General features: G+C 37.8%; 2 protein-coding genes across 2 annotated transcripts; one reads left to right on the forward strand and one right to left on the reverse strand.

Annotated features, from left to right (window-relative positions):
- Positions 1 to 7,117: 7,117 nt before the first annotated feature.
- Positions 7,118 to 9,680, reverse strand: LOC129719620 (serine protease SP24D-like). Its single transcript, XM_055671011.1, has 3 exons — positions 9,558 to 9,680; positions 7,786 to 8,015; positions 7,118 to 7,720 (listed from the first exon to the last, which is right to left on the reverse strand). Exons 1-3 carry the CDS (start codon positions 9,678 to 9,680, stop codon positions 7,198 to 7,200), a joined length of 876 nt encoding a protein of 291 aa, XP_055526986.1. The 3' UTR covers positions 7,118 to 7,197.
- Positions 9,681 to 17,164: 7,484 nt separating this feature from the next.
- On the forward strand, positions 17,165 to 17,974 carry LOC129719621 (serine protease SP24D-like). Its single transcript, XM_055671013.1, has 2 exons — positions 17,165 to 17,379; positions 17,446 to 17,974. The coding sequence occupies exons 1-2, from the start codon at positions 17,165 to 17,167 to the stop codon at positions 17,972 to 17,974; spliced, it is 744 nt and encodes a 247-aa protein (XP_055526988.1).
- Positions 17,975 to 72,089: the final 54,115 nt, after the last annotated feature.

The following is a 72,089-nucleotide window of genomic DNA, read 5'->3' on the forward strand; positions in this document are numbered from 1 at the left end:
ATTATTTGAAGGGTAACGATGGTTATATACTGAGAAAATACGTGTGCTTTTTCCGATTGTGCATAAATGGAATTCATCTTGTTTAGGGATTCTGTAGGTTTTACTTTCTTGATTAACTTTGAAGTTTACCATGGTTTATTTGGTCATTGGTAAACTGGGTAAACTGTCATTTTAGCAGACAAACAAAACAGTGAACGAAACGCGAGCTGTCTCTTTCGTCCATGAATTCAACAAAATTCTCTAGAAAGGATGTAGAAGGGTTTTGAAATCGTTCCTACACGGTATATAAACAAATTTGACATAATCTACCTAGCAGATCAACTCTATACATAACCTGTAAAAAACCAGCGATGCTAGCGACACTACTAAATAATTTTATTTTTTTATTAAGAACTAAATAATTTTATTCTGGGAAGGATGGTAGATAAGCACAATGAATTGATGAGTTCAAGAAAATGTGGTTATATACCTGCAACCGCAAGTTAAACCGGAATCACAGACAAAGAAATACGTCTTCGAACAAAAATCCTGAAAAATCTTCGTCCTTATTTGAAACGTTACACTCATTCGCCACCATGTGAGCTAATTGCCGAATATCTTATTTTCGTAGAACGGTTTTTGTCTTTGCTAATGGGTGTGCACGCTTGCTTAAGTCAACACAAGCGGCATTGTTGATGGTTTTTGTCTTCAATAATGAATGTGCACGCTTGCTTATAGCGACACTAGTGGCATTATTGCCCACTAATTTCCGAAATAATCATTATATCCTTGGTCGATGAAATCGCCATCGAGTGGCACGTCTGTTTGTCTGTGCAGGAATCTTTAGGCTTATGAATAGAGTTAAAAAAAAAATCACCAGTTTTATTATTAGATGAACATGGTCAGTGTTCGGTTTGTGCTTTTTGAAGAATAAATAAACATTAATTTTGCAAAAAAGAACCGTCTACTAATTGGTTGAGAAGTAATGAAGATACACTAAGGTCGCTTTTTATGGGGTTTTTTACGCGGGTTTTTTTTACGTGGGTTTTTTACGCGAATTCCGGAATTTACGCGTTTTTTTACGCGGATTCCGGAATTTACGCGGTATTTTTTTGCGCGGATTTCGGTTTCTCTTCACTTGGATTGCAGAATTAATGCGGGTTTTTTTTTACGCGGATTCCAGAATTTATGCGGTTTTTTTACGCGGATTCCGGAATTTACGCGGTTTTTTTACGTGGCATGTATCCCCCGCGTAAAAAGCGACTTTAGTGTATTACTAAAATAAAATTAACAGTCCTTAAAGTACTGTTGTAATCCGAATGCTGATTTCATTGTACATTTGTTCGTAATGTTATGTCTGTTAATCTCTAAGAAAGCGCGACAATTTTGAATAATCGTTTTTTGCACCCCTATTGCATCGCGCCAGGTTTCAAAAGCTAACATCTCAACGTATGTGTAAACGAAACAATATATCACCGCCACTTCTCATACACCTTTATTTGACAGCTGACAGCGGGCACAAATGAGATTGAGCCCATGACATGAGTTCATTGTCATTCATTGTTATTCAGCATAGGGATGTCAATATCTCGTTTTTTTTGTGGCAGTGGAACTAGCACAGACTAACAGACGTATCACTGGAACCTAGCTCCAACGCCACAATAACGATCATTTTAAATTTCCAATCGAAATAAAGTCATCGCGCAACAACACCGTCTGGAGCGCTGTCATACAATCTCATACATATTTTGTAGCTCCCTACTTGACATTGACACATGCACGTACGTTAGCGCTGGTGTCAGAAAACAAGACGCAGCGCGAAGACGACAGTAGAGGGTGCTAATGTTACTAACGTAAATCTTTTATTAGTCGTCAAAAAAGGTGAGTATTTTTCCGGCTGGGTATTTGAGCTCGATATGAATACCCAATACCCATATTACGTTTTTCCACACGAGGGTAGAGTATTGGCGTGTGACTGAAAATTTCATTAATTTGTAGAAACGCATAGAACAATAGGCCAATTGAAAAATTTTCGTTATACATAGTGAAGTTTAGTCATTTTTCGATTAATTATATTAATCGATTATCGGTTGAAGTAATCGTCGTTTTATAATCGATTACGTGATAACTTATTAGATAATCGAAACAAACAAGAAAAAAAAATGAAATATTATATCGGTACTTATTACGGGAGTCACTTCACGGTGAAATATATTTCACTCTCAGGCTTTACTTTTTGATACCTATTCCCGATTCCACTAAAAGTGAGGTAACGAAAATTAGATCCGTGAAGTGAGAATGATTGTAAAGTGAAAATGAGAATTGGACAAGTGAAATGAGAAAGATTCCCAGTCCAAAAATGTCTAAACTCCAGAAAGTCGATTTTTTCCGAATTGTTTTTTTGTTTTCGAGCTAACGCTAGATCTCGACGTTTTATGCACTTCTAAGACATTTGACATCAAAAAAAAAAATATTTCGATATCGTCAATTGTGCTTTTGTCATCAGTCGACCGGTTTGAAGCTGAAAACGAAACTTTTGAGCTCTACCGATAAACGAAATTCGAAGGTAAATTTTTTCCCTAATGACCCATTGGCCGCAGCTCAGAAATTTGTAAGGCCCAGAGAGTCATTTAAAAATAAATATTCGCTTTGTTCTGAGAAATAAATTCAAAATATATTATAATTAGATCACAAATCAATCGATTTTTAAACCTTCTCCATCTTTGCGAAATCATTTCACTACCGTTTTCACACTCATAATAACTAAGATTTCACGGCAGATGTCAGTTTGCGACATTTTTTTTTAACTTACGTGAGTCCCGTAGTAGGACTGTATTCACTTTTTTTAATCGTGAATTGACTTTCGTAATAAGCACCAGCTTTTTAAGCATTCTGAGAATTTTGGTGTCCCTAGCAGTTGAAGAAGTGCGTCAAAAGGCCGCAGAGATTGAGCAAAGATGACTAGAACAAGATACCTGACTTTCAGCTTTTTCATACATTTTACAACGGTTAGTGCTGCCATCTGCTGACTTGAATGCGCATAAAACTGATTATGTGCAAAATTGATTCATCGTGCATAATCCGCCAGATGAAAATGAAAACTATATGGCCGCAGCATATAAGGATATTGAAAATTAGATGGCCGCACTGTGAAAGTATATTGAAAATTAGATGGCAGGACCATACAAGGATATTGAAAACATTGCTTCACCTTTCGCCACCTCACCGTCATTGTCAAATTTTCAGTATACAAATTAGTTCGACTTTCGTTCACGCGCAGCGACAATCGTTTGGATGCATACTGTAAGAGTCAGGAATCTTGTTTTAGTCATCTGTGTTGACAGTAAGCAGTCTACTAGATGCTGCTGGAAGTTTCTTTGAAGCTTTGTATACTGGTATTATGATGATGACGGCAAGATAGCGAAAGGTAAAGCAATTAATTTTTAATATACTTGCCCGGTGCGGCCATCTAATTTCCAATATCCTTGTACGGTGCTGCCATCTAGTTTTCTTCTTTATAATGCGGATCATGCACGACATTTATTTTGCGGATCATGCACGACACCGTTATCAATCAAATATGAGTAACGAAAATTAGTTAACCTAAGAACCAGAGTGATTTTCGCATCGGGAAAGCAAAAACTTTCTTTTGATGCTTTCGAAAATCACTCAGTAGTACCGAAGGTGTTTTGGTTTGTTCCTCTTTCTCCAAGCTGTGTGGCCACGCCCTAATGGCAAAAATCTACGCCGAACTCGATACAAAAGACTGCATGTAGAAAAATCAGAATGGATTTCTATTTTTAACAACGGCTTTTTCCCGTTAACACGCAAGTTCATTAAGCAGACAGTATGTGAGTAGAGGAAGAACGAAATATAAGCGAACTGGAAATATGATACAGATTTGGAAAAATATACCGCATCCCGACGGGATGCGGGACGGGATGCGGTATATTTTTCCAAATCTGTATCATATTTCCAGTTCGCTTATATTTCGTTCTTCCTCTACTCACATACTGTCTGCTTAATGAACTTGCGTGTTAACGGGAAAAAGCCGTTGTTAAAAATAGAAATTCAGTTCGAAAAAATTAGCCGTACGGAGCACCTTCCGTAGTTGTGTCGCACTTGCAAGCACGACGCAGACTGACTTCGGTCTCGATCACACAGGTCTATAAGAGTTATCAGCATCAGCTGACTCTTCTGTGTGTGATGAGACATTCCTTTCAGTCTATAAATAACGCTTGCACAGCAGTGTGTGTAGTTGGGGATGAGCAATAGAATAAGTCGACAGCGGAATGTGATACGATATAGATTGTGGAACAGTACCACCGTCCCCCGTAGTTTAATTGGTCAAAACACCTTGCCGGAGACAGGGAGATTGCGGGTTCATGTCCCGTCGGGATGCGGTATATTTTTCCAAATCTGTATCATATTTCCAGTTCGCTTATATTTCGTTCTTCCTCTACTCACATACTGTCTGCTTAATGAACTTGCGTGTTAACGGGAAAAAGCCGTTGTTAAAAATAGAAATTCAGTTCGAAAAAATTAGCCGTACGGAGCACCTTCCGTAGTTGTGTCGCACTTGCAAGCACGACGCAGACTGACTTCGGTCTCGATCACACAGGTCTATAAGAGTTATCAGCATCAGCTGACTCTTCTGTGTGTGATGAGACATTCCTTTCAGTCTATAAATAACGCTTGCACAGCAGTGTGTGTAGTTAGGGATGAGCAATAGAATAAGTCGACAGCGGAATGTGATACGATATAGATTGTGGAACAGTACCACCGTCCCCCGTAGTTTAATTGGTCAAAACACCATGCCGGAGACAGGGAGATTGCGGGTTCAAGTCCCGTCGGGATGCGGTATATTTTTCCAAATCTGTATCATATTTCCAGTTCGCTTATATTTCGTTCTTCCTCTACTCACATACTGTCTGCTTAATGAACTAGAAAAATCAGCTTCAGTCTAGTTTGTCACACAACAGCGAGTGGAGTATAGCTGTTAGAGGTACGCGACATTGAGAAACGAGAGCTGCATACGAGTTCCAGGCAGTGCGGAGCATGTTTCCTTTTTTTGACATACGGCAGCAACAGTTACCATCGTACGCTGCAGGATATTTTGCTGGTACAGCGGAGAGCAAATTTTATGCGCGGCCAACAAAATATTCAATACTACCGGTGGTGGTGCGATCATCAGCGTTCTATAGCACACATTTCGAGCTGAAGATTATGAGATCTGTTCTTTTTAGAACTATAATGCTTGAAGATAAGAGTTATGAGAATTTTCACAACTACTATTAGGGTAAAATTTTCATGTATTCATGCATCGTTAGTTTTACAATACAGACCATCAAAAATAAACGGTAGTGTTGCCTATAAACAGTTTATCGCAGCATATAATATATACATTTAGTCCTACGTCACTATTTCATACACGCAAAACTTTTCCTTATTACTTTAGAAGCAATAGCGCAAAATTGCCTTTTGGGTAACAAACCTATTACTTAAAAGGCAATAAAATTCTTCCCCAGTCGAGTAACAACACATACTATCATATATTTAGCACGTGTTACGGGAGAACGACTATCTAATAATGGTCGTTTCAACCACATGCAAATTTTTTTCTATCGCAAAATGCTCCCTTTCCATCTCAAGTAAAAAAAAAACCACACACCGTCGCATATGTTGTACATGTTAGGCCTCTGCCAGGCTGAATGCCAACGCGAGCGATCGGGCGAGATTCTTGCCGTCGGTAAATAAACAGCCATAAGTAAAACTGTTCATCAACCTTCGGCAGAAATCTCGCCCCATCGCTCGTGTTGGCGTTCAGCCTGGCAGAGGCCTTTCAAGTTTCTTCTATCTCCAATTTATCCGGTGTGCGTGTATTAGTTCGCTCGTTGTATGCATACGGAGTAGCGAAAAAATATGACAAGAGCTGCCAAGCAGCATTTTCCCCGTCATAGATCGAGCAAACGTTGATGATTTTAAAGACTTGAAATGCGCCTTAAAATGACATCACGATCTGTAAACTGCGTTAGAGAAAAACAAAAACATTCGCTTTCTTGCAAGCTATCTACAGCACATAATCGTTGGTTCATGGAAACTTATTTGGACCTGTTTGAAAATACAAAACTTGTGCCCATCCAGAACAATATTCGCAACTTCGGCAACTCTGGTCAGACAGTATTTCATATTTCCATTTCAAGTAAACACTGGGGGACGAAACGAAAGTGTTTCTAATTAGACAATTGAGGTTGACGGTATAGATTCCAATTATGAATGGATGAAAGGGACAAAAATAAACCAGATCTTTGCATCAATACAAATGTAGCGAGTGAAGTCTTGCTAACACATGCAGTGCGGTGCTTGGCTGTATGTTCTCCTGCAGAAACACATACAAGCGTGTGGCCGTCATAATTTTTGTTACTTTTTAGTTGTTACTGATTGTGTATAATGCGCAGTTATAAGACACAATTAGTAATAAAAAATTGCCCTAAAGTAATAAAATGTTCCCCGTTTGCGTTGGGTCTACAACCCCTATGGCTGTATACCTTGTAGTATTTATTTGAAACGCATATTTTAATCCATTGAATAGAGCACAAATTTAGTACTTTTTACCTCTTTACCCTGAGATTTTCTTTGATCTAGAAACGATTAATGGCAGATTTTGTTCAGTGAGGTATATATAAGAGCAATTCCACAAAAAACGGACAACCAATTCAATCGACCATTTTTGATTTGGCTGAAACTTTGCATAGATGTTTCTATAGGTAAGAGATGCCATTTCGTACTATTTGATTAATTTTTTGGAACACGTCTCATTTTTGATAAGCTATTGAAAAATGCTATTTTGGGAAAGTATTGGTGATTACAAATATTTTTAGGGCTAAAACTGTGGGAGTGTGTTGAAGCCACAAATGGCCGACCTCGAGCCACCACGTGGTCGATTTCGAGTTTTGTACGGCATACCACTCGTTAATAGTTAATTCGCAACATGTAAGAACATATCCTCATGTTTGTTATGGTGATGAAAACATAAGACAGTGTTTTCATAAGTAACGCATTAACTATTTCCGAGTCTTGTGCAAATGAAAATTCGTAGTCAACCACAGTCAACCTTCCATGTGGCTTCTACACACTACAAACTAAAGAACTTGGAGAGCCAGGAGTCAATTGTTTATTTTATTTATTAGTATCACCTCCTTATCAACAAACCTATCCTTATTTCTTCATTGTCTCAGCAATCCAGTCCGCATAGTAAGCTACCTTGGCATATCCATCCGGTTTTTCGCCACCGCACATAGTAATATAGAAATTCGCCACACCAACCTGCTTGGAATCGTAAACAGCCGGACCACCGGAATCACCAAGACAGGCGCCATTATCTATCTGATTGTTAATGCACATTATTCCCTTCCTCTCAGACTGAATCGCAGCGTGACACTCTTCGTCGCTCAAAGTGTACATGGTATTATGCTTGAGAATTTCGGAAATCGGCTCACCATTTCCCGTTCGTCCGTGGCCCGTGATGATAACCGAGCTGTTGTCCGGAACCTCTGCCGCACTCAATTCGATCTTTTGCATGTGTTCATTGAACTCAATCGTTTTTTCTAGCTTGATCAGAGCAATATCATTACCTGAAGATCCATATTGTTCGTGCGGAAAAATCTTATCCGGTTTTAAATAGGTTCCACCCTTCTTAAGATGGGCCGTTCCGGCAAGTACCTTTACATCTTTCGAAATGCTGCTTTTGATAAACAAATGAAATGATTAGTTTATTTGGAATATTATCTACACTCCGATTCGGACCTGCCATCTAATTCAATAACGCAGTGTGCTGCCGTCAGGATCCATTGCCGGTCGACAATCGATCCACCACAGAGAAATTCCTTTCCTTTGAAAAGTGCTACATGGTAGGGATGCGTCCTCTGTTGGCAGTTCCACAAGCTAGCGTTGTCACAGCAATCACCAATGTGGCAATCAATTTCATATCCAACCACTAATGTTACTCGTATTGATAAGACAATAAGACTGATCTTCTAGTAGTAATTTCTTTCATTTTTATAAGGTTGTTTTTAATTAGCGAAGGGAACGTGGTACTCAAGTTCCTGTATCAGAAGCACTTTTAGTCGCTGCCACTTAATAAATCAGCCAATTGAAAGTGATAGATAGGGAACCTTAAGTGTGTAGTTTATCTCACGCATGGCAAATTCAAAAACTTTTATACAAAGTTGCAATGTGTATTTGATAAGCAAAAGCAATGCAGAGATGTGCCGTCATTCGATAAATATTGTGAGCATGTTTATTTGTGCTTTTATTGCTGTGAAGTGCGTCATTATCTAGTAATGTGACGAATTATTTTAAATGTTCAATTTACCCCTTGTTGTCAAAATTGGGCATGTGCTGTACAGTGATAACGAGTCTAGTGCGCAGACTCACCGTGCATTCAACTTTCGAAATAATTGTCTGGTAAAAGCTATCGATTGATTGCTGGGTGTAGAGTTTTTCGTAAGCTCCTCGTAGTAAAAGCTTTATTTTCAGTTTGCTTTCCACCACTGACTCGGCAGATCTCTCTGTTTATGCGAGAGCAAAACTAAGTTTATTCATGTCAAGTTAGCTTTATCAACTATCCTCTACTATTATGAATTATATCTGGTATAAATCATCAGAAAATATGTAACGACAAAAGCTCTAATGGTTGAGACACCATTAACGGATAATGTTTCAAGTGATATGTATGGTTTTGATGTTGGGGACAGATACCCGGTCAACTGATTTCGAACAAATCAAAAGGAGAATTTGCAGAACACAGAATTGATAAATGGATTACTAATTGGTAAAATCTGTAACCGGCAAATCCCACAAATTCTTTATTGGGTTCAGATCTGGACTCTGTGGGGGCCATTCCAAAGGTTTCATATGGCAAGAACGGAAAAATGTCTTCTTCTTCTTCGCGGTATGTTTCGGGTCCTTATCTTGCTGGAACACAAATTTGTTTCCAGACCAGTTTTAATCAACGAAACCTCCAAATTCTCTAGTAATATATCAATGTATGAGTCTGCTGTCAAAATACCATAATTTTCTACCAAAGCACCAACACCAGCCCAAGAAAAACACCCCCACACCATCACATTCCCTCCGCCATGCTTCACTGTGCCTTAGATATGCCGATCATTAAGAGCTTCCCCAGTTCCACGCCTTACGCGCTCTCGTATTTTCACGTTGAACAACTCAAATTTGGACTCATCAGTCCACAAAACAGTCTCCCAAAATTATACTGGCTCATCAACATGTTCTTTAGCAAATTTGAGCAGTTTCGCTTTGTTAACTTTGCTTGTAAATGTCAACTTCTTACAAAATCTACTCTTCAAACCGTGTTCGGTGATTCTTCTGCGTAGAGTGTTATCCGATATCGATTGTTGAATCTATTCCTTAATCTCCCTGAGGGAAACTTCGGATTTTTTTCGAAATTTTCGAATGATTCTCGTATCAGTTCGTGAATCGGTTCTACGTTTCCTTCCCCTTCCTGGACGATCAGCTACTGAATCATAGCTTTTGAACTTTGCCCAAAGTTTTATTACCGCTGCTTTGCTGCATCCATACTTTTCAGCAATCTTACGATGTGATTCACCTTTCTCTATGTCACGAATAACAAGTTTTCGGATCTGCAGGGAAATAGTTTTGTTTGCCGTCGTATTATCCATCGCTATTCAGATAATTCGCACTTAATCGTTCTAACCGACAAATGAAACCAGCAACGAGATCAACAAACACTTGGAAATATCAAAACATAGAAAGGCGAGGGGTGTTACAACGGGAAAATTACATGAACGTGAAATATTTTTATGTGGGTACTTTATTATGACACACCAATTCTACAACACTTATTAGTAAAAACATATTTTAAAAAAAATCTATCAATAATTGCAATAATGCACATGTACCGTAAAAATAATAAAAATATAAAGCTTAAAAAATAATATCAAAAAAGATCTGATGAGTTTTACAATGACTTCAAAAGTGAAATGTAATTATCTGAAAAGTGGGCACTTTATATTGGCGGTGACTGTATATATTTTCTTACAAATTCAATCCTATGTTTCGCTTTCACATATAATAGTAGAATAAATCTAAAACTTCATTAAAAATACCTCTTCATGAAATAGTCTTATTAAAATAAAATTGCTCCTCATTGAACAATATTTACACTGTTCTAAAAAAAAATAGTTTTTTGCAGCTTCCTAAATGGCTTAATAACTGTCAAACAAACAAAATTACCACGTTTTAAAATGAAAAATAGACAAGCAAAAAATTACTTTTTCTTGAGAAGTTTCAATTTGGCGAACGATTTCTCTTCAGTTGCATTCGATACCATTATGCTCAGGTAAATCGGCAACATCACTTTTGCATTAGGAAAACTTGATCGCAAAACTTCTAGCCCCGCCCTTCAGTGTTTCTGGAGTACCGTCCATATTCAATAGAAAATCGAACAAGGTACATACCTTCAAAAGTAGAAAACTAAAAAATAAATAAAAAAATTACTTGCATGTAGAAGTCTGCCAGGCTTTGTAAAAGTACTGCGGTCAGCACTATATTGACGACTGTGCTCTCTTTTTATTATAACAGCCTCATATATAAGCTATTCTTTTCTTTTCGTTCGGACATGACATCCTAGTTAATTCATTTTTTGGATGTCCCGTTGGTTTGTCCTGTGCTGCTGACAGCCTACTTAATTTTTCGCTTCGGGGCTTGTCCTGTTTCCGTTTGTGTAGATCGACCTGGCTCGTCGAGTCAAACGTTCTTCCTTCTTGATCCGATAATTTTGAGATCCAATCATCTTCATTTCGGCAGACTCCTATTCAACGAATGTAGGGGAACTGCTCCATTATTCATCTCATTAAGTCGATATTCACGAAGAATGCACAGATTAAACACCAAATTTTCACGAAATCATTTTATAGAATCGTTCAGCATTGTATATTTAGCAAAACTAGCTAGATTTATTCTGAATTTAGAAAACAAACCATTTTTCACAACGCTTCCATATCCATCTCAAAACTTGAATCACTGCTCAATTATTCATCTCGTGACGCCTCACAGTGCAACGTCCCATAGACAAAAATCGAAAAACTGGATTTCTTATTGAACCAATTCTATGTGCTGCTATGTTTTATACATGTTTGAGACATACTGTAATGATATTATTAACCTCCCAAGCTCACTCATACGATTATGGTCCGCATCTACTGCAAAGTGGTTTCAACTATTCAAGTGACGCGTTATTTTTAAAAAATTTTCTTAGTTTTCAAAATAATTTTTTAATATACTCTATATTTTTTCATGTTAAAACCAAAATGGCAACGGTAGAGGCATGTAACTACTACATTTCACATGTTACTATTGAGACATAACGTAGCGCATTTGGAAGTTAAAGGCTTCTTAGTCATGCTTATTTATGCTTAGAGAAAAAAGACACTTTCGATTTAAAATCGATCGTCAAAAAAAAGTACCTCTCTGAATTTCACTTTTTCCTCTTATTTGGAATGTCCTTCAAACTTTGGAAGTGCTTGCCATTGCTCAAGTTTGCTCTTTCAACTGAAATTCGCGTTTTCGAATGATACCTCTGGAACCAAGAGTGAGCAATTTGTCGTACATATGTCCCTTATTTTTATGTTTAACACGTAACTTATGTGCAAAACACATAAAAAAATCCTGGATTAACAATGTCTAGATGTTTTGCAACAGTAAACCGTCAATAAACACAATTAAAGAGATTTAAAGAGAAGTAATCATAAAAACTAAATGTGATGGCGTTTAGGTCACTTTTTTATAGCCTAGAAATTATTTTAATATGCTTTTCAAGCCTTTTATCTCGAAATGGATAATATTCTTGGAAAATTATCATTTTATGCTTCTGTACAAAAAAATGGCGTTTGAGACATTTTTGCGATGCGGTATTTGACATTCGTCAATTGTGCAAATAGTAGTTCTCATCGGTACTAAACATTTTTCGTGTCACACCAATTGAAAAAAATACTAGAATGGCTGTTTTGATTTTTGTCCCGCATTCCCATACATCCAACGCACTGTGCGCCCCCATAGTCATTACACTGTTAATCATGAATGAATCACATTATCATGAATGAACGTAGCCGCAGCTCGTTGTAGTAGGTTACCTAGATATCCGCTGCAGTTGTTTACGTGTAAAATTGGTAACCTAGGTAACCACTACAGTGCTGTAGATTTATGTCAATTCTGTTGAAATAATTCAACATTTTCAGCATGATTTCTTTGTATCAACAGAAACTGATTTGGCAACTTTTGATTTTCTTTAACGCAGTGAAAACAGATGAAAATACATACAGTTGAAATTTAGGAATTGTAGAAATTCATCTCATATATTTCTGCTAGTTCAAGCTTGTTTTTGGTAATTTGAGGTGAACATTTTAAAGATTAACGTATTCTTAGTGTAGTGAGTGATGTAGTGATTAAAATGAAAAGTGGTCCGCTGGTGATGAAAAAACTTTAGTTGGCTGCTGTACGAGTCCCGTTGTAGCCGTATGGAACAATGCGCGGATTTTGTTTTCTGAGATAGGTGATTGAATTAAATGAGTTTTCGAGTGCAGATGCCCAACTATAATAACAAATTTAGTGCTTTCATATGAGTTTTTGAGGATTATACTTTAAGAGGAATCTAAAGTGAACTAAGAAGAATCCATTTCATAGAGCAGCTATGGTTTAAGAAGGAAATATGCATTTTTTTTGTTTTCAATTGTGTTTTCATGTTGTATGAGATGAATGTATGGGCTGAGATGAATGATGGAGCAGTTCTCCTACAATGAGAATCAATCACGGAGTGCAAGCATTGATATGTGCAGTCATCAGTCAAGCTAAGCTAGCTAGAGACTGTAAGAATAAAAAAATAGTAGGAGGGTGGTATCCAAGACACGACCGCATAGTTGACGTAGGACTACAATAATTTTATATTTTTATTTTAAAGCTATGTTTGATTTGAGCTCGTTTTAGTTTTGTAGTTTGCTTGATTTATTTTAACCAATTTAAGCTCAACATCTTCCGAAAGGAAAGTATTTTTTTTCGGGTGGTAATATCAAGTATCTAGGTCGTCAGATGACTTAGAACTTAAACTAGTTCGTTGGTGGCCATTTCTACTGTTAAGGTAGTCTTTGACCACTTAAAAAGTCAAAAAAGTCATTGAAAAGAACCGTTCATTTTTGGCATGGTTCGATTTTGGCAACAGAAAAAATTCTGGCGTGTTGCCAAAATCGAACGGGGTCTGTATTTTAATTATTTCTTTGCAGCACTCTATCTTAAAAGAAAAAACATTCTCTTTAACATTCACAATGGTCCAGAAACCAAATTTATTCTCTAAAACATTGCTATAGAGCCTTAGACCCAAATTTCCCCCTAAATTTGGTTTCCGGGCCATTGATGAATGCCTTTCATTCTAATACAGCAAATTTTCTATATTACGCGAAAAGGCAACCTCCTATAAAATATTTAATTGAGCACGATTTAGTAGAAATTAAACTTCCTTCTATATCTATTTAACTTGTTGAAGTTGGCTCACTCACCGATCACAAAGCGGCAAAGATGTCACATAAATTTTTTTCCTGTAATTACAAGCTCGTGGAAAAAATATCGATAACGAATTACAGTTTTAGTAGAAAATGTATATTCACAGAAAATTTGAAATTAACATAGAATTTTATGAACATGTTAACATTCAATTCAGGTCAATTTAAACATTTTATCAGTATACAGGATCAATCAGAAAAAAATTTGATCAGTTTCAAGATACCAATGAACAACGAAGATACTATATTTGAAAGTTATATGTCCGTTATCTTCGAAAATAAACTGGGATAGAGTGATGCACAACATTAGCCTCAGCAATTAATGTTTGCATAGCGTTGTTCAATTACAAGTAAGGTTATGGAAAGTAACATTTTCTTGCAAATGCTAATTCAAAAAAATTTTCAATTGAAAAATACAAATACTAATGTCGGAACTCTAATATCAAGATGAAATGAATTTGGTTTTCCTCTATACCGCCACCGCGGGGTGCAACTAGTATTGTCATATTGTACTATCTTCATTTAGCTAGTAAAATATAATCATCGTTACAGCTCGTTTAACTACCTATTCAAAGATCTGTACGGAGCATTTTGGTTTTCTATTGTCTTTTTAATACCCTATATTCAGTTATTTAAATAAATCTGAAAAAAGCAGAGTGTAGATTTCAAAAATAAACAACGCATTTTGTTGTCCCCGGCTGCGAAGCGTATTTTGAGGCACCCGAAAAATCATATTAAATTCTGATATTTGCTGCTATACGAAACAAGAAGAAGAAGAAGTAGAAGACAATTCAAACGGCAATTCGATTGTGTTCCACGCCCCACTGTGCGCCAACAGCGGCAATGTAGTTTTCACTTGGCTTGACTGCCCAAAAACTGAATTTCGAGTTTTTCTGCACTGATAGACGACGAGTAACCAGCGCTTTGTTCATTACTCGGTGCAGTACTGTTGCCTGTGCCATCATATTTTCCTTCAAGACATCAGTTTTATTAACATTAACATATATATTAACAGCAGAACGTAATACTGTTTGATAGTGGAGGTGGTTACGAACTTTCCGAAAAAGCTTCACCTTCAAGATATCAAAATAGTCTAGGTTCATGGAAGCTAAAATTAGTTGACCTATAGGGACGGGGAGATTCTGTCAAATTTTTTTTTACCACTGCTATACAGGATATCACAGCAGGCAGTTGGTGTCTATTCATGAAGTCTGTGCCAGGCGTGTTCGCATATGTTTGGTACATTGTTGGTGAAAATTCGACCTTGAAACTTTCATTCAATTTTCACTGTTTAACAATGAAGTGATAATGAAAATTGAAGAATCACAAAATTGTCCATCATTTTATCAATCCAACGACATATTGACTATTGTGATTCATCATGTGGTTACATCGGTATAACCGTTTGAAATCTTTCATTCCGACGTTACATCTTGGTTTTAGTTTTCGCGGAATGTATCTCGATATTGTGCGGTTAGACGTAGTCCTACGTCAAAAAAGCGATATTACTAGTCTTTCTGCTGAATCCGAGTTGTTTGAGATTGTTGAAAGCAATTTTATTTTTGCGCAAACAAAGTGTGGCCTATCCGTTAATACAAATCATTTAGAGTTCACGTCAACCTGCATTTCTCACATGGAACAGAAGGCGCAGGTCGATGTTGTATACACTGATTTGGAGGCAGCATTCGACCGTTATGACCACTAGACTCTCTCACACAAATTCGCACGGCTTGTCGTTTTTCGAAAACTAACGGTATGACCCAGTTCATATTTGTGTGACAGAGTCCTTCGTGTGCAGGTCGAGTGTTGCTTCTCGTCACAGTTCACCAACTTTTCCGGTGTTCTTCAAGGCTGTAATTTAGGTCTTCTGCTGTTCATATTATTTTTTAATGACAACGTCTTGCTGCTTGGAGCCGACTGTAAATTGAAAACTAAAATTAATGTCTGAAAATTAGGCACTTTAGAGAACACCAAATAGGTTTTCGAATGTTTAAGGAAGCAAACGAGACATGAATATATTTCCACTGAGTCGCAAATATTTAAAAGCATTCGAATAAGGGAGTTAAAAAAAGCTCCGAAGTTTGGATTGAATCTACTTAAAACCGCTCTCCAAAGTTGGGAAAGGAACGTTGAATGTGGTAACTGTGCTTTACTTTTTACCTTTGTTATATTGAACAAAGGTTATAAAATCGGTCGAAAAACACAAAATACAGTCGAGGCTCAGAGGGCCAAGTGGTATGAAGCATTCGAATCAGCTCGACAAACTGAGCAATGGGGTATTCAGTTAATTTGGTTGTTTCCCAGAAACTGGAAATGATCATCTTTGAATTTGAAATAATGGTGTCCAGTGCCGATGCTTGGCTTCTATGCATCATCTGGGTTACGAAAATATCCATATTGAATGGTATTCGGTCTTTTTCGGTTGTTTTTCAGAAGTTGCCATTTTACAATTCAAAATGTTGTCTGAGTTCGATTTGTGGCTTCAGTGCATAATCACGATTCCGGAAATACCCATATTGGGTGCTATTTGGTTAGTTTCCGCTATTTTTCAGAAACCGTTTGCCATCTTGGATTTCAAAATGGCATTTGGAGACATTTTCTGGCCTATGGACAACATTCTGGTTCCGGAAACACCCATATTAGAAACCGGAAGTTTCCATCTCAAATTTAAAAATGGCGTCTGAAGTCGAATTTTGGCTCCTGTGCATAGACCCGATCATTTTAGGCTGTTTACCGGAAAACCTGGTTGAAATATCTGTTTGATTTATATGGGAAACCTCCCTCCCCTTCCAGAGTACAGATAAGTGTCAAATTACCATAGAAATTTGTGTTTGAATTGTATAAGAGCCCTCCCATTCAGAGGAGGGAGGGGTGTTAACCCACCCTGAAAATGTTTCTTGCTCTCAAAAACCTCAACATATCAAATTTGGTTCAATTTATTTGATTATTTCTCGAGATGTGCAGAAACTTGTGTTTCATTTGTATAGAACCCCTCTCTTCCAGAAGAAGGAGGGGTGTCGAAAAATTATGGACATATTAGTTACCCCTAAAAACATTCACATGCCAAATTTGGTTGTATTTGCTTGATTGGTTCTCGAGCTGTGCGGAATTTGTGTTTCATTTGTACGGGACCCCTCCCTTACAGAAGAGGGAGGGGTGTCAAACCATTATGGAAACATTTTTTATCCCTAAAATCATTCACCTGCCAAATTTGGTCGCATTTACTTAGGCGACATCCATAAATTACGCTCAAGGAATCTACCGCTTCCTCCTATGAGCGTTACGATTTGTTACACAGGGGAGGGGAGGGGATGTTCTACTGGAATTACTGGAAATTAATTTTTGTGAAAAGCACGAATAATTTATTTTTCACAGTGGTTATGCATCTCAAAGGAATTCCCCTGCTTTAATGCCTAAAATCTCTCGCCGAAGAGTGTATCGATAAAGAACGGAGTGATTAGATTAGCTGGGCACTCGAACATCTTCGAGATTTTTAATCCAAAAATACCAACTTACCACCTGTTAGCACCGTGCGTATATAAATAGAATGCATTGTCAGCCTCAATCAGTTCACTTTTAGCCGAATATGTGTAATGGATTGTAAATTGCTCGTGCTGACAGTCTCTTTGGTCCTTGCGGTCAGCGCCCTTCCGCAGGACAAGATTGTTGGTGGTCAGTTTGCTGAGCCCCATCAGTTCCCATACCAGGTCGCTTTGTTCTACAAAGGCAGGTTTCGGTGCGGAGGATCTGTCATTGAATCCCAGTGGGTTCTGACGGCTGCCCACTGTGTTGTGAATGGCGATCAACAGTAAGTTAACAACAGCTCGCTTATGAAATGCGTTTAATAATAAAAAGTACTATTCACTCCGAGCAGAATTCCTTCCTCCCTTTTGGAAGTTTTCGTTGGAAACTCTGACCTGAACAGTGGAAAAGAGACAATTGAAGTGTCCAAGGTTTTCGCCCACGAATCGTACGGAAACTTCCTGAATGACATTGCGCTGATGAAAGTCAAGAAGGCGTTCAGCTTCGATGACACGGTGCAGAAAATTGCATTAAACAAGGAAGAGTTGCCGGAACCAACTCCGGTGACTATTTCCGGCTACGGTCAAACCGGAACCACCCAACCAGCCTCGGATCAGTTGAAATTCAATACCATGTATGTAGTGTCGGAAAAAGTTTGTCGCCGCGAAACGGGACTCGACCAAAAGGGGCTAATCTGTTTCAACAACGAACCGAATAACGGTGCCTGCAACGGTGATTCCGGTGGTCCGGCAGTGTATGACGGAAAACTGGTTGGGGTGGCAAACTTTGTGATGGACGCGTGTGGAACCAGCAGTCCCGATGGCTATGCCAAGGTCGCTCACTACGTTGATTGGATCGAACAAACCATTGCTAAAAATTAAATCGATTTCTGTTTGAAAAGAAAATAAATAAAATTGTTGTTCACTATACAACCACTAGTTAATCATAAGTGACAAATAAAGCACTCGACAAGAAACCACCACCCGCGCGGTATACATACTGTAGCAGAGCACAACTGCCTTTCAAGTGGCAAATTGCTTTCACTTTCGAGCTGTCTCTCTTTTTCCGTTGACTGACAGCGCATGCAAGCCAATAAGTCTGAAACCGCCAATCATCAATCATCGCAGTATCAACCGCTCTTACGGCACCAGTTGCTCTCTTCGTATGAACATTAGCTTTCCGTGGAAGAAGGGGAAATACTGTTTGATTATTTTTTATGTTGATGGTCTACATAATATAATAATACAAAAAAAAAACGAAATAGCAGAATCAGAATATATAGAAGATCAAAATCGCTTAGCGGTTCTCAGTAGACATGCCAGTGATGGGCTGATTTATCTGAAATACACACTTGTTACACTTTGGAGTGTAAAATGTACTTGTCGGAGTAGTTAGGAATAGGTTAACGGAGAATTACGACTCCGTTTTAAAAGGTGGTTGTATAAATTATTCTATACACCTATGTGGAGTAGCTTAATATTTACTTTGTAATTCAATTTATCAGAAAATAACCTACATAGTACCAAAAACATATTTTGGCCTAGCTCCATATTTTGAATCATTTGTGAAAATATTGTCATATTTTAGATCAGTCATATCTTAGATCAGTCATATTTTAGATCAGCAGAAAAGCCAGATTTTCATCGTTCATATGAAATAAATTAAGAAATAATCACTTGTAAATCACCAAAAGCTTCTAAACCTTTCGTTCCGTCCGGTGAGACATGCCCGAATAATAAATAGAGAGCTGAAGTATGGTAGGATGGATTGTAATAATATGTTTGTTTTTGTATACGTATTTTGGTATACCATTCTGAATAGAACCACTTCCGCTTGACCTTTGATCGACTTGGGCATGATTTTAAACAAGTGCGAACTACTTTTAGAATTATTGTTAACTAAAATCAGTATTTTACTGAAAACTATAAGAAATATGTTTCTTAGATATCTATGATCTTCCATTGATACATACAGGGTGACAAAAAAGTCCGGTCACACAGGAAAATCTCAATATTTCAAAGAATAAGAAGAAAATCTGAATCTGGGATGGGGCGCCATCTTGCTGTAATCAGTAGTAATCGTCTTCAAACAATAGTTTAACTTGAGGTAGAACATTTTTATTCAAAACCGTGTCCAGGTAGTACGCTGTGTTGATTTTGACCCCTTCATTGATAAAAATAAGAGGCAGTTTACCTCTCTTGCAAATGGCTCCCCAAACCATCACTGACGTCTTATTTTGGAACCGGGAGACGTTCAGCTTGTCCGCAGGAGCTTGCTTGAGGCTCACACTCCAAACTCGATCATTTTGGCGATTGACTGTTTGCACCAAAACGAACAGCTTCTCGTCCGAAAAAATAATGTTGTCATCTGCGTGCCAACCGAGCAACTCCCGCGACCGTTGGTACCTCTTGTCCTTTGTAGCTTTGGTAACCCCATGAACCTCCTGTTTTTTGTACGGTGTAAGTTTTAAATCCTTGTGCAGAAGTAGGCGGATTGATTCTCGGTTAATTTTAAGATTACTGGCCAGCTTCCGTGCAGATTGGGCGGGATTCCGGCGAATCCGGTCTCGTATAATCTTTTTCAGCCTTTGGAGTTCTCACAGACCTTGGTCGTCCAGATCGTGCCTTGTCCTCGGTGCCTCCGGTTTCTAGGTACCGATTTATGGTCCGGTACACGAATTTCCGGTTGATTCCGAGCGGTTTTAGGTGTTTGAATATGTGTCCGGGTTTGTACCCTTTACATATTCAGCGATAACAGCTGCTCTTAACTCTGCCATGGCTCACAACTCAATGTAAACAAACTGCACAGAAACGAAACTTTGGGCAGCAAAGTCAACTCTTTCATTTGACATATAGATGGCACCAGAGAGATGCAACGTGTAGGCTACAGGCGACCCCAAAAAAGTGTGACCGGACTTTTTTGTCACCGTGTACATAGGTGCTTATTACGGGAGTCACTTTACGGTGAAATCAGAGTGAAGTGAATAAAGTCCTATTACGGTACTCACGTAAGTGAGAAAAACGTCGCAAAGTGACATCTGCCGTGAAATCGGGGTTATTATGAGTGTCATATGAGTGAAGTGAAACCGGAAAAAGCGGCGTTTCGCGTGGAATTATTTCACGACCATTTTGAACGATCAAGTGATTTTAAAAAGATGAAGAAGGTTTAAAAACCGATTGATTTGTGATCTAGTGAAAATATACATGGGATTTATTTTCCAGTAACGAGGCGAATCTTTTTTTTTTTCTTGGAAAAAAATCGACTCTCTGGGACTTACATTTTTTTTAGCTGCGGCCAATGCACAGTGGTCTAGATCGTCGATTAAGCGGTATTTAAATTTTTGTGCAAAAACTGCTGTTGTTAGGTTTATAGTATATCTGAAATATCTGTATTTGAAAAGGCGCTTATTTTTAGAAAATAAAAATTAAAGTGGCTCCATTTCTATCAAAAATAGCAAAACTAACTTTTTGCTGATAAAGATACGGTTCCTTTTAGTTTAGAGGAGTTGTAGATCCATTCATTTTAAACAACTTTTCCGAGGAAAGCTAGTCTCTATCTTGCACACTTTTCGCGGTATGATTAATTTAAGATAGCAAGTTAGGGTGTCGCTGAAAAATCTAGTTTTTTCGATGTAACTTTTTTATTTTCAATTCTATCAAAACTTGGTCTTCGAACCACTATTAGGTCTTTTTGAGGTGCAAGCGCTATCTCATTCACAAGAAAAGTTATTAGGTTTTCCCTTTCAAAATACGGCCTTTTCAAATGTTTGTGTCTAGTTAAATAGCAAACACAAACTAAAACTATTGATTGCGTTTGAAAGGTCGTACTTTTCTGTATATAATATCTAAAATCTGGAGGGTGGATATTTTTCTATCTCAAATAAATCCAATTTGAGCTTTGCGGTTTTGGTTGGATTTCTCGATACATGTCACATGCATTTTTTTAATATTTTTTAATATATTTTTTTATTTTTTTTTATTTGATCAGTCTCTATCACCAAACTCAAACGTATGATCATAATAAATAAGGTTATTTCAAACAGTTTGATGATTCATGAAAGCCTTTTTCATAAAAAAAACAGTCAACAGTATATTTTTATATTCTCCATGCGTTTTAGCATGGATTGCATTACTTCAGCACTAAAATATTGCATTATATGCAAGCTTTAACTCTGCTACGTTTACCAAAAAAGGTTTTTTAAACACGAAACGCCTGATTGACAACCTAGGAAATTAGCAAAATCATCTCGGAAAATAAAAAACTTCACCCTACCTTTATCGACAGCATTTAAGTTACATACATCAAAAATGGCTTCCTACATAAAGGAGACAAAAGGGCAGACAAAAGTGGGGAATTATTTCACTAAAATAAATTCACAAGCTTGTTATATACGTCATCGTTAAGGAAAAACATTGAAAAGCGATCGTGACGTTGACGATCCTGAAAAATACAAATTTACAAAATACATTCGCTTCATGCAACTCTTGACGAAAGTAAGCTATCGTTTAACTATGGCTAAATCATTGTGGTGAGTAGTGACAACCTGGTTTCTAAAGCACGAGAAAACGCCATTCGGAATGCGTTGAAAGCGAATTAGGGAGCTTCTATATGATGGTGAGAATAACAGAATTTAGCTCGCAGATTTGTCAATATATATGAATTAGTATCAGAGATCGCAAGCCTCAATTCAGAAATATTTTAGGGTTTCTATGTAATCCTAACGTTAACCAACAATAAAATAGGAGTATGAAACATATACTGAGAAAATCGAACATACGCTATGATGATGAACATATTTTTTTTCTAAGCTTCTGTGAAACTTTTAGATCTCGTTCTTTTTCACATTCTCGTAAAATTACATAGGTACGCTTCTATCAATTGACTGTGCAACGAGGAGGCACAGGAAGCACGACACAAATTCAAATTCGAACCGTTCACGCCACAAGGAATCAGAAAACACATTACATTTAGTGCATGCTGAAAACACAACACAAACAGAATATAAAAATATACTAGTGAGTGTTGCAAACTTCTATGAAAACGGCTTTCATGAGTCATCAAACTGTTTGAAAAAACCTTATTTATTATGATTTTACGTTTTAATTTAGTGATATAGTATTGCTATTTGGGCAGATAGTACTCCCGAGAAAGCTCACAGAGCAAGAGACCGTGGATCTTGGATCACCGGGTCGGCTTGCTGCGGGGTAATCGGAGGGGCGGAGGGGCTACGCGCGGAAAAGTGTGCAACAACTATTGTATTTCTAGGAGGTTTCTTTTTACCTTTAATTGATAACTTGATTCGATTTCTGAGTTTTTACTTTAATAATTAACTGCGTATCTAAAGGGTGTGCGTGTGTGTGTGTGTGTGTGTGTGTGTGTGTGTGTGTGTGTGTGTGAAGGGTGGGCGTTAGCGGATCACTTCTCTTCTCACGGTACGTACCGACTATCTCGAAGGGTTCTGGTTCTGCTGGGCTGCGTTGCTGTTGCTGCGATGCTACGTTGATGGTTGCGGGGGAGGGGGAAACTCGTTGCTGTTCTGCGCTGACTGGAACACTGGCTATGCCTTATCGCGATGGCGGATTCGTGGTTTGGCGGAAATGCGGGTCCTTCGGCGTCTTCCTTCCTTGGCTCGATCGATGGGCCACGGACGATACCGTATTGGCTTCACCGAGAAGGGTCCTCTTTTACGGTTAAGGCCGGTTGGCCGAGGATTAAGCGGGCTCGTCGCTGCCCGAACTCCTTTACGCTTAGGCGTAGGCGGATTTCACCACCTAGGCCGACTCGTGTGAAGTGAGGAACCGACGATCGAATATGAATTCGATAAAATAGCAATAAAATGGTCCTGATCTAACAAGATTTATTAGCAAGTGGCAACTAAGACGGTGGGCGGGTTGCTTTACCTGAATATGTTTGCCTTGCTTAGGGCAACAATCTGCTCACTTTACTTAGCTTCCTTCTTGCAACTATTCACTCACTTGTTACACGAACGCCGCGGTACTTCTGACCATTTGGCGGTTTTTCAATTCCTGATTCCCCTCCTTTTACCACCCACCATTTAATTCCCTTTTCCTGAATTCAATTATGCCCACTCCCTCAGGGTTGTATTCTGCTGAGCGTGTATAACAGTTCCGCGTTTAACTTGGCCCATTAGTATGTAAAACAATTTTTGTGTTTGTGTATCATACTAACCTAACTAATAACATGTGGTGATTACGGCTTAGCAGTCAACTGCTAAGCCGTAATCACCACATGTTAAAAATCTACAGTCGACCTCTGAACGAACACTAACTAATAACATTATTTTTATTTTAATTTACTAATCCTACTAACAAACTACATGAAAATAAATTAGAAACACAATAGTTAAAAATACTAAGAACAATTTGTAACAACGGTTACAATAGACCGATCAAATACAACAATAAAAAAAATAGTAGCATGCATCCGACATGTATCGAGAAATCCAATCAAAACCGCAAAGTACAAATTGGATTTATTTGAGATAGAAAAATATCCACCCTCCAGATTTTAGATATTATATACAGAAAAGTACGACCTTTCAAACGCAATCAATAGTTTTAGTTTGTTATTTAACTAGATACAAACATTTGAAAAGGGCGTATTGTGAAAGGGAAAAACCTAATAACTTTTCTTGTGAATGAGATAGCGCTTTTAAATATTCAGAGAAAATAAGCACCTTAAAAAGACCTAAAAGTGGTTTGAAAACTTAGTTATGATAGAATCGAAAATAAAAAAGTTACATCGAAAAATTAAGATTTTTCAGCGACACCCTAACTTACTATCTTAAATTCATCATACCGCGAAGAGTATGCAAGATAGAGACTAACTTTCCTCGGAAGAGTTGTTTAAAATAAATGGATCTACAACTCCTCTAAACTAAAAGGAACCGTATCTTTATCAGCAAAAAGTTAGTTTTGTTATTTTTGATGGAAATGGAGCCACCCTAATCTCAATTTTCTAAAAAGAAGCGCCTTTTCAAATACAAAATATCTTTCAGATATATTATAAACCTAACAACAGCTGTTTTTGCACAGAAAATTAAATACCGCTAAATCGACGATCTGGACCACGGTGCAATGGAACGTAAGGGAAAATTGACCTTCGAATTTCGTTAAGCGGTAGGGCTCAAAAGTTTCCTCCTATCGAAAAATGTCCTCATACAAAATTTCAGCTCAATCGACTTTCCGGGACTCAAAAGTTTTTAAGCTGGGAAACTCACACATTACTCTTGTCCTATTCTCAATTTCACTTCACTGGCAATCTCACTTCACGGAGGTAATTTTTGTCACCTCACTTGAGATGGAATCGGGAATAGGTCTCAAGAAGTGAAGTGAGCGTGAGAGTGAAATATCATCAAATATCACCGTGAAGTGACTTCCGTAATAAGCACCTTAGTCTTCTTAAATTCATTGACTTTAAAAAAAAGGGTGAACTTTCGTTCGCAGTCTGATATTTCTACATACAGTCATACCTCGATATAAGGCAACTACTTGTTTATTTTCGTTACGTTATATCGAAGCAATTTTTTTTTAATTTATTCAAGAATGTTAATGGTTACTCAGAGATGCGCGAAAACCCATTTTCCATAACCTATCAGTATTTTTGAACCTTTCCTATGCTCATTAGGAATATTGTCAGAAGCAAAAAGAAATTTTTTTTCAATTGATACAAAAGGTTACTCAAAGATGCGTGAAAACCTATCTCCCATCACCTATCAGTATTTTTAAACCATTCTTAAGCCCATTTGGAACAATTTTCAACGAGCAAAACAAAAAATTTAATTGATGCAAAACTGTTGATGGTTACTAAAAGATGCACGAAAATCTACTCCCCATCACTTATCAGTATTTTTAAACCTTTTTCATGCCCCTTAAGAAAAAATTTCAGCAAGCAAAAAAAAATTTTTTTAATTAATGCAAGTCTGTGAATTGTTACTGAAGGATGCGTGAAAAATCATTTCCCATCATCTTTTAATATTTTTAAACCTTCCTTATGCCCATTTAGGACAATTTTCGCATTGGTTTCATTGGTTTCAAAACTTACTACAAACATTTTTTCGAAGCAATTTATACCCCAAAAACAGTTGCTGTATCATTTATTTTCAATTTCAAAACATTTAAAAAAGTTACGTTATATCGAGGTTGTCTTATATCGAGGTGACTGTACACATACCTATGTGCAATCATTTGAATATGTTATCACACAAAACTGCAGCTATACTGGTGCCCCATACGAAATTATTTTACTGACCAGACCACGAGTTTGAACCAAGCTGTTTTGACGTAGAACTACGTCTTAGTATGGATCTAAATCCTAAATCGAAACATGTATATTGATCAAATTTGAAATGCTTAAAACTCAGTTAGTTTGTTGCAGATCCTCTTCGTTCTTGCAACAATCGATTGGAAAATTGGAAATTCAAGATAGTGAATAACAATTCAGTTACCATTTTGAAATACAGGATAGAGACATCCGGTTTCCACAAAACAAGACCAAACGCCACCTAATTTGAGTATTTGCAGCATAGAGATAGCATCCGGAGACCTGAAATCGACCCAAAATGCCCTTTCAAATTACAAGATGGCGATTTTAGATTTAGGTTATGAGTATTTCTAGAGCGCGATTAGTGCCTAAACGTTATTCTGAAATCCATGATGGCTATATGAGCAGTGAAATATAAGAAATTATTATATTTATAATTATTTATGTCTGTCTGTCTGCCTGTCTGTCTGTCTGTCTGTCTGTCTGTCTGTCTGTCTGTCTGTCTGTCTGTCTGTCTGTCTGTCTGTCTGTCTGTCTGGCTGTCTGTCTGTCTGTCTGTCTGTCTGTCTGTCTGTCTGTCTGTCTGTCTGTCTGTCTGGCTGTCTGTCTGTCTGTCTGTCTGTCTGTCTGTCTGTCTGTCTGTCTGTCTGTCTGTCTGTCTGTCTGTCTGTCTGTCTGTCTGTCTGTCTGTCTGTCTGTCTGTCTGTCTGTCTGTCTGTCTGTCTGTCTGTCTGTCTGTCTGTCTGTCTGTCTGTCTGTCTGTCTGTCTGTCTGTCTGTCTGTCTGTCTGTCTGTCTGTCTGTCTGTCTGTCTGTCTGTCTGTCTGTCTGTCTGTCTGTCTGTCTGTCTGTCTGTCTGTCTGTCTGTCTGTCTGTCTGTCTGTCTGTCTGTCTGTCTGTCTGTCTGTCTGTCTGTCTGTCTGTCTGTCTGTCTGTCTGTCTGTCTGTCTGTCTGTCTGTCTGTCTGTCTGTCTGTCTGTCTGTCTGTCTGTCTGTCTGTCTGTCTGTCTGTCTGTCTGTCTGTCTGTCTGTCTGTCTGTCTGTCTGTCTGTCTGTCTGTCTGTCTGTCTGTCTGTCTGTCTGTCTGTCTGTCTGTCTGTCTGTCTGTCTGTCTGTCTGTCTGTCTGTCTGTCTGTCTGTCTGTCTGTCTGTCTGTCTGTCTGTCTGTCTGTCTGTCTGTCTGTCTGTCTGTCTGTCTGTCTGTCTGTCTGTCTGTCTGTCTGTCTGTCTGTCTGTCTGTCTGTCTGTCTGTCTGTCTGTCTGTCTGTCTGTCTGTCTGTCTGTCTGTCTGTCTGTCTGTCTGTCTGTCTGTCTGTCTGTCTGTCTGTCTGTCTGTCTGTCTGTCTGTCTGTCTGTCTGTCTGTCTGTCTGTCTGTCTGTCTGTCTGTCTGTCTGTCTGTCTGTCTGTCTGTCTGTCTGTCTGTCTGTCTGTCTGTCTGTCTGTCTGTCTGTCTGTCTGTCTGTCTGTCTGTCTGTCTGTCTGTCTGTCTGTCTGTCTGTCTGTCTGTCTGTCTGTCTGTCTGTCTGTCTGTCTGTCTGTCTGTCTGTCTGTCTGTCTGTCTGTCTGTCTGTCTGTCTGTCTGTCTGTCTGTCTGTCTGTCTGTCTGTCTGTCTGTCTGTCTGTCTGTCTGTCTGTCTGTCTGTCTGTCTGTCTGTCTGTCTGTCTGTCTGTCTGTCTGTCTGTCTGTCTGTCTGTCTGTCTGTCTGTCTGTCTGTCTGTCTGTCTGTCTGTCTGTCTGTCTGTCTGTCTGTCTGTCTGTCTGTCTGTCTGTCTGTCTGTCTGTCTGTCTGTCTGTCTGTCTGTCTGTCTGTCTGTCTGTCTGTCTGTCTGTCTGTCTGTCTGTCTGTCTGTCTGTCTGTCTGTCTGTCTGTCTGTCTGTCTGTCTGTCTGTCTGTCTGTCTGTCTGTCTGTCTGTCTGTCTGTCTGTCTGTCTGTCTGTCTGTCTGTCTGTCTGTCTATCTCTCTGGAAGAAAGAGTTCCGATGGAAATGAAATACGAATTTCTGCGTAAATCAAGAACTAGTCAAGCAAATGTAGGGTGGTCGGTATTACCGACTTTTCGAAAAACCGGTATCTCGGTATTCATAAAAATAAAAACCGGTAAAACCGGTAAAAAACCGGAAAAACCGGTAAAAAACCGGTATTTTTATTTTTTCGGATTTATACAAACCAGGGGCGTCTCGTGGTCTTTGAACCTACTTGTTCAACTACAAAATTCTGAAAATCATTGTTTGGAGAGGTACTGACAATCATGTCCGCGCAAAAACGTATACGATCCTGATACAACACTAGATGAATTGGAAAACTTCAATGAATGAATCCAGTGATATGATTACGAACAAACTAGAATCGAACTTTATTCCTCTATTGGAGTAAAGACCTTGCAACGCGTTGCTTTTATCCGAGATCTTGGAGTCGTCGTTGATAGCAAACTCAAGTTCGACGAGCACATCTCTATCACAACCGCTAAAGCGTTCGCAACAACACTAGGATTTATTCGACGTACGACCAAAGACTTCAACGACATTTATGCTCTCAAGGCGCTGTTTTGCTCGCTGGTTCGGAGCATTTGGGAATATGCGGTATGCGTGTGGTCGCCAGTTCATACAACTCAAATCATCGCATTGGAGCCGCTCAAATCATCGCCTTGGAGACGCTTAATTCCAGACGTACTAATTTGCAGAGGATTTTTGCGTTTGATCTGATTCAGGGGAATCTTGACAGTCCTTCATTGTTATGTAATGTGTCGTTTCATGTTCCTACACGCAAAAGTTGAAGTCTTATACAATCATTGTGTCTTCCCGATTCGTACAAATGTTGCACAAAAAATCGCACAATAAATGTGTGAAACGCATAATGCAACAGTTGTACTGCGAGTACATTGACATAGAATGAAATCAGAATATGTATCGTATACCGACACTTTATTTCTCGCGTCGAGTGTATTAGTGACTGCTACTCATGGAGCAGGGCAAGCAGCAAACAACAACTTGTGCACCCGCTTTTTTTTTTCAAGTGACGGAGAAATTTCTCTCTCGCTCGTATGATTTCCATGTACGTGCGACGAGACTAGACAAATCCGACAAATCACATACAATTTGCAGGTTGCTTTTTCGCTTCTCTTCCGGTTCGGATTGCGACGCGCAAGGCAATGTCTCGTCGCCTCACGAAATGAGCGAGACACCCGTGTTGTACATTCTTGATACCATAGTGTTGTTAGTCTCACTCATACTGTCGGTGCGTGCTTGCTGCAACTCAGGGAAATGCATGAAGTAGAAAAAGTATCTCGAAAGCGTGTGTGCAAAAGATTTGAGAAGCCTAGCATATGTCTCGTTCTCAAGCAGAAAGGATGAGAAAGGTTTTGCTTCTCGCTCGCTTTGCAATGCTGCTTGATACCAGTTGAAACTGTTTAGGAGTAGTAGTTTGGAGCTGCCAAATACATTGAACAAATGCTAGAGCATTAATTGCGTTATGCCCAACACGCAATCATTGTACTGGTTCTAAATTACATCAACAATTGCGCTAAAAACGCACAATTTTGTACTGGTTTCGCACCATCCAACTTTTGCGTGTACTCGACGATTGCGTAGGCGTGACTTATTGTTTTTTAGACGTCATAGAACTTTCTATGGTTTTAATAACCCTTCCCGGACGAACACATACGATTTGCCTAGATTCTCTAGGATTCCTCACATTGGATTCGTGAGCGTCATTGAAAAGGATTCCTAAAAAAAGAATCCTCAGGAATGCCCTGTATATGGCTCTAGGATTTTTGAATAAGAATCCTGAGTGGGAATCCTCCGGATCGTGTTTGCGATTCCTTTCACGTTTCCGTCACCGAGTTAAAGGTATCCAGGAGATTCTTACTCAGGATTCTCTGCGTATTAGTAAGGGTTTGGACAGATGTCTTCGTTCGTTTAACAGTGTCACTAGTATATTCGATTCTAATGTTTCTAAATGTATTTTGAAGAAAGAATTAGAGCCTTAGAATAATTTACAGTCTGTGGAACCTTTGTTATAACAAGTTCGAGACGCTGACAAATAAATAAAAACATAATTTTGAACCTCATATTAACAAAAAAACATCCAGATTTTTATTCAAATTTTCTTTCACATCGCAAAATTTAGTTTTAATTTAGTGAACAACTTCAAAATTCTTAGGAATCGAAGGTACATAAATACTTCTCAATTCTGTTCGATGCTCTTTAAACAGTTCGTCAAAATTCAGTTGAACCTGAGAAAGCATTTTTCTCAGCTAGAATTATTGCTAATAAAATCCGCTGCGGTATAAGCGACGAAGCTTTGACACTTTGTATCAGGAGCAACTTGTCCATAACTAGGTGGAATGCGCACGGAGATGCCAAACAAAATATAAATTCCTAATCCAAATTAATATTTATATATATTTTTTTTAGTTTACCTGAAAATAACACAAAACGAACAATGACAAAACCGTCAGGTGATTTGTAACGCCTACCTAAGTGGGTAGCATTCAGTAGCCTTACAATGATTTATGAATATTGTGACAAGTTTTTTTTTTTAGTTTTAAGAAAAATACCGAAAATACCGGTTTTTCGCCTCTCCAATAGCGGTATTTCGGTATTGAAAATAATATCGGTTTTACCGGATTTTCTTTTACCGGCAAACCACCATAAGCAAATGGTACCAATTGTTCATGTGGAAGTTTCTGTGAGTGAAAATTATTTCTGTGGTAGATTAACACCCTTCCCTCCTCTGGAAAGGAAGGCTCTCTTATAATTGAAACACAAATTTCTGCATAACTCGAGAACTTATCAATAACTTATTTTCTTATTCGGGATGGTGCATAGAAACCAAGATTTGACCACAGACACCATTTTGATTTCTAAGATAGCGACTTGTGGATTTCTGGAAAGCAGCCAAAAATAACTGAATATTGGGTGGTATTCAGTCATTTTTGGCGTTGTTCCAGAAACCACAAGTCGCCATCTTATAAATCAAGATAGTTATTTCCGGAATCAGATAGAAGCTCAAAAATGAAGGCCAAAAATTGACTCCACATGGCATTTCGAAATTCATGATAATGACTCTCTGTTTATAGAAAACAGCTTACAATGACCAAATACCACCCAATAGGGGAATTTCCAGAGTCAATACAAAAATGGGCGAAGCGATGTTTACCGCTTCTGTTGGTCTTCATATAAATGAAAAGGAATTGGGCCAATAGAACACATTTTTCTAAGAGGGACAGCTCCAAGTGGAATAACCTTCTGATTTGTTGGTTCGTTTAATATTAACACCGAACAATCGATGAGTTGTGGAATGCCCTTGGCGAAATATAAACTGTTCATCTGCAAAAAATATATTTCATTCATGACTTCTTCATGACATCATCCAGTTAAGAATAATTCGGTGAAACAGTTTGCTATTCGACGAGTCGGAAGTTATTGGTTGATAACTTAAAACTTTTACTAGATTCTTATCCTGTGTTGGAATTTTGATCCAAAACCACAAATTCAATGTAAAACCATTTACTTTTTAAAAAGCATGCTGTCTAACTTCAACAAACATAAACTTTGACGCTGTAGGCAATCAAAGACCGATCCGCAAACAACCGACCGACCTGTTGGACAATTCAATCCGCTATCATTCATTCACGCTAGAGTTACCTCCATTTAATCGCTGCTCCCTAGAAAGTCTGCAGTTAATTGACTTGATGTAAGATCAAAAATATTTTTTTCCTTATTCCGATGAACGTTTATGGATTATTTTAACTTCGGTCCTTCGTTTCAGGGTAATGCTCAAACACTTGCACCTAAATATCGTCCTAATCCGTCGCGCGCCGCCTGGAAGCTGGATCATCCTTATTCACAACTCATCAAATGTCTTATGACTTTTGGTGTTGAGGGTGTACGTCATTTCCAAAACAGTACAACGTTGTAATGATTTAATGAGTTTCGTTTGTTTGATGTCGTTCGGGAAATAATTCATGAGAAAAACGAGCGACTTGGAACTGGCTTGAGCGGATGACTGGCGGTGAAAGATGACTCGGCATTTCGCAGTCATCCGGCGCACGGGGCAGGAAAGCAGCACAAGTGTGAAAATCCTTGGGCTGGTGCGGGCGCGGCAAACCAATCCTTTCAATCAAGAAGCACAGCCGAAGAATGACGGTGTTTACAAGGTGCTTGACGACGGAATGCTTGTTCGACGTTATCTTTTAATGGAAATTGGGTTTTATAATTTTTGGGGGTGGTGAACAATTAGAATCTGGCACAATTAATTTGGTTGTTTTATGTCTCTTTTCACTGCTCCCAGCTTAACTCCACAGGTTGTTTGATGTTAGGGTTTCAGTGGGTGAGCGGTTTAATCGGGTAAAAGCTTTGGGACAAAACGTTACAGAAAGTGGATCGCTGAGTTTTAAACTGTTTATGAGCAGAATCATTTCAAATCGCCTGGAAATACGCGAAAGTTTAATCGATTCTTTTTGATTTGAATGAAACTTTGCACACGTATTTGGCTTAGCAAACTGAGCATTTTTCACAGGTGCAGAGATTTTTTACACCCATGAGTTACATTCTAAAAGGGCGTATGCCTTTTGGCATAGGTTTTATTCGAAGCATTGTAGCCCAGAAACCGTTGGTTGTATAGAAAAACTGTCTGAGAATGAGTTGTAGGGAATTAAAAATGCACCATTAAAAAAATATACACTGTACAAAAAAAAATTGTTTGACCAAAAAAAATTTAAAATAAACATTAAATTTCAATTTAAAAAATAAGTTGAATTTTTTTCTTATTTTTTTTTTAAGAAACTTGACGTTAATACGCAACTTTTAAAAAAAAGTCCAGGATGGAGAAATGAAAAATAATTTTTTTATGGTAGATTTATTTTTTTATGAAAATTTTAATTTAAACATTTTTCAAAATATTTGTATTCTGATGATTTTGAAAGATGCAAAGAGTCATTTTGAATCAAAAAGCTCTTGGTAGTAAACATTCTAAAGGCATTGGTTCTCGAAATATTTCAAATTTAAGCTCGAAAAATTATAATTATTCGGGAAAATACACGTTTTTCTTAATTTGTCCATGGTTCTCCAGCAAAAACCATACGTTCATTGGAATGCTTGATCAAAAATATACAATTCATTGTTTGACAACAAAACGATTGGGCGAACGGTTCTCAAGAAAAGAGTTGAATGTTTTAAGTGATATAAATATATATAAGAATCAAATATTTATTTTCGAGTTTTATTATCTTAAGAACATATTTTTCATGACATAGATACTTTACAGAACTAGTTTCACCTTATATTTCATATACATCATAAGTAAATGATTCGTCATCTTTTGAAAACAGCTTCGTTTGTATCTTATTTTCTGAAATCGAAACAAATGAGTAATACTTTTGTGTGGCAGCTATTATTATAGATTTTTTCAAAATATTGCTCCATTCTGTTACTCCTTGTTCATATTCTTCATATTATACCCAACTAAATGACATTTTTGATGAAATTTTATTACTTTTCTGATTAGACCAATCATACAATTCTTTTGCGCTTGTAATGGGATGTTCATGTTCTTTAGCTAAACTTGCATTTCCTGCCATTCGTTTTAATATGCCACCAATTGCATCGCATGGGCCTTTAACATGAGAAGTCGCAAAAAAATGCCACTTTGCATCGACGTTATATTTTGTTTTGAACTTGCAAAGTTTTTTCTATTTTTATATTGTGAGGCAGCTCCATCAGACATTAATATCGCTTTTTTCAACTCTATTGTTGTTTTCAAAAAACTCATTAATTTGGCAACCTGAACCGCAACAGTATCATGATGGAGTACTACCGATATTATGATGAAGCTGGTATTCTTAAGTGTTCCAGATTCTGAATAGTAAACAACGAAGGGATGAATGTTGGCTTGACTATCATTCCAATAACTACACGAATCACAAACTGATAAAGACGTATTAAAATGAGCTTGACTGTTCAATATTTTTAATTTTGCAATAACGTTTTCGTTGAATTTGCGTAAGCTTGATGAGCACCGATGATCAGGAAAGGGTTTACAGCATTTGGGCTTGGTGTATTCCATTTTCACTTTTTTCATCTTCACAAAATGCAAACTGTTATTAACACATCTGGAGAATTGCAATCGTATTTATATACGAAAACAGATATTATAGGTAACCCAGTAGTTATTGGTTGCGTACTTTTTAAACAGTTATTATTAGTAAACAAGTAGGTAGTGTTGCACGACAAACATATTTTTTTATAAAATATTCGGCAAGGGGAAACGTGTAGGTACCCTAAGGTTTAGCGCTTGAGTTATTTATTCAATCGTTTTGTTGTCAAAGAATGAATTGTATATTTTTGATCAAGCATTCCAATGAACGTAAGGTTTTTGCTGGAAAACCATGGACAAATTAAGAAAAACGTGTATTCTCCGAGATATAATTAATTTATCGAGCTTAAATTTAAAATAACTCGAAAACCAATGTGTTTAGAATGTTTACTACCTAGAGCTTTTTGATTCAAAATGATTCTCTGCATCTTTTAAAATCATCAGAATATAAATATTTTGAAAAATGTTTGAACTAGAATTTTTATAAAAAAATTAATCTACCATAAAAAAATTATTTTTCATTTCTCCATCCTGGACTTTTTTTTAAAAGTTGCGTATTAACGTCAAGTTTCTTTAAAAAAAAAATAAGAAAAAAATTCAACTCTTCTTTTTAAATTGAAATTTAATGTTTATTTTTAATTTATTTTGGTCAAACAAATTTTTTTTGTACAGTGTATATTTTTTTTATGGTGCATTTTAATTCCCTACAACTCATTCTCAGACAGTTTTTCTATACAACCAACGGTTTCTGGGCTACAATGCTTCGAATAAAACCTATGCCAAAAGTCATACGCTCTTTGAGAATGTAGCTCATGGGTGTAAAAAATCGCTCCATCTGTGGAAAATGCTCAGTTTGCTGAGCCAAATACGTGTGCAAAGTTTCATTCAAATCAAAAATGGTCGATATTCGACCATCGGTGATTTGGTGCGATCTTGCTCTTATGGTAATATTGTACTTAGCTGTTGCTCCAGCTGAACGAGAACCTTAATTGAGATTTTATTTATTTTATGTTTAAACTGTTTAAAAATTCGTCATGAATATGTGCGAAATGTGATACTAACAATGACAACAACAATTTATATTGTCTTTATTAATTTGTTTCTTGTTTCTTGTCACCCATACAACGGCTTGCGGTTGCACATCACCATAGTATTCGCATCGCCTCTGAGTGTCCGCAGCATTAATTATATTATAACGATGGGGCTGGCCGTATTTCTCTTTTACTGCGTGATTGTCATCGTCGCATTCGGTTGAGTATCTTTCTGTATTCCCATGCAGTATGACGCATCCCGACCATGAGACTCCAACAAATAAATTTTCCTCGTTTGAGAGGGCGTAATTTTATCAGAACAATTTGAATTTCGGATAACTTTTCATGCTCGGGCTGCCATCCGAATCGTTTGATGGCAAAACGATCAAATTGTAATAAAAGCATCCATTTTCATTGTTCACATGGCTTCCCCACTAGCAACTTTTTTGTGTTACCAGTCGAAGCTGCTAAACGAGCGCGACTACATGAACTCGGAAAATGGCATTTCCACCGCACCGCTGCTGCCATGAAAATAAAAGTGAACGTAAAACTTATTCCTTTAATTAAATACATTCATTTCTGGGCCATGGCAGTTAAAGTGGAATATCCTGGAGGGGATGTCATGCTCTCAGTGGAACAAATGTTTCATTTGACCACTGAATGGTTATACAATGATTACAATCGAACGTTGGGACAAATCGAAAACGGAATATTGTTTGATTTTTGCATAGAAATTAAAAAATCTATTTCTCATCGACGAAATCACCAGATCAACCTTACATCAAACATTGCACAGGGTTACAAATTTACGTAAACATTATTTCAATTTGAGTTCCAGGGTTCTAACACACGGTCACATAACAGAAATCGTTTCTCCCGTATTGCTCGTATTGAGGCTCGTTCTTGTGATAACTGCCAGAGCTTTCCGTTGCTGTAGGCTAGCAGTTGACGAGCAGCCTGCCTTTTGTCTTTCCTCCTATGGCAGGATTTTTAATGAATTTGCGCTCGTTTCCACAGATTTCGATGCAGCCGATTGCAGATGTCATTTGCAGCGTTATTGTAGAGATATGCGAACTCCCGGTGTGAGGCTGCCCGAGGAGCAAAAAAAGCGACTTGCGAATACTGTCGTGTTATGTCACGCTCATGGAACGCTTTTCAATTATCTTATTGCGTACACTATGCTGCCGTTCAAATCATAGTAGTCTCATGTTCTACTTAAACCTTATGCACGCTGGGACAACTATGCTTTGAACGGCAGCATGGCTCGCAGCTGGAAAGGATATCGTATCCACACAAAAGTTTAATAATTAACACTTCAATCATTGCTCGGAGATTCCAGCCAGGAAGCGACGAATTGATTGTTCGTGCATGAAGGTTCCGGCTGTTTTAAGAGGTTTTCTCAAGGTGAAACGGTGTTGAATCCACTAATGTCCCACTCCAGGCCACCACTTAGAATTTTCAAAAGCACAAGACTAGTAAACAGTTGATGCGTTCCCTGTGAAAACGCTACTTTATGTTTGCTTCATCACAGCTAAAATAAAATAGTGTTTTCACAGGGAACGCATTGACTATTACCGAATCTTGTACCTATGGAAATTCGAAGTAGTGGCTCGAAATTGAGTAAGGAGTTGGTATTGCTGCGTTGGTTTTGAATGGCATATTATAAAGGGTGATTTTTTTGCTATTTGGTTTTTCGTGTATTCACACTTGACAGTTCACGCGGGAATTCTGACAGCTGTCAAAGTCCAATGTACTCAGTTTGGTTTGCCATTTCACCATGAACAGACTTACGCCTGAACAACGCTTACAAATAATCGAATTTTTGGGCCTTAGAACAACTTTCCGAAAGTCCACTTTTTCACCGAAAAATTGTGTTCAGTGACGAAGCTCATTTCTGGTTGAATGGGTATGTTAATAAGCAAAATTGCCGCATTTGGATCGAAGAGCAACAAGAAGCAATACAAGAATCGCCAATGCACCCAGAAAAATGCACGGTTTGGTGCGGTTTACACGCTGGATCATTGGTCCGTGCTTCTTCAAAGATGATCAAAATCGCAACGTTACGGTCAATGGCGCTCGCTATCGCGCGATGATTTCTGATTTTTTTTTTTTTTTCGGAAACGGAAGAGCTGGGTCTTGTTGACATGTGGTTTCAGCAAGATGGAGCAACGTGCCACACATCGCGCGAATCAATGGACATATTGCGGATTGAGTTCGGTGAGCAATTCATCTCACAAAATGGACCGGTGAATTGGCCGCCTAGATCATGCAATTTAACACCGCTAGATTATTTTTCGTGGGGCTCCGTCAAGTCTCTCGTCTATGCGAATAAGCCAACAGCAATTCCAGCCTTGGAAGACAACATTACACGCGTTACTCGCGAGATACCAGTCGAAATGCTCGAAAAAGTGACCCAAAATTGGACTTTTCGTATGGACCATTTAAAACGCAGCACGCCGTGTCAGAATCGGAATATTATGCAACTTCAATGCACCTCGGATTTTTCTTCACCAAAAGTTCGTTCAGGGTCTAAGCTTTCAAATGAAAGTGGTTTTGAAATATTCTATCGGAGAAAACTAGAATAAAATGAGTTTGAATTTTTTTCAATGTTTTGACCATTTTTTCCCATATATGAAGTCGATAGGTACATTGAAATATATAGTATGGTAACGATATAAACAATAGGGTGCCAGCCAAAATGGTCATGTCGAATTTAAAAAAAAAAACCTATACAAAATGTTCACCTGCTCGAAAAAACACCCTGTGCAAAATTTCAGCTCAATCGGACTTAAAATGGGGTGGCGCAAAGCGATTGAAGTTTGGCTTTTTTGAAAACCGAAAAATCACTCAAGGGGGGGGTACGGGAAATTTCGGTTTTCGAAAATTTTTGTTTGATGCCAAATGTCTTAAAAACGCATGAAACGTCGAGAATTGGTGTCATCTGAAAAAAATTTTTTTTGCAAAAATTTACTCTCTGGGACTTAGTCGTTTTTTCAATTGTGAAAGGCTTAGTTCAAAATGATTAGAATTTATCTTTTGAAATTGATCACTAGTCTCTCGAAATAACTTTTATAATGATATACACTAAAACTAGCATCGAATACATTATGTTTCATTAGGGTGGTTCATTTATTCGGCATAGGGTGGTTCATAATATTGTGAAAAATGAGTATAAAATAAAAAAAGCACTTCGGTTCGTTTGATTGGTGTGACGTCTTCGACAAAGTTGTAGATAATAATTCGGTCTTTCCAAAAAAATTACGCTCAAGAAATTATTCGTTCAAAAGTTAGAAGAAAGATTAAAAATTAATTATTCAAAAGGGGTCATTTTTTAAAAACTTGATTTTTTTATTAAAACCTACGAAAGATTACTAAAACAATGAAACCAGTCAGTTCATATAGAAATCAAGAAAAATAAGTTATCATTTTTTGAAAAAAAAAAATATTTTTTGAAAAAAAAATATTTTCAATTATTTTTTTAAAAGGCATATTTTTTTGAAAGGGTTAAATATTATCTACAACTTTGCCGAAGACACTATGCCGTTTCGACTGTAGACATATTTTCAATTTCCAATAGAGCACTCTATGAAGAATCAAGAATATTTCTTCAGTCAAAACGGTTTATTTGATTGGCATAGTGTATCTGGCAAAGTTGTAAATAATAACTTCGTTCCTCCAAAAAAAATGTACCCTGTGAAAAAGAAATAAATTTAAAGAATAAAACTTTTTTTCTGATTTCTCCATGGCCGGTTTCGTTGTTCAGGAAAACTTTCGTAGTTTTTATAAAAAAAATCAGTTATTTTAAATGGGCTGTTTTCGATAATTAATTTATAACTTTCTTTTATTTTTTTTCAAATTAGTAATTTGTTTTTAGAGTGTATATTTTTTTTGAAAAACAAAATTATTATCTACAACTTTGCCGAAGATGTCACACCGCTCAAACGAACCGTCTTGGCTCTAAAAATTTTTGTAATAATCAATACCCATCCGAAATAGCAGTTTCTAATAGCTTTTCAAAAATGAGTTGTGTTTCAATAAATTAAACCAATAGCACAAAATGGCATCTTTTGCCTATAAAATCGTCTATGCAAAGTTTCAGCCAATGGGCACGTTCACGTTCTGTTGATGTAAACTTGACAGAAAATGTATGGTCGAACTGTCAAAACGACGCAAACCCAGGAACAACGAGTCAATTTTGTTGCGTGTCTGATTGAGATCCCTATACTCTCATTATCACTGAATAACATCGATACAGTCTCTTGTCCGATTATATAAGCCAGAGCACTTTGTGTTCAATCAAGTGTTGGCAAAGGACATTATTGTGGTAAATAAAACGAATAAATTGTCTGCTACAACATTCGAAAGATGAGTGCAAGTGTCTTAGAGAGTAGATTTTTCAAACAAAGTAATATAACATATTCCATCAGTTTCCACCGTTTCATTTAAAATTTTAAGACACTTGGAATCGAAAACAATTTTCAAATATTAAAATTTCGTGTACCTCCCGTGTGATTTTGCAAATGACATTAAAGCGTTCAACATTTTCCACGAGACACAATCTTAATTTTGGTTGAGATAATCTTTTTTTTTTTGCACAGAGTAGTTTGATACATTTTGTAAATTTGTTTTGTAATATTTTGCCGTTTTACTTATAATTTTTCCAATTCAACATTGCCGACAATGATATAAGAAATATTATATTTTCGGGAATTTTTCTATTGGTATTCAGTGAAAAGTGTTTTTTTTTTCATTTTATACTCATTTTACACAATATTATGAACTACCCTATGTCGAATAAATGAACCACCCCAATGAAACATAATGTATTCGATGCTAGTTATAGTGTATATCATTATAAAAGCTATTTCGAGAGACTAGTGATCAATTTCAAAAGATAAATTCTAATCATCTTGAACTCAGCCTTCCACAATTGAAAAAACGACTAAGTCCCAGAGAGTAAATTTTTGCAAAAAAAATTTTTTTCAGATGACACCAATTCTCGACGTTTCATGCGTTTTTAAGTCATTTGGCATCAAAAAAAAATTTCGGAAACCGAAATTTCCCGTACCCCCCCCCCCCTTGGGTGATTTTTCGGTTTTCAAAAAAGCCAAACTTCAATCGCTTTGCGCCACCCCATTTTAAGTCCGATTGAGCTGAAATTTTGCACAGGGTGTTTTTTCGAGCAGATGAACATTTTGTATAGGGTTTTTTTTTTAATTTTTTGGTCACTTTTTTTCTATACGATGATTGGCGCCCTAATAAACAATGTGTATGTATGTGTGTGCGTGAGAGAGAGAAAGAGATGAAAAAAGCCACTCGTTTGCCAAAACTTGCAGTGATTGTTTGAGACTGCACAGATACACAACCTTTCGATGCTGTCTGGAAATTCTAAATATCATGAGGTTGAGATCGAAGATCATTCAAAATAGGCCAACAAATGATAGTAAGTTTTACTAATAGTAAATTCTATTAATTTGAGGGGAAAACCTATCCGTACACGGAAAAGGAGAGTTTGAAGCAACTTGATTGTCTATCTAAAAACTTATTTTGAAAAGAAAACTGAGATGACCGATTTTTTTAAAACCACTTTATGTCTTCAAAATGATTTTTTAGTGTAAGATCTCAGTTTTAATTTCGTCAATCTCTTTCTATAAAAGTTTAGACACTTTCTAAAAGTAATCATTTCTCTATCTCTTATCTCTAATCTCTCTGAGCAAAGTTGCTTAGAATAGTAAGGCCTACACACTCACAAAGTTTAATTGAATTTTGATAGGACGATAGGGCTCAAAATCCTTCACAATTTTGCTCGAATTTCGCACAACCAATGTGTGACCTGCGCAACGCAAGATTTGTACAATGAATACATTGTCATAGATCGGAACCAAAGATATATCATACACAAAAAATCGCGATGTTTTGGTAAACTTCGGTTTCAAGCACACGACCGAGTTTTGGGACACTCAAAAAACCGTGGTTCATTCTCATGAGCCGGTTCATATGAACGGCTCTTGAGATGTTCGCCCATCGCTGATGGATGACACCGTCTTTTACCGAAACAGCAATCAGCATTCATCGTTATCACTTACCACAGTACTAGTAACGTGGAACCTATCAATAAAAGTTATATTGTACACACTACTACAATGTACTGTTTCCTCTCTCTCTTTCTATCTCTCTCTCTCTCTCTCTCTCTCTCTCTCTCTCTCTCTCTCTCTCTCTCTCTTTCTCTCACACACACATACAAACATTGTTTATATCGTAACCATACCATATGTTGCAATGTATCTAGCGTCTCCATATACGGACAAAAATGTTGGAGAAATTGAAAAAAAAATCAATATCATTTTATTCAAGTTTTACCCGGAAGATTTTTTTAAAATGACTTTCATTTGAAAGCTTAGATCCTAGACTAACTTTAAGTGAATAAAAATCCAAGGTGCATTGAAGTTGCATAATATTCCGATTCGGACACGGCGTGCGCAGCCGTGGCCAACATTTGAATGAAATTATCTTTAAAAAGTAAATTGCATAAACCAATTTATCGGCTCAAATAAAGATTTAATACAGTTTTGTAATTTTTATGCGTTTTGTTTTAAAGAAAAACCGAATTCTTAAAAAAAATCACCCTTTACTTTGGAAAGATTCTCATTGGGTTATAATGGACTGAGTGGAAGTAGACCTGCGAGTGTCGAGGAGACGCCTAGGAAATTGGCGACGAGTAGCCCAGAGCCGAGTGGAGTGGAGGTAAATTCTTGATACGGCAACAACCACCACGGTACTAGGTTACTGAAGTTAGTGAGTAAGTAGGGTAAACAAAAATATCAAATTAAAATCAAAATCAATTACCTAGAGATACAACAAAAAAACGCACTTATTTTCAGGTCTTTGACTATTTGTTTGTGCAGGGCCGGTTTTAGACGGTGGGGGGCCCGGGGCAAATTTTTTTGTGTGGCCCTCTTTTCCTAAAACATTTAGAGGTAACGTTCTGGAAGGTGACGACCAAAAAAAGGTCGCACCAGGACTAGGGGGGAGGGGGCCCTTGAATCGGGAGGCCCGGGGCATTTGCCCCCTTTGCCCCCCCTCAAATCCGGGCCTGTGTTTGTGGCTATTCTGCATAATACACTCCAGTGAGAGATTCGGAAAAGTTGCGTGGCATGGAACTTTCACGATGGAAAAGTTAAAGAATAGTTCTAACTGACCGAACTGTCAAAATAAACGGTAAACGAAAAGCTCGTTTTTAATGTAAGTTTCATCGTAATTTCGAAATAATGCCTGTAGTGATTTTTTTAGCGTAAATAAAGCTTGATTTGTTTACAATCCGTAATCACAAAACCAGTTGTATGTCACTCTATGAGATATATTTCAATATCAAAAGCACGAAAGTTTTTTTTAAGCAGAATGTGGAAAAATATTCCGTTACAATTTTGATGTTTTTTTTCTCCATCAAAATTTGGACTCTCTGTTGGTCAACCTCAGCGCCCATTTTATACAGCAATGTCTTCTGCTAAATAATAAGTCACAAGTTACAAAATCAAAGCTTGGGTCCATAATCCGTTCTGTTTGTATTACAAAGAAACATTGTTAAGTTGAGAAATGATTTTTATGCAGAAAAGTTGAAATAATTACAGCAATTCGTTATTTCTTGACATCCACTACGCACCTGGCCAGTTAGAAATTTACATACCTTCCACATGTGTTTTTCTTTTGCAATATTGACAAAATGAAACATTACTTATAAATTAAGCTATTTACCCAATTTCCTAATAGTGACTGTGGGAGCGTTGTTTACATGATAAACTAATTTTCACGGCATTATACTAGATTAGGTTGAATACAATGTGCAATGTTTTTCCTTTCGGTCTTGCCTAAAATAAGAAGAGATGGTAAAGGTCAAACACCATCCAGTGTCGTAATCAGACTTGAAAACTACGATGTTAATTAATATTGAAGTAACAGTCCTTTTAGAGTTATGATGATTGAAAAAGACGAAAACAAAATTTTGTTTCAAACAACACATGGTATCTTAGTTGAAAACACAAATCTAGCGACTATCATACATCATCCTGGTTACGGGACTGCCCTTTCGGGCTATCACCACCGGCTAAAGTGGGTCAACTTTGTTATCCCAGATTTACACTGACTGAACGGTACACGGCATACAAATAAGCAGGTAATTTCCGCTTTCGTTAACATTTCACCTCAAATCCTTCGAGATCTTCCGGCGGGCGATTAAATTTTTGATGATGTGGAAACAGCAGCCCGACCCGAGAACAGGTCCGAGCGCCGGATTTATTTCGCCACCGTTGTCAACCTTCCCGGGCACAGGTACAGGCTTCTGGTCCTTTTCTATTTCGCCTTGCTCACGCCTTCAACGGCTCTAGTGAAAGCCGTCGACTCCGCAGGCTGTCACAATAACGGTCCGCTAACTTTTACAAGGGCACTTATTGCTGTCGATTTGACTTTCGACATCCTCAAAACCGCTCCTCTCGGTGATATCGAGAGGTTAGCTGGGTGCTAGCAGGTGGGACTGCAGGTTGCTGCAGTGTTTCCCAATGATGACGAAGCCCGTACGTAGTGATAAGTGCTATCGGTCGCTTTTATTGACTCCTTGATGCTTTATTAGACGTAAATTATTTGATTGTATATAGATGTGGAAGGTTTATATGGGGTATCAAATGCGATAAATTCAGACAACTTTATGAAGGAAGTGAGTTTATTTATAAAATTTATCTAAAAAAATATGAGTTTAATTACTAGCGAAGATAAATGCTTGTCGTTCAAATTCTATTATTTTGATGAATAACTCTTGTCATACGGCGGAGTCAAACTGATGGGAATGGCTGGATTCCTTGGCGCTAAAAATGTTGATCATAACTTTATCATTATTGACAAGAGACATTCCGAAGCGAGCCAACCGAACGACTGTCGGAGCATTTCAACTTATACATAAAATAGAAGCCTCCCATTCACAATAAGGTAAAGAATGTAGCAAACATGTTATCATCATTATAAGTACGCAAAGGCATTCAATTTTTAATTGAACTACATGAGTACCCAATCTTGCTTGGAATGCACTTTCACTTTCGAAGCACATTGTTTTGTGAAATGTTCACATGTTCATGTTCAGAATTCATATGGTTGGTTGTCCGATGAGAAGGAGAAGGGGGTCAAAATGGTCATAAATCTATCCATGTAAAATTGATTTAGGTATTTATTTTGGGCATGAGACAATTAGAAAACAGGGAAACTATCATCCTCGCATTTTGCTTCAAGTTTTAAATCGTTTCCAATGTAGAAAGACAGCCATAATCTTTTTGAACATTCGGATACCAATTTTCGGTTCTAAGGCGTCATCCCGGTATTTGAATATTTTTATTTTTATCAGCTTTCCACAACTTTTTATAAACTGACAGAAACCTATCATAGATTTCAAAACGGCGTCGGACACTGGGTTCAGTTTCTTGACGTAATCTGGGTTGTAGAAATATCAATATTTGGGAGTGTTCTACCTTTTGTTTTAGTTTTCGTCATACTTTTTAGGAAACTTTCAAAATGGTACCGGAGTTCGATATTTGGTTATTGGACGTCATCCCTAGGGACGTTGAGATAACATTAGGAAGCATACCTACTGACGTTGCATTTTTTTTCCATGAGGCGTAAGTGATAGAATGCGAAATTTGAAAAAGAGTAGTGCACGAAGTACATTAGTTTTTCATCAGCAGACAACAAGCATTTCGTAAAGATGGCATCGAAGACAAGCGCCTAAGCAGCTGAGTTCAGTTGTTTCCAGAAGGACTAGCATGAGACTGAAGCTAAACCTAAACTATCTTTCAAATTATAAATTGTGTGAACGCAGTTCTACATTTATTCCCAGAGTTGAAAAAAGTGGTTTTAAAAGTCTTTGAAATAAAATCCTTTCTCACTAAAAGCAACCGTATTTTGATTTTCGAGCTAGTTCGAATTATCTAAATTGAAATTTGATTATTGTGATTGAGTCATTTGGTAATGTGTAACACAGATAGAGCCGCCAGATTGATGCCACGATGCATCTCGGAAAAATCGTTTGGTAAATTCAGTAAAAGTATTAACACACTTGTCGGTTTTCACTATTGTGGCAACACCAATGGCGCTTTTTAGCGCCCCGAAATCTTCTGGCCTTTCTCCTAGAATGGTATGGCAATCACTGGAAAAACCAAAGGCATAAAAGTGCTCCAAAGGATCTCGTATATCAATCGACTTAGTTTGACGAGCTGAGCATTTCCTGTATGTGTGTGTGTGTGTATGTGGGTGTGTGTGTATGTGATGGCTGGACCGATCTTCATGAAATAAATTGCAAATGAGAGGTCTAGTTGCCCAAAAGACCCTATTGAATTTCATTGCAATCGGATTTTTAGTTTAGAGGTTATATTTAAAAATGTGAAAATCACGAAACATCATTATCTCAGAAACTACTCAACCGATTTCAACAAAATTGATTTTAAATGAATGAGCTACTTAAAAAACCCTCAACTTTTGAGTTTCATGAAGATTGAACTTGTGGTTCAAAAGTTATGAAAAGAAACGTGTTCTGGAGAGTGTTTAATTTCACTCATGTTTCTCAGAGATGGCTGAACCGATTTCAACAAAATCAGTGTCATTTGGATGGTCTAATTACCCCATTAGACCCTATTGGTTTTTTTGCAATCGGACTATTACTTTGCCTGTTATGTTTAAAAATGTGAAATCCAGCTTTGAAAAGAAACATATTCCGAAGACTACTTAAACCCACTCACTTTTCTCAGAGCTGGCTGAACCGATTTCCACGAAATTAGTGTTAAATGAAAGGTCTAGCTGCCTCATAACACCCTATTGAATTTCAATGTAATCGGCCTGTTACTTTGTCTGTAATGTATCAAAATATGAAAATAAGGAAACTTCATTATCTCATAAAGTGCACAACCGATTTGAACAATATTGGTATCAATTGAACGGGCTAGTTAAAGGTTAATTGATGAATTTTATAGTGATTAAACACGTGGCTCAAAAATTGTGAAAAGAAACATGTTCCGTTGACTTTTTAAATTCACTCGTTCTCCCAAAAATGGCTGGACTAAATTCAACAATCTTAGTGTCAAATGAAAAGTTTGGCTTTCCTATAGGTTCCCATTTTGTTTGACTATAATCTCATTTTTATTCCAACCGTTATGTATTAAATTATAAAAACAACGAAAGTCTATTATCTCAAAGATCACACAACTCATTTGAACATATCTAGTGTCATTTGAACAAGTTGTCTCGCAAACTCACAATTAAGATCTGAAAAACCCTTAACTTCTAAATTTTATATAGATCGAACATGTGGTTCAAAAGTTATGAAAAGAAACGTCTTCTGAAGACTGTTCAATTTCACTCATGTTTCTCAGAGATGGCTGGACCGATTTCCGCAAAATCAGTGTCATAAGAAAGGTTCAGTTACCCCATAAGACCCTATTGATTTTTTTGCAATTGATCTATTACTTTGCCTGTTATGTTTAAAAATGTGAAATCAAGCTTTGAAAAGAAACATATTCCGAAGAATACATAAACTCACTCACTTTTCTCAGAGATGGCTGAACCGATTTCCACGAAATTAGTGTCAAATAAAAGGTCTAGCTGACTCATAACACCCTATTGAATTTTACTGTAATCGAACTGTAACTTCGTCTGTAATGTACCGAATTGTGAAAATCACGAAACTTCATTATCTCAGAAAGTACACAATCGATTTGATCAATAGTATTATCAGATGAGCGGGCTAGTTAAGGGTTCACTGATGAATCATGATTTAACACGTGGTTTCAAAGTATGGCTGCCCTATACGTTCCCATTTCATTTGATTATAATCGAACTAATCAACCGTTATTTATTAAATTGTTCTTAAAACAACGAAATTCTATTATTTCAAAGATTACACGATTTATTTGAACATAACTAGTGTCATACGAACTAGTCATCTCTCAAACTTACAAATAACAAACTTCATAACAATTTGATATGTGGTTCAAAAGTTATGGAAAGAGAAGAAATTCAAAGGCTATTTGAAACTATACCTGCTTTGATCAATATATGTGGCCACAATATAATTTAAATGTGGTATCGTACCATTTGAATGTTCCCGGTATCGCTCGTGATTGAATTGTTCGAAATTAAGAGTCATTTCTTTTATTTCGCTATTTCTTGAGCATTTACATTACGTCAAATTTCATATTTTATACTTCTATTACAACATCATTATTTTAAAACCCAAAAAGTGAATACACATTTATTGGATTGAAGCGTTCATGTAAATTATTTTTACAAATAATAAGTTCGAATGAGAAAGGCTGGGTCTGACCGCTAGGTGGATTAATTTAGGTTTTTAAAGTACCTAGTTGATATTACTGCTTGCCAAAATATTGCGGATACAAAACGGCAAAGCAATATTTCGTTCTTTCTTCTAATTTGTCGTCCAAAAGGCTCTACCCCCTCTGAGAGTTCGCATATTCGACATTTTACCGTCGTGCATGTTGTGTGTTTGGATTGCATCATTGCGTGAACGCGGTTGGTTTGAATAATAATCAAAGTAGCTGAGTACCCGATATCACTCGGGAACCAATATTAGCTCTCATTGTCAAGTTACTGAGGGCTGATTGGTTGAACTTTGTAATTGATACTCTAAATCTTTATTGAGTCTATAACTTTGAACCGGATTGTAAAAAGATGTCTCTCCTGTATGGATCATTTCACCTAATACAAATCGAGAAGAATAATGATATTTTTGCTAGTGTCATTAACATTTATTGAATATTCTTGCTTCCGCTAAGGAGAGTCAACACAAATTACAGACTAAGCCCCGCATTTTTTTTTTCAAATGTAGTCAAAACCATCAATGTTAACACTACCAAACTACACCAAACATAGAGTTATATGTTTCGAAAAGCCACAGGACAAGGAACAAAAATATTATTTGTAAATAGACATTATTCATAAAATTTAAAATTTTGTTAAAATATTAAATTATTGAAATGTTACAGTTTCCCTGAGGAAGATTAAAACCGACGTTGTCAAAATGTAAGGAAAAAAAAATTTTTTTCAAAATTCCAAGACCGCTTCGCCGAAATTTCCCGATATCAAATATACGGTCGGTTCACCTTTTTTGGTCGTTTTATTGTGAAGTGGAATGCTTCGCGCTCACGAATACATTTTACTTTTATAATGAATGTTAAATATTACATTACAGCAAGTAATTACACTTTTCCATTTTTCAAAGAAAAAATCTCTCTTCGTCCCGTACTTATGCTTTTATTCTTTCCATCTCTTCTCTAACACATTTTCTTTCCAACTATCTTGCTTTCTCGTTCTATTTCTCTGGATATCTCTATTGATTTTTAAGCCTTTTTTTTTCTTTCTGCTCTCTCTCTCTCTACAAATACAAAATACAGAATAATGGAATTGACATTTTTTTCACTTTGAAGAAAAACTGCAAATACCCTATCGAACGTAAAACACAATTTAACTGGCTTTATGTGTCAGCCTACTTGAGAAAATACCGATATTTGAGTGTTTTTAGTTTTCCACAAAATGAAAGTCACCATCCATCGTGTTTCAAAACGGCATCGAACACAAATCTACTGTTTTTGGCGTTGAGTCAGTTCCATAAATACCAGAATTGGGGATATTTGGTGATATGCGACTTTTTTACTTGTGTCAGGACCAATTGATTACACAGTGCAACAAAAATTAACTTTTTTTCTGCCTTGGCTTCTATGTATAATTTTTTTGTGTATTTTTATGCAAAACTAAATTCCCCCGAGTTTGAACATATTTCAACTTAAGGGGCAACAATGGCGCCATTTTGAATTTTTAAGAAACCGGTATATTTTTAAGTTTTTTCGACGCCATTTTGTTTTAAGAACAAATATCAAAATTCTAAGAGTTTGTCCACATATTAGCATCTTTTTACCCATCTTTTGAAAAAAAAAAGATCTTAAATCGGACAAAAACTGAGCTTAAAACGGTGATTCTCAGAAACCGGTTTTGGCTTAGTTTTAGTATATTTCACAAAGCAAAATAATTTCGACTATTTCTGAGCATTAATGGTAATTCGCTAATATCTGAAAGTGGTAGTCAAATTATATCTTATTTTGAGTAAAAAAGTCTCAGAAATCGAATGGTGGGTGTCTGATATACGTAAAATATCAGCAGATAAACCTATTTTTGAATTGTAGGGGAATTTGGGGCAAAATCGACATTTTGCTGACATTTTACGTAGATCAGACACCTATCTTTCGATTTCTGAGACTTTTTTACTCAAAATAAGATATAATTGGCTACCACTTTCAGATATTAACGAATTACTATTAATGCTCAGAAATAGTCGGTATTATTTTGCTTTGTGAAATATACTAAAACTATGCCAAAACCGGTTTCGTAGAATCACCGTTTTGAGCTCAGTTTTTGTCCGATTTAAGATCTGTTTTTTTTTAAAAGATGGATAAGAAGATGCTAATATGTAGACAAACTCTTAGAATTTAGATATTTGGTCTTAAAACAAAATGGCGTCGAAAAAACATAAAAAATTACCGGTTTTTGAAAAATTCAAAATTGAGCCATTGTTGCCCCTTAAGTTGAAATATGTTCAAACTCCGGGAAATTTGGTCTTAAAACAAAATGGCGTCGAAAAAACATAAAAAATTACCGGTTTTTGAAAAATTCAAAATTGAGCCATTGTTGCCCCTTAAGTTGAAATATGTTCAAACTCCGGGAAATTTATTTTCGCATCAAACTTCATCAAAAAATCATACATAGGAGCCTAGGCAAAAAAATTGTTGCACTGTGTTATTGTCATCCGTCATGTGGTTACATCAGTGTTACCTTTCGAAATATTTCTTTCCGACGTTACACCTTGGCTCTAGTTTCCGCAGAATTTATCTTGATATAGTGCGGTAAGACGTAGTTCTACGTCAAAAACTGGGAAACTCAAAAAAATTAAAATGATCTATCGTAAAAGATTCTGGAGAATTCTTTTATTCGTTCGTTACACTTTATTTCAACCAGAGTTACTCAAACACCTTTGATTATATAGAGGCACTGTCTAGGAAAAAGTAAGTGGTAGAAAAACTGATAAAAACTTCGTAAAAACTTTTTTTTATGAGCACAAATAATTGCAACCAAGTTACGAACATCTTTTTTTTAATTGTATCTTGCTTTTCAGACCGACGTAAATTAAATTTTTATTATTATTTTTTTCTTAACAAAGAGTATTTCTTGGCACTAAAATAGTAAACAGTAACGAAAATGTATGGGTAATCCATAAATTAAGTTTTCATACAACCCCCAACCCTTCCACAAATCTCAAAAAAATATTATTTCTTAAGAAAAAATAATGTATAGGGTGTTACGGTCAAAAATTAGTCAAACAAAGTGTGAATCGGTCATTTTTTTACTACAAAATCAAGTCATGTTTCTTTGTCAATTGCAATTCGTACAGAATAAAAGAAAAATGTTGACTCAAGCCTATTTTTTAGCGAATGCTAATTGCCGGACTTTTCTTTGATACCTTCAATCAGGTATTGTACAGCCTTCTTGGTCACCCGTTTCGTCGCAGAACGCCAGTTAGCCTAAAACTGCATCTCGTTGTCAACTATTTTTCGTGTCTCCTTAAAGTTTCGCTTGAAGATAGTCCAGTATTTTTCCATAGGGGGAAGCTGTATTGTAAGGATTCATGTACTTTAGCACCACCTGGACGTTGTACGCGGCACACCACTCCATGACCTTTTTCTATAATGACAAGATACCAAATCCTGTCAAAACAGAACGGAACAACTGTGTTGCTTGAGAAAAGGCAACGGACGTTTAATCAGGCACTCCTGCACATAAATTTCCTGGTTGACGGAACCTTCCGCGAGGCCTGCCACACAAGATAATTCTTCGCAAATTTTGACAGCTCAATGTGTTTGAAAATCTCTGCCACCTTTCCCTAAACAGTTGCCTCATGGTATTTGTAGCCAGGATTAAAATCTGCCTTAACTTATGTTGCATCATCCTGTAACACGCAATCAAATTTCGTCACCATTTTCACGAACAGCTTTCGCGATCGTTGTCTGGCCGACTTGTTTTGCTTATCGTCACGAGTCGGAAAGTCGGCTCATTTTTCAGCTCGATTCACAGTTCCAGACGACACTCTCAGCTTGCTTGCGACATCTCGGACCGTAAGGTTGGGATTCCACTTGAACCTGCTGATCATCCTTTGGTTTATGCATCCTTTGGGTTTCGATTTCTCCCCGATGCTGTCTTCCTGGCAGTCGACAATTCTTCAAACATTTTTATTACTTTGGTGACGGTTGATTTGGCCACATTCAGACTTTCGCGATGCGCGAGCAAAATTTTAATGGTTTGCTTCTCTTGCTTCGATGCCACTTTCACAACTAAAGAGCAAATGTCGAAACCAAACATAATACTTTACACACATGGTACTATACACACACACACACACACACACATCTTTAAAATGAGGGGTGTTCAGGGTTTTTTTATACCCGATTAAAATAATTCGGTAAATTGAAGTTGTCCAATTTTTGACCGTAAATCTATTTATATTCAAAAACATGTTTTATTCCAACGTTACCTTTATTATTTCATTCAAAGAGCGGCGGCTGAAGTGCAACGAGAGTTGAAAAAATCATACGGAAATGATGTTCTAAGAAAAACAACCTGCTATAGTTAATTATGTCGCTTAAAAGACGACAGTTTCGATGTTGTCGACCATCAGCATGTAGTAAAACCAAAAAACCTTTGAAGACCTCGAATTAAAAAAAAAATTCAGGAGGAGGTTCCATGTCAAACGCAGGGACAGCTTGCTTCGGTATTAGAAGTTACATGCTTAGCTTTTTCTAAAAGATTGTTTACTTTGGGAATAATTTAAAGATAAAATACGTGGGTTCGTTACAGAAGGCAGAATCACAAAAGGCAGAAGCACGAAAGGCGGAATCATGAATGGAAGAACTCTATGACCGTACACACAAGGCAGAATATTTCAAAAGGCGGAAATATGAAAGGCAGAATTTCGAAGGGCACGAAAGGCAGAATCACTGGAAGCAAAACCTGACTCACGATAGCCAAGTGCGTGATGACAAATTGGTGCGAATCCTGGGCACGGTACCAAAGCTGCTACTCTAAATTTATTTTTTATCATTATTTGGTAACTTAAAGAATTTATATTGTATGTTCTGCCACAAACGGTGACATATCAACACTATAACATACATTTTAAATTTTATTTTAAATTTAATTGCTTTCGCAGTTACGTGAAATTAATTGTAGAAAAAATGTAAACCTGCTTGCTAAAAAAAGACAAATGAATTAGAGTAATACTCAAACCTAAATTCGAAACTATTTTTTGGACTATAAAGCGTGCTAATTGTTGTAATTAATGACAGCATTTGTTTTAAGTCATAAAGTAGGCAATGTATGTGATTTTTTCGAGGATGCTAATAATAAACAAGGGCTGAGGATGTGATTTAGACTTGGAAAGAATGTCCGTAATAATGAACAAGGGCTGAGGATCTGATTTAGACTTGGAAAAAATGTCCGTCGTCCAGACGGGACTCGAACCCGCAATCTCCGATGATTCTAGTATAGTGTTTTGGCCAATTAAACTACTGGAAAAATAGTTTCCCCTAATACAGACATCAATCACCCTTTTCTATAGAGGAGGATGATCAATATTGGTCTTAGGGGAAACTACCTCTCCTTTTAGTTTAATTGGCCAAAACACTATGCCGGTGACATCGGTATTTGTTGATAATTTGGTTTGACCTATTTTCTGATGTTTTCACCTTGACGAGTGACAACTAAAAATTAGGAATTTTTTTGAGGCTCTCTTACTCCTTAAAAACACACTCAGAGAGAAATGAGGGCATGTATATGTAAGCTCTCTCTCTCTCTCTCTCTCTCTCTCTCTCTCTCTCTATCTCTCTCTCGCTCTCTATCTCTCTATCTCTCTCTCGCTCTCTATCTCTCTCTCGCTCTCTATCTCTCTTTCTCGCTCTCTATCTCTCTCTCGCTCTCTCTCTATCTCTCTCTCGCTCTCGCTCTCTCTCGCTCTCTATCTCTATCTCTCTCTCTATCTCTCTCTCTCGCTCTCTATCTCTCTCTCGCTCTCTATCTCTCTCTCGCTCTCTATCTCTCTTTCTCGCTCTCTATCTCTCTCTCGCTCTCTCTCTATCTCTCTCTCTCTCTCTCTCTCTCTCTCTCTCTCTCTCTCGCTCTCTATCTCTCTCTCGCTCTCTATCTCTCTCTCGCTCTCTATCTCTCTTTCTCGCTCTCTATCTCTCTATCTCGCTCTCTCTCTATCTCTCTCTCGCTCTCTCTCGCTCTCTATCTCTATCTCTCTCTCTATCTCTCTCTCTCGCTCTCTATCTCTCTCTCGCTCTCTATCTCTCTCTCTCGCTGTCTCTCTCTCTCTCTCGCTCTCTATCTCTCTCTCGCTCTCTATCTCTCTCGCTCTCTATCTCTCTCTCTCTCTCGCTCTCTGTCTCTCTCTCTATCTCGCTCTCTATCTCTCTCTCTCTCTCGCTCTCTATCTTTCTCTCTCTCTCTCTCTCTCTCTCTCTCTCGCGCTCTCTATCTTTCTCTCGCTCTCTATCTCTCTCTCACTCACTCACTCTCATCTTTATGCCAATATTTTTTGTTTTGTTTATGCATTGCTAGTTCTGTTCAAAATGGCGACGAAACAAGGAGCATCCTATAAGCACATTGTACAGTTCGCAGGGTATTGTGATGACATAAATCGAACTTTGGGATAATTACTTGTACCGAGTGTCTATTTTGGACCAACAATATTTTTAGTGTCTAAATGGTTTATTTGATCGTTATAGAGCCGGTTTTTTTTTTCTAGTTTATAAATAGTTTATTTGACACGGCACGATACAATTTATGTTTAACTGAGCCAAGTACATTTTTTTTTAAATTCCAAACTAGCAGGAAAAGAGGGAGGCCTTTTTTTATTCTCGCGGCCGACTACGAGCTAGTGGGGATTTAGGGTGAGAGGAGGGGTGTTACAATTTTGATTTTAACTATTTTATATTACAGAATGTATTTATTTGTACGTGGCTAACCAGTGATGTTCTATTTGAGCAGTTTTGGTCTGAGGTGTCTGCGTAAACATAGAGATGTCGAGTCTTCGTTTTAGTGTCTCCAGCCGGGTGTATCATTCTCTTTCAGTTTGTGACAGAAATTGTATTCTAGCAAATAGATAAAAGAAATCAAATTTTAATGCCAGCATTTTTTATAAACCCGTATATCTGTGACATGCACTGGAGATCACCGCTTCCCAGAATGTCTCTAACGGGTACGTTCGGTTGTTTTCCTCGGGCCCGAAGGGAATCTATAAGCTCAGACCTAACACCACAGTATTCGGTACACGACCAAACAACATGCTCGATGTCATGGTAGCCATCGCCACAAACGCAGTGATTACTGTCTACAAGCCCTATACGAAAGAGATGCGTGTTTAACGTATAGTGATTGGACATAAGTCTGGACATCACGCGAATGAAGTCCCGACCTACATCCAACCCCTTGAACCATGCTTTCGTCGATACCTTAGGAAAAATGGAATGTAGCCACCGTCCCAGTTCATCTGAGTTCCATGATGATTACCAACTGTTGAGTGATCTCTGACGCAAAATGCTATAAAATTCATCATAAGCAATTGGTCTTACATAAATATCGCCATCAATAGCACCCACCTTAGCTAAAGCGTCAGCCTTTTCATTGCCCGGAATCGAGCTATGAGAAGGGACCCACGCTAAGGTAACCCGGTAATTTTTATCTGTTAAAGCACTTAAAAACCGCCGTATTTTCCCCAGGAAATACGGGGTGTGCTTCACAGTCTTCATCGATCGCAGAGCCTCAATGGCACTGAGACTGTCTGTGAAGATGAAGTAGTGGTCTATGGGCAGGGTTTCGATGATCCCAAGAGAGTACTGAATGGCAGCAAGTTCTGCGACGTACACGGAAGCAGGAGCATCAAGTTTGTAGGAGGCGGTAAAATTTTCGTGGAAAACACCGAAGCCAGTGGACTCATCTAGATTAGATCCGTCAGTGTAAAACCTTTTATCATAACTAACATGTTTAAACTTATTGGAAAATTTTTTAGGGATCTCTTGGGGTCGCAATTGATCCGGGATACCAGAAATGTCTTCTTTCATGGTGGTGTCGAAGAATATAGCATTATTAGAAGTATCTAAAAGTGCGACATTGGAGGAATCGTATGAAGAAGGATTAATATCTTGAGCCATATAGTCAAAATATAAAGTCATAAATCTGGTTTGGGATTGAAGGTCGACCAACCTCTCGAAATTTTCATTTACTAATGGGTTCATAACTGTGCATCGAATTAGCAACCGATAAAAGAGATTCCAAAAGCGATGTTTCAACGGAAGGATACCCGCTAGCACTTCAAGACTCATCGTATGGGTCGACTGCATGCAACCTAAGGCAATACGCAAACAACGATATTGTATTCGTTCCAGTTTGATCAAATGTGTGTTTGCTGCGGAGCGGAAGCAGAAACACCCGTACTCAATTACAGTCAATATCGTTGTTTGGTAAAGCCTTAGAAGGTCTCCTGGGTGGGCTCCCCACCATGTTCCGGTAATCGTACGAAGAAAATTAATCCTCTGTTGGCATTTTTGTGGAAGATACCTAACAAGCCCAGGTGCATTTAGAGTCGAACCAGACCCCGAGATATTTAGCGACTAAAACCTGAGAGATCGTTTTCCCCGTTAGTAGGAGCTGCAGCTGAGCTGGGTTATGCTTCCTAGAAAAAACGACCAACTCAGTTTTCTCCGGAGAGAATTCGATACCCAGCTTAAGAGCCCATTCAGACAAATTGTCTAAGGTATTTTGCAATGGTCCTTGCAGATCGTTAGCCTCGCTTCCAGTAATGGATACAACGCTATCGTCTGCAAGTTGCCGTAGCGCGCATGAATTTGCAAGACATTTATCGATGTCATTAACGTAAAAATTATATAAGAGAGGGCTTAAACATGAGCCCTGGGGAAGACCCATGTAACTAATTCGGGAAGTTGTCGAATCACCATGTGAGAAATACATATGCTTTTCTGACAACAAATTGAGCAAAAAATTATTCAAATTTGGTGAAAGTCCCTGCGAATGAAGTTTCTCGGTTAAAACTTCAACAGAGACAGAGTCAAAAGCCCCCTTAATGTCCAAGAATGAAGAAGCCATTTGCTCTTTTCGAGCAAAGGCGAGTTGAATTTCGGTAGAAAGTAACGCTAGGCAATCGTTCGTTCCTTCGCCCCGGCGAAAGCCAAATTGAGTATCTGAAAGTAAACCATTTGTTTCGACCCATTTGTCTAACCGTAAGAGGATCATTTTCTCCATGAATTTCCGGAGGCAAGAGAGCATAGCAATCGGCCTATAAGAATTGTGATCAGAGGCGGGTTTTCCGGGTTTTTGAATAGCAATGACTTTTACCACCCTCCAGTCGTGCGGAGCAATGTTTAGCTCAAGGAACTTGTTGAACAAGTTCAACAAGCGTCTTTTTGCAGAGTCGGGTAGATTCTTCAACAAGTTGAATTTTATTCTATCCAACCCTGGAGCTTTATTGTTGCACGAGAGTAGAGCCATTGAAAATTCCAACATCGAAAATGGAGGCTCTTCCGTAGCTACTAAAAACGCGTCGCGAAAGGTCTTCTGTTCGGGGACAGAGTCCAGACAGACCTTTTTGGCGAAATCGAGTATCCAGCGATCTGAATACTCCTCGGACTCATTCGAAACGTTACGATTCCGCATGCGCCTGGCGGTATCCCAAAGAGTGCTCATCGCTGTTTCCCTCGACAACACGTTCACAAACCGCCGCCAGTGTCCGCGTTTTTTTGCTTTTATCAAGCTCTTCATTTGTCTATCCATCGTACTTTCGGAGCAAATCGATAGTGCCTTGTTCTCGGAAGGGCAAATACACCGAGGACCTCCGCGCGTACAGGTCTGAGCACTCTTTGTCCCACCACTTGGAGGGAGGGCGCCGTCTAATCGTTACCCCGGGTATGAAACGTCGAGATCTGGTGTTAACTTAAAAAAAAAATTACAGAAAAAATCGAGTTTCGGGGACTTATAAATTTTTAAGTTGGGAGAGTTAACTGATCAAAATAAGGATTGGAATGCAATCGATGAAATATTCATCACAATAGTATTGTAACATATCCTGTATTATGGTACGACACTGCTATATGCGATGTTTCATTAGGGTGGCAAGTCATTTTCCATGAGGGTGGTGTTTTTTGTCAAAATTTTGAAGAAAATACGTAACAAAAACCGAATTCAAATGGAATATTGAAGACAGTAGTATCATCTTCAACTGAGGACAGTTATGCTTCTATCGGCCGTCTTTAACTGCTTATATTTGATCCAATTCTTCCCCCCAGTAATCTCTTCTATTCAACACACTAAACCAGTAAAGGTTCACCCCTATGAACCAAATGTGGGTCAAGTCATTTCGATAAAAACAACTCAATAATATCATGCAGCAAATGTGTGGTGGCATCCAACTCATCCAGGTTAAAACCGAACAGCCCTTTTCCCTGGGCGGAACGCAGAAACTGATAAATCATCATCAATCATCCCGCAGGGGTTTTGCTGTTTTGGATCAAATAAATTTCAATTTCCCGACAGACTAGAAATACGACCTACGGTTCCCGTTCGTTTTGAAGGAAACATATGTTATCAGCAGCCCGCCCACATCAGTGAGGCTAATTTCAAGAGAGATTCCCCATATCCACTGCAGTGAGAAGAGTGAAACTGGGGAGTGAGGAAAAACTCGCGCACGTCATGCTGACGGGCGGGTAATTAGAATCCTTCATTATTGAAAGCGAATATGTATGTTTGGCGTGATTGAATATCTGGTTTATGTATACGAACGAGATATAGAAAGAGATCGATTTTGATTATGGTGTAATTGTTTAGACACTTTTCGGTACGATCCGGAAATTAATGGACACCGCTTTAAGGCGCATTTTCGAAGGAATGCGTGTGCCAAGAGCAATGAAAGACTGTTGATAAGCCACCATATGACAGGGTAAATACCCTACACTGTCTAGGACTCCACCGCTTCCCGAGCACGTACGTTCATATTGCTGATCGGGAAAAAAAAGGGCAAACCCGACCTCAGCCGACTGCTTGGCGGGCCTTTTGGCCGGTTGCGTTACGGCAGATAAGGTGACAAAAAGGAGTCGTTTTTTGCAATGCCAGTGGTGCCTTGATAGAATGGGTTTTGTGTATAGGTTGGGGTAATTCCAGGGTTCCCCTTTCTGCCTTCCTTCAGTTGTGGTTGGCAGACTATAAATCACTGTCAATTTTCGCTAAAGTGCCCTCGTGCCAGCTGGGAGCATGTAAACTGCAGAGGTTGAAGCAGTTCGTGATATATCGCTGAAACTAATTTTCGTCAGCAGTTCTTCTTCATCACGTTTTACCTAGTTCTGCATACAAGCCGCTGGGATTGTCCTTATATACCTAATTTAATTACTCCGAGCAGACGGAAAATTGATTTAACATCCACGTAAAATAAAAGAAAAGCTCGAAGCAGGGATGAAAATAACTTAAAAGGAAATGGTATATAACAGAAGTCAAACCGAGTCAAGTGTTCCGTTGCATATCCGCGTTGTTCCAGCTTGATTCAAGGCTTTTCTTCCGCTGGCTCGCTGCTTAAATGAATTGTTTCAAAGAAGTCCACCCTCAATCTGGTTCGCAACCGTTGGTTTCCGGTCATGGCGTCTCGCAACGGCGAAGCGAAGAGTGCGCTCTATCAGTTGAATATATATTTGCCAAGGACCAACAATCTTAGTAAATGTTATTTGCACACTGCTGAAAGTGTTTTCATTCCCCCTCGGTTGCTACCGCCAGCGCTGTTTCTGTTGTGTGTTTCGGTCAGCATCGTCATCGTCAACCGGAACGCCATCATGCTCCACAAAGGAGCCAACCGTGATGAAGCGATTCTCGCTCGCACAACTTACCACTGGTCCTCACATACGCGCTCCGCCAGGTCAGTTATTGTCCCGCAGGCGCAGTTGACTGTTAACATGATTCACATAATTGGAATCGATGGCCGATAATTGTTGTTTGTAGATTACCGTTCGAGGCTTCTCCGTTGTCATCATTTTGTTAAACTTCATGGTTGCCGGTTGAGTTGGTTGGGGTAAAATTGAAACACAAGGATATTTTTTCGACAAAACATTAACGAACGAAGTTAGTAAACAATTTAAAGATTTCTTCTCATCAAACCCGTTTAGTCCACTAAAGCTCGACAAACAAAAGCTGCCTTTGTAAAATGTATTCCATGTGACTTGACTGTGTATTTTGAGCTTCAAACGAACAACATCTGTTGACTGATTTAATTAAGCATTGTGTAATCCTTGTTGAGTAAAGATCACAACTCATCATTTCTATGGTGCTATTAAGCGCGCTTATTATGTTGGGTCATGTTCGGTTCGTTCGATTTCTGGTGAATTCCGTGCCATTCGGACTCACTTACAGTAGTCGTTGCGGTAATTATACGCATCAACCTCTCGGACCGTGTCGTAGAGTTTGCTGTGGATTATTTATGACCAAATAAATAATAATAACTGCCTTCGGCAGTTGATTCAGGATATTTCATTTCCACTACTCACAGGTAGTCCCAGGTGAGCACCACTAACTTGTTGGGCCCCAGGAGACCCCAAGAATTACGAACAATTGGTCACATTTGGACCGGTACAATTATTAGCGATTATCGATGACATATTGCTGCAGACCTTTTTTGAGGTTATAAACGGCAAGCGAAATTATTGGTCAGAAGGGGGGGGGGGGGTTGAAATTCACTACGCCACCCGAGAGACGAAGAGAGACCAGAGAGAAAAAAACATCTTAAAGGTTCGAGTGTTAATGGCAAGAAGCTAATTAAATCATATGAAAAAGGAACCAGCTTAGCAGCATCTAAGAAAAGGGTCGTAAATTACGCTGTCCTTTCAGTTGAATGATGTATTAGAAAAATATGGTTATATTATTGCTGTCACACAAAGTCTTTGGTTTTACGAGAATGTTTCAACCCCGAAACTCGTAATTTACATGTAGTATTTCACATCGTGAGTGTCGAGCTAAAGCATACTGATCGATAAATGATGGTAAAAAGAGTCGAATAATATCGAAATGTTTTTGTCACAAACATAAACATAATAATACAATATAAAAACGAAAGTCACGATTTATATTTATATTTTAGAACAAAAAATAAAAAAAAATTAATTTTTTCCAACAACAAATAAAGTATTTGTTGATGAAAAAATATGAATAAAAAACTCCACTAATTATGAACGTTACTCCGAAATCTTTTTTTGAGAGACTTGCGGTCAACATTAGCTTTCAAATTTTTTGCCGAAAATTCATATTTTGTCCGAATCTTTTGATGACCTTAAATATCTTCTACAGTATTTGACTTAGAAGATGCACAAATATTATAAATAATATTATAAATAATTGTCAAAATTCCCAAAATTGACGTTGAAATGAATTAAATAATTCATAAGGGAGATTCCAGTACTCTGGCTGGATTCGCTTTGTGACTTTTGTTTCATCAGAATTATTTTAGGCAATGCCAAGTAGTCCAGTTAGGAGAAAGTTCGCGAGAACCGCAACCACCTTTACAAGTGAGGTTGTATCGAGGTTCTCCGATCGGGCGGGAACTTTAAGGGTTCGTATATTTATATAATAGAACAATGTTTTGCATAATCTCAGTTGTTTTGAGAAGGGGTAAGTGGGGTGAAAAAATCAACCAAAAATTGATATAACTATAACTTTGAGTAAACCAAAGCGATTTTCGTTAAAATTGGCATGTTTGTTCTACTCTTTGAAATAAAAAAAATAAGAGTTATTGGAAGTTGCTGTCGAGAATACATCATGAGAAATTCGCATTTTTCTAAAAAAAAGTTGAAGAGGTTGTTTATAAGACACGACCGCAGAGGTAACGTAGAATACGACAGCCTGTCTTATTCCAATGTATTTCTTGGAATAGGTTTGGGAATACACTGAATTGGGGTTAATTCTTCAGATAAACTTTGAGGTTAATTGTGTTTGTCAATGCCATTTATTGACAAGTGAATATTTTTTCAACATGGCAAATTTTTTATTTAGTTTTGAATGATTCACAGTGATAATCAAATTCTACATGAGGTGATTTGTTAGCAACTACACTACCCGTCATAAGTTTGGAATCGCTTTACTGAGTATTGCAACACCCAGTTTGAATATTGCAACGCCTCCCGAAAAGTTTAGCATCACCCGGAATAGGCGGATATCTCGTGTTTTTGACAACCTAGAAAGTTGCCGTTTTCAGCAAACTTGTTCCAAAGGGCAAAGGCTACTGTATGGTGGCCAATTCAGTGTGAAATTTTACCGTTATGTGGCGCTAGTGGGCACACAATGAGTCGTATTTTGAACTTAACTAATCTCACGATTCCGACCTGCCAGAGAGTTGCGGTGTTCAGCAAACTTGTTCAGAAGGCTAAAGGCTTCTACATGGTAGACAATTTAATACTGAATTACCCCGATATGCGGCGCTAGGGTGCATGCAGTTTTTCATATTTAGACTTCAACTTATCGCGCGATCATTACTACCCACACAGTTGCGATGTTCGGCTTGTGCCACCAGTATTCCATCGATTCTATTTTCATTACAATTCAGTGTAATACGAAATGCTCTCTGTGGTGTTCAAATCCTTCATCATCGAATTGAAGGTATGTCTACTGCAACTGTTTGCAGCCGAGGTAATCAATTTAGTCGCGATATCGTCAATTTTCCCCATTGTAAAACGGATTGTGAATGTTTGTGATCAAACTGTAAACATACCAACACATGCTACATGTTGCAACCTCCTCGAATGAAAGCATTTCTTTAAAATAATTACGTATTATGTGAAGTGATCAAACTGTCAACACTCAAATTGGTTAAACTTCGTCATGTGTAAACAATCAGTGCTTATAGAATCGCGTAAATAAAAAAGTGTTACTGTGTTACTGAATATTTCAATTATCTAAACAGAGTTTAGGATAGAGTAAAACACCCAAAACGTTATGCACACTAGCAGCACATTGAAGAAAAATTTCGAACTAAACTGTTAGCCAGCCAGAAGCTCTTGATCTTTTGAGTAACTTTGCTGAGAATCGCATCTCTTTAATTAATAGGATTATTGAGCTAAACTGAATTTTAAACGCTCAAAACTAAATGCACACTAACGCGGCGTTGCGGCTGAATTACGCACCATACTGTCTGCCAATCACAAGCCCTTGACCTCCTGAGCAACTTTGCTGAAGACCGCAACTATCTAGGTTTCCAGAATCGAAAGATAGAGTTACAGAAATTTGCCCATTTTGAGTGATGCTAAGCTTTTCGGGGTGTTGCAATATTCTAACTGAAAATTTCAACCGCTATACTGCTAGCCACGCACGCTATATAGCAAGCCACGCACTCTAGCCACACGCTCTATAGACATGCACAGACACGCTAGACATTCACACGCTATATAGCAAGCCACGCACGCTATATAGCAAGCCACACACGCTATAAACATGCACACACGCGCTACAGGCATGCATACACGCCATAAACATACACACACGCTTCAAAGCAAGCCACACACCTTATATATTAGGGACACACGCTACAAATATACATACATACATACATACATACATACGCTGGATGATGGCGGCGGTAGCGGCGATGGTGGTGGCGGTGCTGGTGGCGTTGCCGCACGCGCTATTAACATGCACATCCGCGCTACAGGCATGCTGATCCACGCTGCCTTCGCCTACTGCCATCGATGTTGATGTCCGATGCTGCTGCCTGCTGCTAGTAAACTGATTTGCTTGAGAAGAAACAGTCTCTTATATAGCCCAAAGAGTGCATTCCCGACTAACTAGGTACTCCATTCTGTCGTCCTATTTAGGGAAAGGCAGCAAGCGACCAATCATAAATCGACATTTGCGTTTCGACAATGTTCAACAATTTTCAATATTACAATAGTTTGAACAATCAGATTACAATTTTCTGCATTTGGACGGGTGCTCAAATGATTTTTTCAATCGATTGCTGCAAAAATGACAGAATACGGTTGGAAACTGACTGGGATTAAAACGTTTGAAATTGGACAATTTTTGTGACGCTCTCTGCATTTGGACGGGTGCTCAAATGATTTTTTCAATCGATTGCTGCAAAAATGACAGAAATCGGTTGGAAACTGACTGGGATTAAAACGTTTGAAATTGGACAATTTTTGTGACGCTCTCGATGTTTTCGGTTTTGAAATTGGATCCCTGTATTGAAATTGGGTCCCTGTAATTGTTGCCGTAAGACGTATTCTACGTCAAAAGTGATTTACACAGCTGTTTTCCTTTTACCAACAGATCTAGGATTAAAATCCAAGCAATTCGTTTTGTAGTGCAACTTAAGAGCTTTCATTTGATTTATTCAGAAACTGCGCCGTTATGAAGATGCGTGAGAAAATCCAATGTATCTATAACATGATTTTGACCATCATTTCGAATTGTGCGAGAAGCGAAACTACGTTTTGTGTCGATGTTCTTCCATTGGGCAGTAATTTTAAGGTGATGTTTGTTTATGCAGAATTTGAGGTTTTCGGAGATAGGGTTAGTGGGGTAAACAGGCTCTCCAAAATCTGGTATACAGAAACTGCCCAGCCAACAATTTGGTCCGTATATTTCAGTTGTTGTTGAGATATAAGCACCCTTGTACAATCTGATAAAGTTGTATATAACGTTCTATGTGAGCTTATAAGTACCAAAGTGGAGGCAATATACGTACCACAATAGTTCGCGCAGTTAAAGATATACAACTTTTTATTCTATTTTTTACAATTCTATAACAATTACCTTTTGCATAAAATCTGAGGTATGAACAACTCTGTTTGCTACTTAGTACAATTTTCTATTGCCATAATTCAAGCATACATACAATTTCGTTTCACTCGTATTGTGATTCTACTACGATGCTCTACGAACTTAAACGCAGCAGTGTGTAACCTGTACTGCGAATAAGTTTTGCATTATATACAACCTTATTTTTCAAAATAATAAAAAAACATATAATTGAGTAGCAACAACTTCATTTAATTTTTGTCGATAAGAAATACGTGTGCCATTTAACTTAGTACATTTTTTGGTATGTTTTATAATTATTGGAGGTTGGATGCGACATTTTTTTTATTATATTTTACAAGGCTGTGTTCAGCCTCGAACCCCCAACGTTCCGATCACTGCTCTTATTCCCTATCCTCAGAGTCATTTTACGATGCTGCATGTCAACGAACTTCATCTAGTACTGTTGAACGCCTCAAATCGTATGAACCTATAAATCGTATATTGTCTTCAATGTTGACCCAAATCTATTTATAGACTCTGATGTCAATATGTAACTCAATATTGCCTCATATACGAAGGAATAATAACATGCGATCTGCATTGACCTTCTTTTTAACTGTTAGGCGATTCAAGCAATTGCAATCAACAAACATTAAAAATCTTTTAAGGCGTTGCCCATGTTTATGTGAAACTCGACTGTATGTGCCATTTTGTAGGTGATTTTTCTTTTAGACAAAACTGCGTTAATGACACCCAATTCTTGAAATCTTTTAGGAACTAGATTTTAAAAACCAGAGTTGCTGAAAGGTACATTTCAATTTAAAATAATTTCGACATAAAATGGTATGATTCTTTACTATTCAACGATTTCGTGTTTCATAATAGACGATTTTAACTGTCACGAAAAAGTAAATTGTATAAAATTCATAATGCAATCCTCTTACAACTATTATAGGAGTTTTCAAGGAATATGAATATCAACGTGGATCACATAAATTAGAAATCCTACAATTTTGCACTGCAATTAAATTTAGCACAGTAGACAACTCTACTGCGATGAAACCTGATTTTTTGTGTGCATTTATACGAGGAACAATATGCAGTCATATATCACGGACTGTACGACCCATATATGATGAAAGATAACTTGAACTGGTTATAACATGAACTTTATACAATTTCGATTGAAATTGGATGTTTATACGATTTTGTATTGCCATTTTTATACGATTTCTGGTTATCTGGGTGCTCAAATCGTAGCTTAATTACTCTCGGCTTACTTTCGAAGTTACACGATGAAACGGAAAGTCATTTTTGGAGCCAACAAAAGAATGAATTGATGTCAACAAAGCAGGCGTTTCTTTTTTTATGTGTCCTTAAAAAAACTATGTTACCAAGGAGTCGAATGTAGTTTGAATCCAAATTAACTCTATACTGCCGCCATTCGCATAATAGTCCTATGTAAAAGTTACAAATCCTATGTAAATTTTGCGAAAATGGGTCCATTTTGGCATGTTTTTCAAGAATAGCCATTAAAAAAGTAAGGTTTGATCCCCACAACCTTGATTTTAATGGCTACTCTTGTAGAGCATGCCAAAATGGCCCTTTTTCCGCAAAAAAAACAAGAAAACACAGGACTTTTACATAGGACTGTTATGCGAATAGCGGCAGTATATTTCATCATCCATATTTTTTTCTAAATTAGGCCGTCACAAATTTTATTTTAATTTTATGTCATCCCCCCCCTCCCCCACTTCAAATATGATGAATATTGGAAGGGGAAGTAATAAATGCTCAAACCGTTTTGTTCATTTCATTGGTTTTCCGACATCATGAATGCTTAATCTAGCAACAAACAAGTCAGGTGACAGCGAGAGTGTTGTCGAAAGGCAAGCGAAATAAATAATAATAATAATAAAGTGTTATTTTTCAACATTTGTTTGAGTGCAAGTTGCAAACGTCATAACTTGCACACAAACTTTGATCAAAGATATTTCTTTTTTTTCGTTTCGTTGTTAGGCTGATACAAATTTCGAATTCTTTTTATGTCCAAGGTAATCAAAGTTAGCAGAGGGGGTGGCAAAAAATAAATAACACCGAGACGAAAAAAAAGAAATATCTTTGATCAAAGTTTGTGTGCAAGTTGTGACGTTTGTAACTTGCACTCAAATAAATGTTGAAAAATAACACTTTATTATTATTATTATTCATTTCGCTTGCCTTTCGACGACACTCTCGCTGTCACCTGACTTGATTGTTGCTAAATTAAGCATTTATGCTGTCGGAAAACCAATGAAATGAACAAAACGGTTTGAGCTTTTTTTTCTTCTCCTTCCAATATTCAAGATTTTTGAAGGGGGGGGGGGGTGACATAAAATGAAAATAAAATTTGTAACGGCCTTATTTATTTTTTACCACCCCCTCTGCTAACGTTGATAACCTTGGATATAAAAAGAATTCGAAATTTATATCAGCCTTATGCTGTAGGAAACAGGGAAAAAAATGTCACCGTAAGGTGCTCATAAAGGAATGAGGCCAAAAACAGACCTTTCTGCAGGAATTAGGCAATTCAAACCAAATAGAAAACCGTTATTCACCTGATTTTATACGATGTATAGGCAAAATAAGCTAAAGATAATACAAGTAAGAGGAGATAAAGCATTGATGAACGTACAAGAACACCATGAATATTAACTTGTAATAATGATATAACCAATTTCAAACATTGATTTTTATAACGTTTTTTGACGTAGGACTACAGCTTTGTTTTCTATACTAGATTATATTCTGTGAAATTTAAAATGAAGCTGGCAAATGTTGCGTCAGGTTTCAAACGATTATAGCGACTAACTGCATCTTAGTCATTTTTATGTCGGTAGATAGATAAAATGTGTGACAATTGTTTGATATAATGTTTAACATTGTGGCTTTACTGCTTAATGGTGAAAAAAAAAGGTGAAAAGTTCCAAGGTCAAGCTTCCCCATACATTTCCTTCGCTATTGAATTGCTTCCTGAGCACGGATAACAATAACATGGACGAAATAAATTTCGCTGCCTACATATTTTGACTCGAAAAAGTGTTTTGTTCCGTTTGTCTTTCTCGAAACTGCGTGGCCACGCCCTAATGGCAAAAATCTACTCTGAACTCGATACAAAAGACTGCGTGTAGAAAATTCAGCTTCAGTTTAGTTTGTTACACAATAGCGAGTGCAGTGCAGCTGTTAAAGGTACGCGACATTGAGAAACGAGAGCTGCATACGAGTCAACATCCAGGCACTGCGGAACATGTTACCTTTATTTTGCATACGGCAGCAACAGTTACCATCGTACGCTGCAGGATATTTTGCTGGCACAGCTACTGGAGGGCATGGCGGAGAGCAAACTTTATTATGCGCGGTCGAGCAAAATAGTCAATGCTACCGATGGTGCCATTATCAGCGTTCTGTAGTACGAATTTTTAACTGAAGATTATGGAATCGGTTCTTTTCAGAGCTATAGATGCTTGAAGATGAGAGTTATGAGAATTTTCGCAACTACTCCTAGTGTAAAGTTTTCATGTATTCATGCATCGTTAGTTTTACAATAACAACCATAAAATATAAACGGAAGTGTTGCCTATGAACAGTTTATCGCAGCATATAATATATACATTTAGTCCTACGTCACCATTGCATGCAATTTCTAGGGCTGTATACCTTGTAGTATTTTTGTCTATACCAGAGCCAGGGCTCTACTTTTTGGAAACAAAATAATGAAACTGATATACTCGCGCTGTCATTTCGATTCGAACAGTTTCATTTTCCCTTGATTCCTTTCGGATACTATCAACAAATCGTCTCTCTCTCTCTCTTTCTCTATTTCCCTCTTTCTTATATCGGATCATTTCAAATGAAACTAATGACTATTTCAATCGACGGAGGGAGAGACTATTTTCTTTCCTTCAGCGTCTCAATTGAAACTAGCACCGCATCGCGTCGTTTGATGGTAGTTTTCTAATACCGCAGGCCGTAGTTAGAACGGCAATGGCATCCAATAAATACGTTACGTAAGTTCCGATCAATATTTCCTTCCTCTTTCCTATATATATATATATATATATATATATATATATATATATATATATATATATATATATATATATATATATATATATATATATATATATATATATATATATATATATATATATATATATATATATATATATATATATATATATATATATATATATATATATATATATATATATATATATATATATATATATATATATATATATATATATATATATACTTTTCTTTTTCCGACTCTAAGCAAAGTCATGCTATTTTTAATTTTAATTTAAGGAGTAAATGTAGTAATGAAGATAGAAAATTAAACTAACTGAAAATATGATTGTAGAAACTACGAAAAATATAGTTCAGCAGGTGGGACTCGAACCCACAACTTCCAATCTCCGGTCAGATGTGTTCCCGTTACACCACCGCAGAACGTTAAAGACGTAGTTCTAGAATCGAGTTTTGTATCGCTTATCCAATTCTCGCACGTCGTACATTTACTCAGTAGAGACTATTATTTATAGCTGGCTATTGTTTCAACACCCTCAGTGGAAGTTGGAATGACTTCTCAGTGTGAGAGATAGAAACGTGCCAGTAAGTTGCCATCTCTACCAGCAGCAACATCGACTTGCGTCACAAACATTTTTACTTTTCTTTTTCCGACTCTAAGCAAAGTCATGCTATTTTTAATTTTAATTTAAGGAGTAAATGTAGTAATGAAGATAGAAAATTAAACTAACTGAAAATATGATTGTAGAAACTACGAAAAATATAGTTCAGCAGGTGGGACTCGAACCCACAACTTCCAATCTCCGGTCAGATGTGTTCCCGTTACACCACCGCAGAACGTTAAAGACGTAGTTCTAGAATCGAGTTTTGTATCGCTTATCCAATTCTCGCACGTCGTACATTTACTCAGTAGAGACTATTATTTATAGCTGGCTATTGTTTCAACACCCTCAGTGGAAGTTGGAATTTTCTATCTTCATTACTACATTTACTCCTTAAATTAAAATTAAAAATAGCATGACTTTGCTTAGAGTCGGAAAAAGAAAAGTAAAAATGTTTGTGACGCAAGTCGATGTTGCTGCTGGTAGAGATGGCAACTTACTGGCACGTTTCTATCTCTCACACTGAGAAGTCATTCCAACTTCCACTGAGGGTGTTGAAACAATAGCCAGCTATAAATAATAGTCTCTACTGAGTAAATGTACGACGTGCGAGAATTGGATAAGCTATACAAAACTCGATTCTAGAACTACGTCTTTAACGTTCTGCGGTGGTGTAACGGGAACACATCTGACCGGAGATTGGAAGTTGTGGGTTCGAGTCCCACCTGCTGAACTATATTTTTCGTAGTTTCTACAATCATATTTTCAGTTAGTTTAATTTTCTATCTTCATTACTACATTTACTCCTTAAATTAAAATTATATATATATATATATATATATATATATATATATATATATATATATATATATATATATATATATATATATATATATATATATATATATATATATATATATATATATATATATATATATATATATACTTTATGGAAGCCTTCTGTCTCCGTCAGCGCTCATTGCCATTTTGAATTGAGATTCGTCATGTGAGAGTCATAGTGATAATCTCCGCTTTCAATTGAAAAGCGTTTGTATCAATTCCAAGCCCTTCAGTTGTCAGAATCACAGCAAGAGCTTTCGACTGTGTGTCATGATTCTATTTCACACTTGACAAGATCTGATCTGCCTATCGCTTCCAGCATTTCCTCGTTACCGCCTACCATATCTCATCCACTATCTGTTACGACCGAGCTAAGACGTCCTTTGGTCAATGTACGAAACGAACGAAAGTTACGCATCTTTTACCAAAATGTTCGTGGACTCCGGACAAAAATCGACACTTTCTTTCTTGCTGCTTCCGACTCTGAGTACGATGTTATCGTTCTCACTGAAACATGGCTGGACGATTGCATTTTATCGCCGCAGCTTTTTGGCAGTTCATTCACTGTATTTCGAATGGATCGCAGTAGGGTGAATAGTCGAAAATCGCGTGGTGGTGGAGTCCTGATTGCCGTTTCCTCCAGGCACTGCTGCTGCTTAGACCCAGCACCGATTAGTAACACGCTTGAGCAACTGTGGGTAAAAATCCAACTGGATAGGTCATCCGTAAGCATTGGAGTGTTGTATCTGCCCCCTAATCGTCGAAATGATCTTGATGCTATTCAGAAACATGCTGGCTCAATTGGATCCGTTCTATCCCGTCTGAATCCCCTCGACATTGCTGTTCTTTTTGGGGATTATAACCACCGAGAGCTACATTGGGTACCTTCGGAAAGCAGTGGCCTTGTTGTTGATACAAGTAGATCACGTTTAACCGCAGCTGGAAGTGCTCTGTACGACGCATTCTGTTTCAACGGTTTGACGCAAACAAATCCAGTCAAAAACGCTCGTGCTAGAACTCTCGACCTAGTGCTGGTGAACGAGCCAGCGCTTCAAAACCTTTCTGTGATGGAGGCCGACGATCCTATGGTGAGAATTGACCCGGATCATCCCGCTCTGGATGTGACTGTGACGGAAGTAGTGCCTATTGCACTTGAATTAGCTCCACAACATCGGGGATTAAATTTTAAGCATGTTGATTACGAAGTGTTGAACGAAGCGTTATCAGCAATTGACTGGCAATTCATCGATTCGCAAGAGGATCTGACGGACATTGTCGACATGTTTACCGCAACGATTCGAACAGTAATTGAAGCTCATGTTCCACTGCAACGACCGCCGATGAAACCTGCTTGGGCTAATCGACATCTCCATGAGCTGAAGCGCCGTAGACGAGCTGCTCAACGAAACTATCAAACAAATCGTACGTTTCTAGCAAAGCAACGGTTTAAACTCGCAAGCAACACATACAAATTTTACAATCAATTCCTGTACTCTCGTTACATTGAGCGAACTCAAAAAAGCTTACGTCGACATCCAAAAAAGTTCTGGTCTTTTGTTCGGTCTAAACGAAAGGAAAATGGATTACCAGCTTCCATGTTCCTCGGTGATTTGTCTGCTAGCACAGCTTATTCTAAATGCGAATTATTTGCTGAGCATTTTGAAGCCGCTTTTCCGTCTTCAGTTGCTACGCCAGATCAGATTGATGCTGCAATACGCGATACTACGCAGGAGAGTTTCGATTGTGGAGTTTTCCAAGTGACAGAAGCGCACGTTTTGAGTGCAATTCGAGAGCTAAAACATTCCACTTGCCCTGGGCCAGACGGGATCCCGCCATCATTGTTGAAAAACTGCTCTAACAACCTGGTGGCGCCTCTTGTAAAGATGTTTAATCTTTCTCTGCAGCAAGGATTGTTTCCTACTAGTTGGAAAAATTCATTGCTCACACCGATACACAAAAAAGGGGACAAGTGCAACATAGCTAATTACCGAGGAATTACATCATTATGTGCTTGTTCCAAAGTTTTCGAAATAGTCGTCAGATCAGTGCTGTTTTCATCGTGCAAAAACTATATTTCTAGTGACCAACATGGTTTTTATCCTAAGAGATCCGTCACAACCAATCTGTCGCAGTTCTCTTCGTTGTGTTCTCGCTCAATGGACGCGGGAATGCAAGTGGATGCTGTGTACACGGACTTCAAGGCTGCGTTCGATCGTGTTAATCATGACATCCTTCTACGAAAGCTGGATAAACTGGGGCTCTCCGCTATGCTCGTGAAATGGTTTCGTTCGTACCTGACCGGCAGAGTTGTATGTGTCAGTCTTGGGTCGTCACATTCCGAGCCATTTACAACGTCTTCTGGAGTGCCGCAAGGGAGCAACCTGGGTCCACTTTTATTCTCACTGTTTATTAACGACGTTGCTACAATTTTACCGCGAGGTACACGACTCCTTTTCGCAGACGATGTAAATATCTTTCGGATTATAGCCTGTCTTGGAAACTGTTTGGAACTACACAAGTTGCTTGATGCTTTCAGTGATTGGAGCAATCGTAATCTTCTTACCCTGTGTGTAGAAAAATGTCATGTGATTACCTTCAGCAGAAAGTTTCAATCAATTAGCTTTCCATACAGCTTGTCTGGGCAAGCTCTTCAGCGGGTAAACCAAGTTTAAGATCTTGGCGTAATTTTGGATAATCAGCTTACATTCCGGGCACACTACGAAGATGTCATTTCAAGAGCCAACAAGCAACTAGGGTTTATTTTTAGAATTGCCGATGGATTCCGCGATCCACTGTGCATGAAAGCTTTGTACTGCGCCCTGATAAGATTGATGCTCGAATCAGCGGTTGTCGCTTGGTGTCCGTCTGGATTGATCGCATGGAAGCTGTTCAGAAAAAAATCGTGCGTATGGCACTAAGGCATCTTCCTTGGCATGACGCTACGAGGTTGCCCCCCTATGAGCACCGCTGCATGTCATTGGGGATTGAAACGTTGGAGAGAAAAAGATCCAACGCACAAATTATCTTTGTTGCGAAGGTCCTGAAAAATGAAATTGATTCACCCGCTATTCTCGCAAAATTGAATCTCTACGCTCCAGAAAGGAATCTGCGGAGACGTCAGCTTTTGAACTTGGAGGCAAGGTAGAG

The sequence above is a fragment of the Wyeomyia smithii genome, chromosome 2 (genome assembly GCF_029784165.1).
Source record: "Wyeomyia smithii strain HCP4-BCI-WySm-NY-G18 chromosome 2, ASM2978416v1, whole genome shotgun sequence".
Lineage (NCBI taxonomy): Eukaryota > Metazoa > Arthropoda > Insecta > Diptera > Culicidae > Wyeomyia > Wyeomyia smithii.

What these genes read in the sequence shown, in the direction of transcription:
- LOC129719621 (XM_055671013.1), top strand. Translation starts at nt 17,165, where the DNA reads ATGGATTGTAAATTGCTCGTGCTGACAGTCTCTTTGGTCCTTGCGGTC. An exon ending in GTTGTGAATGGCGATCAACA is followed by an intron (nt 17,380 to 17,445) that starts GTAAGTTAACAA and finishes CACTCCGAGCAG; the next exon opens with AATTCCTTCCTCCCTTTTGG.
- LOC129719620 (XM_055671011.1), bottom strand. Translation starts at nt 9,680, where the DNA reads ATGGATAATACGACGGCAAACAAAACTATTTCCCTGCAGATCCGAAAA. An exon ending in ATGGATGCAGCAAAGCAGCG is followed by an intron (nt 8,016 to 9,557) that starts GTAATAAAACTT and finishes AATTACTACTAG; the next exon opens with AAGATCAGTCTTATTGTCTT. An exon ending in GTTATTGAATTAGATGGCAG is followed by an intron (nt 7,721 to 7,785) that starts GTCCGAATCGGA and finishes TATCAAAAGCAG; the next exon opens with CATTTCGAAAGATGTAAAGG.